General features: G+C 38.9%; 3 protein-coding genes across 3 annotated transcripts; all 3 read right to left on the bottom strand.

Annotated features, from left to right (window-relative positions):
* Positions 1 to 30608: 30608 nt before the first annotated feature.
* LOC110880685 lies at positions 30609 to 31673 on the bottom strand. The gene has a single exon (XM_022129161.1). It carries the CDS (start codon positions 31671 to 31673, stop codon positions 30609 to 30611), a length of 1065 nt encoding a protein of 354 aa, XP_021984853.1.
* Positions 31674 to 33454: 1781 nt separating this feature from the next.
* Positions 33455 to 50927, bottom strand: LOC110880686. The gene is made up of 5 exons (XM_022129163.1): positions 50402 to 50927; positions 49845 to 50035; positions 49096 to 49296; positions 47787 to 48288; positions 33455 to 33474 (listed from the first exon to the last, which is right to left on the bottom strand). Exons 1-5 carry the CDS (start codon positions 50925 to 50927, stop codon positions 33455 to 33457), a joined length of 1440 nt encoding a protein of 479 aa, XP_021984855.1.
* Positions 50928 to 50954: 27 nt separating this feature from the next.
* Positions 50955 to 52226, bottom strand: LOC110880687. Its single transcript, XM_022129164.1, has one exon. It carries the CDS (start codon positions 52224 to 52226, stop codon positions 50955 to 50957), a length of 1272 nt encoding a protein of 423 aa, XP_021984856.1.
* Positions 52227 to 72089: the final 19863 nt, after the last annotated feature.

Below are 72089 nucleotides of genomic sequence, written 5' to 3'. Positions count from 1 at the left end.
GATCCTGCTGGCTGAAAATACGAGCCCGATGTCCGAGTCATTGCTGCTGACTTGAGATGTAATCCTCTCGTCTCCCCTGTGATCTGTACGTCTGGGATCCCTGATGGCTGAGAGGTGACCATTGGAGTCTCAAAACTCAAGGATTTTGGCATCAGTGGGGAATGATCCTCTGCCGCTTTCTTTTGTCTTTTGAGATCTCCAATCTCCCTGAGGATCCTGTCATTAGTTTCATCCTGCCGCTGCATACGATCCTTCATCTGCAAAATTAAAGCAAACACATCACTAGTACTGGGAGTAGAAGAATTCATAGCAGAAGAAGATGGAGGTTTAGAGAAAGAAGGGGTTGGTCTCTTCTCAGCATTTCTCTGGGATCCTGCCGGTGGAGGAGGTAGAGTGGTTTGTGCTGAGGTGACTGCAGACATCGCCGTGGAGGTGTTCTTCAATGATGAAGCCATGTAACTCTTTGAAATGATTTCGAACAAAAGATTTTCTTTATGAATGAAGCACCAATTGCCCCACGGTGGGCGCCAAACTGTTTTGGTCAAAAATCACACAAGGATAATGTAACCAAACTTTATGTAAACGGGGTATGATGCTTGGTTAGCTATGAAAGTAAAGGATCACTTCTGTGATGAATATACAAAGACACAATGATTTATACGAGGAAAAAGCCCTTGATCAATGTATGATCTCCGGCATAAAAAACCTCGGGTGATGGCAACTACCGATCACCAACTTCAATATAATAAAAATGTAGTTACAACTTCGGATGATAATGAGCTGAGTACAAGGATCACTGAGTGTCTAAGTGTTGAGAGTTGTGTCGTATGTTGTGTGTGTTCTTCCGAATGAGGAAGATGGGTATTTATACATGTGTAGGTGACTTATTTTAGGTAGATAGACCACTAATCAGCTCATTACCCCTTTAGAAATAAAGATAATCTAGCCTAAATTGCTGCCCATTAATCAAGCTAAGTTTCCATATCCGGTACAACGTCTATCTCCAATTTAGCTCTTGCCATATTTGTGAAAACGCGTCCCTGGATCATGATGTGTAGGGCATATCCTGCTAGGTGTTCCTGCAAAACAATTTTGTAACAAGTGGAAGTGACCGTTAGTGTAAGGATCACCATAACGTCCCATGATCCTGATCCTGAAGTCTGGCTGAGGATCACTATCTGTCAAAGAAACAAGGATCACTGGTCAGGATCACGTATAAGGATCATTAATAGTAGAATCCAGCCCCAACAACTAATTTGATCACTTAATTGCTTCGGTAATTTTTGACCAAAACAATAGGCACTAAGCTTCACTGCCCACTTAGCCATCCTTCCTGACATCTCTGGTTTTCCGAGGACATTCTTAATTGGAAAATTAGTTTTAACAACAATAACATGAGTTTCAAAATAATGTCTCAACTTAGTAGATGCCATAATTAATGCAAGAATAAGCTTTTCAAGATGTGAATACCTGGATTCGGCATCAAGTAAACTCTTACTTACATAATAGACAGGATGTTGTGTACCTTCGTGATCCTTAACAAGGACTGCACTTACTGCTTTTAAGGATACTGCAAGATATAAGGATAGCACATCTCCTTTCTCTGGTTTCATCAAGGCTGGGGCTGAGGATAGGTAATCTTTGAGAGCTTGTAAGGCATTCTCATGCTTCTCAGTCCACTCAAATTTCTTGTTCTTCCTTAGGATATCATAGAATTCTTTGCACTTCTCTGAGGATTTGGATTTGAATCTGTTCAAAGCTGTTATCCTGCCTGTTAGCCTTTGAACATCCTTAGCATTGGCAGGAGATTTGATATTCACTAAGGCTTTGATCTGTTCCGGGCTAGCTTCAATGCCTCTCTTGGTCACCATGTATCCTAAGAATTTACCTGCTTTAACACCAGAGTGACACTTTGAAGGATTAAGTTTCATGTTATATTTGTCAAGGATATCGAATGCTTCCTCCAAGTCTCTTAGGTGATCCTCAGCTTTTATGGATTTCACCACCATATCATCTATGTAGACCTCCATAGTTTGCCCAATCTGATCTTTGAACATCATATTCACCAGCCTTTGATATGTTGCACCTGCATTCCTTAATCCAAACGGCATAGCAATATAACAATATAAACCGGTTGGATTCATAAAAGCCGTATTCTCTTGATCAGATGGTTCCATCTGAATTTGTTGAAATCCAGATGAAGCATCCATAAAAGTCAACAGTTCATGACCCGCCATTGCATCCACCATGGAGTCAATGTGGGGTAATGGGAAAGGATCCTTGGGACATGCCTTATTTAAATCTGTGAAATCGACACATACCCTCCACTTTCCATTTTTCTTTTGAACAACAACCACATTGGCCAACCATCTTGGATACTTGACCTCTCTAATCATACCTGCCCGGAGCAATTTCTCTACCTCTTCCTGGATAATGGTATTTCTTTCCGGTGCAAACTTCCTCCTTTTTTGGTGGATTGGTTTGAATGACCTCTCAATGCCGAGTTTATGAGTGATAATATCCTTAGATATACCTGTCATATCCTCGTGTTTCCATGCAAAGGTAGTCTTCCTTCTTTTGAGGAAGGATATGAGATCTTCTTTCATTTTTCCAAGGATCCCTGATCCGATATAGATTTTGGATTCAGGATCATCAGGATCCATGAGGATTTCTACCACATCCTGCTCTCTTGCCTCCAAAACATCCCTCGGAGGATACTTTGATTGCTATTGCTACCTTGACTTCGAGGCTGGTTTCATCGATGAAGTGTAGCAGTTCTTAGCCTCCTGCCGGTCACTGTCAATCTTGACTCAGATTGCTGGCTTGGGAGGATGTCTGGGAGCTTCACACATTGATGGTAGGTAGATGGGACTACCTTCATATCGTGTATCCAGGGCCTGCCAAGGATAACATTACAACAAGATAAACAGTCAATAACATAAAATTTTTGATAAGAATGTAGGCCCTCTATGTATATTGGGAGTTTAATGTCCCCCAGGGTATTCTTAGTTTCTGTTTTGGTCAAAAATCACACAAGGATATTGTAACCAAACTTTATGAAAACGGGGTATGATGCTTGGTTGATTATGAAAGTAAAGGATCACTTCTGTGATAAAGATGCAAAGACACAATGATTTATACGAGGAAAAAGCCCTTGATCAGTGAATGATCTCCGGCATAAAAAACCTCGGGTGATGGCAACTACCGATCACCAACTTCAATATAACAAAAATATGATTACAACTTTGGATGATAATGAGCTGAGTACAAGGATCACTATTGCTTTTGGTGTCTAAGTGTGTGAGAGTTGCGTTGTATGTCGTGTGTCCCCTTCCAAATGATGGAGAAGTGATATTTATACATGTGTAGGTGACCTATTTTAGGTAGCTAAACTAATATTCAGCTCATTACCCCTTTAGAAATGAGATACAATCTAGCCTAAATAGCCGCCCATAAATCAAGCCATGTTTCCATATCCTGTGCAACGTCTATCTCTGATTTAGCTCTTGCCATAATTGTGAAGACGCGTCCCTGGATCATGACGCCTAGAGCGTATCCTGCTAGATGTTCCTGCAAAACAATATTGTATTAAGTCGAAGTGGCCGTTAGTATGAGGATCACTATAATGTCCCATGATCCTGATCCTGAAGTCCTGCTGAGGATCACTGTCTGCCAAAGAAACAAGGATCACTGGTTAGGATCACGTATAAGGATCATCTATAGAAATCCAGCCCTAACAATTGCCCCCAAAATATAAGGAATTAATTGTAAATAGACGAGTTATATTTTGTTTTGATCTTATCTCTAACGGGCGACTCCGAATAACTAGCCGTTACACATGGACTAGCCGTTGTGATCATTACGTCATAGATGTGACAATCCCTGCAAATCATGATTATAAATAGGAGATAGGGTTAGGATCATTCTGCATTTAAATTCAAGATACATTCCCTTTATATTCTGCACCGAAGATTGATCAGGTATCCTTCTCTTTCTCTCTTTCTTTTCTCTTTGCTCTGTTTTCTGCTTCTACTCTGTTTCCATCCCGTCACAAACATGTTGCTCCGGAATTCTCCACACAAGGATCTCAAGAAGGATAGTCCCTTAAAAAGCCAGGGGATTATCAAGGATTCTCCTACGGAGAGGTGTTGCTTTACTGATGTTCACATAGACAGAATTCGTCATTGCTTTCCGGCGAATGCTGTTTTCAAGTCCTTCACACCTACCGCTCTGAGTGACTCTGTTTCGGATACCTGGGTGGCTTTTCCTGCTACTCCATTCATCATAGGGTATTCATATCCTTTTCCATCCTTCACCCAATCCTTCTTTTCTTTAACCGGCATCTCTTATATCCAAGCTATGCCGATGATCTGGAGGGTTCTGTATACCTTCGAGAGGATCATTGAGGAGAGAGGGATTGATCTGGGGATGACGGAGTTGGCCGAGTTTTACGATCTTACCACTTTTGGTTCTTACCGGTATCTGCTGAAACGGAAAGCCGGTGAGGATCACCCTGTCTTCAAGGTCACCAAGAATGATACAAACTGGAAGCGTCGTTTTTTCTTTGTTAGAAGGGATTCTATCCCAGATGGGAAGGATCTGCCCAAAGAATGGGCCACTCATGGTAGGATAGAGGATCCTCGAAGGATCACTATCAGCCTTGTCTCATATAATGAGGATCACTAATATCTCTTTTTATTTCTTGTGCAGCTATATCCATTGCTCATCTGAAATTAAGCCCTGCTGCAAAAGAGAGAGTCCTAGCTTTTAAAAAGCTTGATCCTGAAGTTAGAAGCATCCAAGTCACTATCCAAGATTCTCAAGAAATATCCTCTGCATCTGCCACAATGTCAAGTAAGTATCCTCATAGAAAGTAAGTTTTATGTAAGAGTATTTAATTTAATAAGGGAACTTATCTTGTTTTTGAATTGTGTAGGTGCTGGAAAATCTGCCAGGTCTGTTAAATCTGCCTCCAAATTTGGGATAAGTGATCTTGCCAATGTCACGTCTTCAAAGAAGAAGGCTCCTGCTGCCAGTCCTTCAGCATCAGCTCCTAAGGCGCCTATCCGAGGCAAAGGGAAGAAGAGGAAGGCTTCAGATGATCTCCAGGGATTTCCCCTCCTCCGTCAGCAATTCCTTTGAGGTACGGATTACTGCCCCTGTTGGTTATCCGTCTCGAATATCCTGCTTGTGTATCCTGTTCTTTTGAGGATCACCTGATCCTAAGCTTGTCTTTTTTCTCTTGTTACAGAAACTTGCCGAGATTGAGACCTATCTTGGCCATGTTGAGGACCAGGAGAGCCAAATTGCCGACCTCCAGCAAATGGGTGTGTTAAAGGATCTCAAGATAGCAGATCTTGAGAAGGAACTCCGGGCTACGAAGGCTGAGGCTGCTCAGAGGTTGACTGATATGGATAACGAGAAGCAGGAGATCACCCAAGATGCTAAGGTCTCCGCGGCAATTGCTATGTACAAGATACAACTTCAGATGGCCGAGGAGGCTCAGGATCCTACCTTTGACAAAAGCTCGTGGGACGTTGAAGGTTGGAAGGCAAGGCTGGCAGACCTGGAGGACGAGGATGAGGCTGAGGAGATCCCCATGCTGGAAGGTGGTGGTGCTGAGAAGGATCAAGGTGGAGATGCTGGTGGTGACGAAGCAGCGAAGGAGTAGGCTGCATGATTGGGCGATGATGGATATTGTTGACTAGGCCGGAGCCCAATTTTTTAGGTTTGGTAGTGGTTTTTTGTGGTTGTTGATGGTTTGAGACAATTATGGTTTGTAATCTTCGAACAATAGTTTTTAGGGTTAAGGATCCTGGATCCTTTGAACAATGGGTAGGATTGCAAAAGGTGGAGGGATCCTCTGTTTGGGGGATGAAACCTTTGTGATCCTGCCGCTTTTTAATTTCCTGCATAATGCTAAGACCGCATAGACAATGGACACCCTTTGCCAACCCATGTGGACGGGCCACGTTTTGCTGGTAGAAATGTGGGTTGGCAATTTTGACAACTTTTTGAAAGGGTTAATGATCCTTTTATTTAATAATATAACTTAACTTTTCTGGCTTACCTCGTGTTGTTATCCTTTATTTATCTTCTTATTTCCCAGTTTTTAGAAACATATTTGTTAGAGTAACCATGTTTAATAAATTTAGGATATAATCCTAGATCAAATATCCTCATATTTAAAATTTCTCAAAGTATTTTAGTTCAAGGATCGTAGGTTTGGTTGTCAAAGTATAAGGGTTGGTTAGAATAATGAGTATAATCAAAATAGTCAAGGATCACACCTGAGGATCCAAGTTAGGATCCTTACCTTCAATCAAGACAATCATAGATAAGACTTTGATAGTTAATAAGGATTAAGGATCCTTATATGTTTAGACATCCAAAACCTGAAAAGTGAGATATAACTTGGGACTAAGCCAATGTAAAAGATAAATTAGTAACTGGGGACATGCCCAAAGGATAATTGGGGATGATCCCGGGGGATCACTGGGGACAAAACCCAAAGGATAACTGGGGACAAGCCCAAAGGATCGTATGTAAACTGGAGTATGGCCCTTTTCTGGCGACTATCCAAACTTAGTGACATGAAAATGTCAAAACCTTAGCTAACGTGAAAACGTTAGAAACCTTAGGAACGGATGTATGGTACGTCTACCATTATACGTAGGATCCTAAATATAGCCAGTACGATGAGGTTGTCAGCCCCGAAAGTGGGTACTGGTCCCAAAGACGTGAACTATACCAGGATCATCGTGCGCTGCTGGCGGAAACTGGGGATAATCCCAAGGATAACTGGGGATGGACCCAAGGATCTGTGGTGCTTTTGGAGATCTTTGACGATTTGCTGAAGATACCTGAACTATCATAACTCAAATGGTTTGTGAGTAGAGGATGAAGGATACATGATCCTTATCCTTAGGCAAAAAGTAAGAAAATGCAATAGTTTTAGGATAAGCGTATTACCAGAGTAAGGATCACTGATATCTCCGGGATCCTTCAAGGATACTTCAATGTAAGGATCACATGCATGAAGGATCATGTTCACATGAAATATTTCTTTAAGTGAACAGCATTCCAGGCTCTTGGTAACGAGTTTCCTTCCATGGTTAGCAACCTGTATGCCCCCTTTCCTGCTTCAGCTTCAATCAAGTAGGGACCTTCCCATTTTGGTGCTAGCTTCCCGTCAGCAGGATTGATAGTATTTTGAAATGCTTTTCTCAACACCATATCTCCGACTTGGAACTTCCTTATCCTGACATTTTTGTTGTAGGTACCAGCCATTCTTTGTTGGTAGCTTGCCATCCTTATTCTAGCTAGATCCCTGATTTCCTCAATAGTATCCAAATCCTGGGCTAGGATTGCAGCATTTTCTTCAGGATCACGAGCAATTGTTCTAGCAGTTGGGATCACCATTTCTGTTGGGATCACTGCTTCTGCCCCAAATACTAAAGAGAAAGGTGTTTGACCAGTGGCATTCTTGGGAGTTGTCCTATCAGCCCATAGCACATAAGGTAACTCCTCTGCCCATTTCCCCTTCTTGGATCCTAGCTTCTTCTTCAGATTGTTGATGATGATCTTGTTGGATGATTCTGCTTGACCATTGGCTTGTGGGTGAACTGGTGTTGATGTGATCATCTTGATTCCCCAACTGTCACAAAAGTTAGTGGTTCTGCTTCCAATGAATTGGGAACCATTATCACATACAATTTCAGAGGGAATGCCAAATCTAGTTATAATATTTCTTTTGATAAAGGATATAACTTCTTTTTCTCTGACTTGAGCAAAAGCTTCAGCTTCTATCCATTTAGAGAAGTAGTCAGTCATGGCAAGCATAAATACTTTTCCACCAGGTGCTTTAGGGAGCTTGCCAACTATATCCATTCCCCATCTCATGAATGGCCAAGAGGATGGTATGGGGTGTAGTAATTCAGCTGGTTGGTGAAGGATATTGCTATGTCTTTGGCAAGGATCACACTTCTTAGCATATTCTACAGCATCCCTTTTCATGGTTGGCCAGTAGTATCCTGTTCTAAGGATCCTCGAGAATAATGCCCTGCCCCCAGTGTGGTTTCCACAATCTCCTTCATGGAAGTCTCTCAACACTTCTTCAATTTCAGGATCCTCAATACATCTTAAATATGGTCCTGCAAGGGATCGTTTATATAGCACATTATTTAAGATTGTAAATTGAGATACCTTGATCCTGAAAGCCCTAGGATTTTCTCCTATTGGAATCTCTCCGTTTTGCAAGTATTTCATGATTGGTAGGATCCATGATCCTGAATAAGATTGAGCTTCTTCACTAGGGATTACTGCAGTATCCTCTTCTATTTCCATGGCCACTTGATGTTCAATAGCAGGAGCCAGGATATGGATGATAGGGATACTTATGTCCTCTGGAATTTTTAAGGATGATCCTAGGTTGGCCAATGCATCAGCTTCCGTGTTATCCTCCCTTGGTACCTGTGTTAAGCTAAAAGAAACAAAAGAGAGTGCCAATTCTTTGACTATCTCTAAATATTTGGTTAGTTTTTCACCTTTAACAGCATAGGATCCATTAAAGTGATTGGTGATCAATAATGAGTCTACATATACTTCGAGATATTTTACCCCCATATCCTTAGCAATCTGTAAGCCAGCAATTAAGGCTTCATACTCAGCCTCATTGTTAGTTGCTTGGAACTCACAGGCTATGGAGTGGGGTATTATGTCCCCCTGTGGCGATTTTAGTAGGATCCCTAGTCCTGTGCCTTTGATATTTGAGGATCCGTCAGTGTGTAGTATCCAAGGATCCTTGGTCTCATCCAGCTGCTGGACCTCCAATTCCGCTTCTTTTTGTAGATCACTACTGAAATCAGCCACAAAGTCAGCTAGTGCTTGAGATTTAATGGCTGTTCTTGGTTCATATCTTATATCATGGGCACTAAGCTTCACTGCCCACTTAGCCATTCTCCCTGACATCTCCGGTTTCCTAAGGACATTCTTAATTGGAAAATTAGTTTTAACAACAATAGTATGGGTTTCAAAATAATGCCTTAACTTAGTGGACGCCATGATTAATGCAAGAATAAGTTTTTCGAGGTGTGAGTACCTGGATTCGGCATCAAGTAAACTTTTACTTACATAGTAGATAGGATATTGTGTACCTTCATGATCCTTGACAAGGACTGCACTTACAGCGGTTGAGGATACCGCCAGGTATAAGGATAACACATCTCCTTTTTCCGGTTTTGCTAATGCTGGTGCTGAGGACATATATTCTTTAAGGGCTTGTAAAGCGTTCTCATGTTTCTCAGTCCATTCAAACTTCTTATTCTTCCTTAGGATATCGTAGAATTCTTTGCATTTTTCTGAGGATTTCGATATGAACCTGTTCAAAGCTGCTATCCTGCCTGTCAGTCTTTGAACATCCTTGGCATTGGCAGGAGATTTGATATTTATTAATGCTTTGATTTGTTCCGGGCTTGCTTCAATGCCCCTCTGGGTTACCATGTATCCTAAGAACTTTCCTGCCTTAACACCAAAATGGCATTTTGAAGGATTAAGCTTCATGTTGTAATTATCCAGGATATCGAATGCTTCTTCCAAGTCCCTTAGGTGATCCTCAGCTTTCTTTGTCTTAACCACTATATCATCTATGTACACCTCCATAGTTTTTCCAATTTGATCTTTGAACATCACATTTACCAGCCTTTGATATGTTGCACCTGCATTTCTTAGTCCAAAAGGCATGGCAATATAACAATATAGACCGGTTGGGGTCATAAAGGCTGTATCCTCTTGGTCAGATGGTTCCATCTGAATTTGTTGGAATCCAGATGATGCATCCATGAAGGTTAACAGTTCATGCCCCGCCGTTGCATCCACCATGGAGTCAATGTGGGGTAATGGGAAAGGATCCTTGGGACATGCCTTGTTCAAATCAGTGAAATCGACACATACCCTCCACTTTCCATTTTTCTTTTGGACAACAACCACATTGGCTAACCATTTTGGATACTTTACCTCTCTGATCATACCTGCTCGAAGTAGTCTCTCTACTTCTTCTTGGATAATGGCATTCCTTTCTGGTGCAAACTTCCTCCTTTTTTGATGGACTGGTTTGATAGACCTGTCAATGCCAAGTTTGTGAGTAATAATATCCTTAGATATACCTGTCATATCTTCATGTTTCCAGGCAAAGGTAGATTTTCTTCTTTTGAGGAAGGATATTAAGTCTTCTTTCATCTTGCCAAGGATCCCTGATCCGATATAGATTTTTGATTCAGGATCACTAGGATCCAAGAGGATTTCATCTACATCTTGTTCCCTTGCTTCCAAGACATTCCTTGGAGGATACTGTAATTGCTATTGCTCCCTTGGCTTCGAGGTTGGCTTCATAGATGAGGTATAACAATCCTTAGCCTCCTGCTGGTCACTATCGATCTTGATTATTCCCCATGGGCTAGGGAGCTTCACACATTGATGGTAGGTAGATGGGACTGCTTTCATATCATGTATCCAAGGCCTGCCAAGGATAACGTTGCAACAAGATAAACAGTCAATAACACAAAATTTTTGGTAATTATGTAATCCTTCCACGTAGATTGGGAGTTTGATGTCCCCCAGAGTTTTCTTCGTCTCCCCACTGAATCCTACAAGCACGGAGGATCTTGGTGTGATGTCTGATTCTGGGATTCCCATCTTCTTCAGGACATCAAGCTGGATAATGTTCACTGAGCTCCCTCCATCAATAAGGATCCTGCGGACAAAATGGTTAGAGATAAAGAGAGTGATAACTAAACTATCATGGTGAGGATCCTGAATGTTGATGCGATCATCCTCATCAAATGTTATCATCTTCCCTTCTGAGACACTTGATGTTCTAATAGGCCTTTCTCCATTATCCATTTTTGATTCTTTTGCATGTCTTTTGGCCGCCGAGAAGGATGTACCACAGATGTCTGATCCTCCGGATATAAAGTTGATCACTTGTGCATTTGCCGGAGGTGCTGGAGCCTTTTCGGGGATCCTTTCAGGATCCTGGGTCCTTTTCTTTTTTCTCCCCAACAACTCTTTTAGATGCCCCTTGCTTAGCAGGTATCCGATTTCTTTTCTTAAGGCTATGCAATCTTCAGTTAGATGCCCGAAATCCTCATGGTATGCACACCATTTTGACTTGTCTTTAGTCCCGGATGGTTTATCATTCTTCCTGGGCCATCTAGCTTTCTCACCTAGATTCTGCATCGCAAGGATCAGTTCATGATTATCAACGGAGAAACAATATTCCGAGATTGGAGGATAATCTTCATCATCCTCTTCCTGGTCAACAGCATGCACATTCTTGTTCTCATTTCTATGATAGGATTTGAATTTGTTGTTCTTGAAGGAGGATCCTTGCTTCTCCGGTTTTGAGGATCCTACTTGTCTCTCCTGGATCCTCTTATCATCCTCTAGCCGGATAAACCTGAGTGCTCGAGTTCTTACTTCATCTAAATTCCTGCATGGTGTCATAACAAGATCATCATAGAATAACGAATCCTTAAGCAGTCCCATTTTGAAGGCCTCAACAGCCGTAGCCATATCCAAGTTGGGAATGTCCAAGGATTCTTTACTAAATTTAGTTATATAATCCCTTAATGATTCATTATGATTTTGAGTTATCCTGTACAAATCACTAGTTAATTTTTCAAATTTTCTGCTACAAGAGAATTGGTTATTGAATAAATTAACTAAATTGGCAAATGAAGTAATAGAGTAAGGGGGAAGACTTAGCAGCCACTTAAGAGCTGATCCTGTAAGAGTGGATCCAAATCCTTTACATAGGCATGCTTCCTTCAACTTTTCTGGGATAGGGTTGATCTCCATCCTCTCCCTGTATTGTGCTATATGCTCCTCTGGATCCGTTGTGCCATCATACAGCTTCATGGTAGGGATATGGAACCTTTTGGGTACCTCTGCATCACAAATTGGTGGTGCAAAGCGAGATACCTTGTGGCTTCCATCTGCAATCTCTGGGATAGGCTTGACTGCCCCTGGAACACTCGAGATCATATCTTTTAGCTTCTGCAACTCCCTGGCCATAGCATGATCGGTACCTGTATCCTGCATGAATCCATGGTTAGTGGTAGGATAATTATTTAAAGTGTTACCTCCCATTGGGTTTAAGTTAGGGAACCCATATTGCTGGGATTCTGGAACAACGGAGGGACCAGTGGAAGCGATGGCCTGCATTGGAATGAAGTCCCCTTGATGGACATCTAGACTTCCTGTTTGCAAACTTTTTAGGGATCCTGGTATCTGGAAGGATCCTGGTATCTGGGATGATCCTGGAACAAAGGAGGATCCTTGGCCCTGGAATGATCCTGGGATAAAGTAGGATCCTTGAAACTGCTGTGTCCCCGGATAGGCTCCCGAATTCATGAAGGATCCCATGTACTGAGGATAGGATCCTACAGGCTGAAAATGTGAGCCTGATGTCTGAGTCATTGCTGCCGAGTTGAGATGTGATCCTCTTGACTCCCCTATGATTTGCACGTCCGGGATCCCTGATGGCTGGGAAGTGATCATTGGAGTATCAAAGCTCAAGGATTTGGGCATCAGTGGAGAATGATCCTCTGCCGCTTTCTTTTGTCTTTTGAGATCTCCAATTTCCCTGAGGATCCTTTCGTTAGTTTCATCTTGCCGCTGCATACGATCCTTCATCTGCAAAATTAAAGCAAATACATCACTAGTACTGGGAATAGAAGAATTCATAGCAGAAGAAGATAGAGGTTTAGAGAAAGTGGGAGTTGATCTCTTCTCAGTATTTTTCTGAGATCCTGCCGGTGGAGGAGGCAAGGTGATCTGTGATGAGGTGACTGCAGACATCGCCGTGGACGTGTTCTTCAATGATGAAGCCATGTAACTCTTTTGAAATGATTTCGAACAAAAGATTTTCTTATGAATGAAGCACCAATTGCCCCACGGTGGGCGCCAAACTGTTTTGGTCAAAAATCACACAAGGATATTGTAACCAAACTTTATGAAAACGGGGTATGATGCTTGGTTGATTATGAAAGTAAAGGATCACTTCTGTGATAAAGATGCAAAGACACAATGATTTATACGAGGAAAAAGCCCTTGATCAGTGAATGATCTCCGGCATAAAAAACCTCGGGTGATGGCAACTACCGATCACCAACTTCAATATAACAAAAATATGATTACAACTTTGGATGAAAATGAGCTGAGTACAAGGATCACTATTGCTTTTGGTGTCTAAGTGTGTGAGAGTTGCGTTGTATGTCGTGTGTCCCCTTCCAAATGATGGAGAAGTGATATTTATACATGTGTAGGTGACCTATTTTAGGTAGCTAAACTAATATTCAGCTCATTACCCCTTTAGAAATGAGATACAATCTAGCCTAAATAGCCGCCCATAAATCAAGCCATGTTTCCATATCCTGTGCAACGTCTATCTCTGATTTAGCTCTTGCCATAATTGTGAAGACGCGTCCCTGGATCATGACGCCTAGAGCGTATCCTGCTAGATGTTCCTGCAAAACAATATTGTATTAAGTCGAAGTGGCCGTTAGTATGAGGATCACTATAATGTCCCATGATCCTGATCCTGAAGTCCTGCTGAGGATCACTGTCTGCCAAAGAAACAAGGATCACTGGTTAGGATCACGTATAAGGATCATCTATAGAAATCCAGCCCTAACAGTTTCGCCACTAAATCTCACGAGCATGGAGGATCTTGGTATGATATCCGATTCAGGGATACCCATTTTCTTTAGAACATCAAGCTGGATAATGTTCACTGAGCTTCCTCCGTCAATAAGGATCCTACGGACAAAATGGTTAGAAATGAAAAGAGTAATAACTAAACCATCGTGATGAGGATCCTGGATATCAACACGATCATCCTCATCAAAGGTTATGACTTTTCCTTCAGAAACACTTGATGTTCGAACAGGTCTTTCTCCATTATCCATTTTAGTTTCCTTTGCATGCCTTTTAGCTGCCGAGAAGGATGTTCCACAAATGTCTGATCCTCCAGAAATAAAGTTTATAACTTGTGCATCCGCTGGAGGGGCTGGAGCTTTCTCTGGGATCCTCTCAGGATCCTGAGTCCTTGACTTCTTTCTCCCCAATAACTCTTTTAGATACCCCTTGCTCAACAAATATCCAATTTCCTTTCTCAATGCAATGCATTCTTCTGTGAGATGCCCAAAATCTTCATGGTATGCACATCATTTTGATTTATCTTTGGTTGCAGCTGGTCTGTCACTTTTCTTGGGCCATCTAGCCTTATCACCTAAATTCTGCATCGCAAGGATTAGTTCATTGTTATCAACAGAAAAACAATATTCAGAAATTGGAGGATAATCCTCATCATCTTCTTCTTGTTCAACAGCATGCACATTCTGGTTATCAGATTTATTGAAGGATCTGAACTTATTGTTCTTGAACGAGGATCCTTGCTTCTCTTGCTTTGAGGATCCTGCTAGCCTCTCCTGGATTCTCTTGTCATCCTCTAGCCGGAAGAACCTGAGTGCCCGGGTTCTTACTTCATCTAAGTTCCTGCATGGTGTCATAACAAGATCATCATAGAACAATGAATCCCTAACTAATCCCATTTTAAAGGCTTCAACAGCCGTGGCTATATCCAAGTTGGGAATGTCTAAGGATTCTTTACTAAATTTGGTAATGTAATCCCTTAATGATTCATTATGACCCTGGGTTATCCTATATAGATCACTAGTTAATCGTTCAAATTTTCTACTACAAGAAATCTGATTATTGAATAAGTTAACTAGATTAGCAAATGAGGTAATAGAGTAAGGGGGAAGACTTAGCAGCCATTTGAGAGCTGATCCAGTAAGAGTGGATCCAAATCCCTTGCATAGGCATGCTTCCTTTAACCTCTCCGGGATTGGATTGATCTCCATCCTCTCCCTGTATTGTGCTATGTGCTCTTCAGGATCCGTCGAACCATCATACAGCTTCATGGTTGGCACATGGAACCTCTTGGGTATCTCAGCATCACAAATTTTTGGTGCAAAACGAGATATCTTATGACTTCCATCTGCAATCTCTGGAATAGGTTTAACCACTCCTAGAACACTTGATATCATATCCTTTAACTTTTGCAATTCTCTGGCCATGGCATGGTTGATACCTGTATCCTACATGAATCCATGGTTAGTTGTAAGAGAATTATTAAGAGTGTTACCTCCCGTCGGGTTCAAATTAGGAACACCAAATGTGAACCCATATTGTTGAGACTCTGGAATGACCGAAGGGCCAGTAGAAGCAATGGTCTGCATCGGAATAAAATCTCCCTGATGGACATCTGAACTTCCTGTTTGCAAACTCCTCAAGGATCCTGGCATCTGGAAGGATCCCTGAAACTGGGATGATCCTGGAACAAAGGAGGATCCTTGAACCTGGGATGATCCTGGAACAAAGGAGGATACTTGAACCTGGGATAATCCTGGAACAAAGGAGGATCCTTGAACCTGGGATGATCCTGGAACAAAGGAGGATCCTTGAACCTGGGATGATCCTGGAACAAAGGAGGATCCTTGAACCTGGGATGATCCCGGAACAAAGGAAGATCCTTGATTCTGCTGCGCTCCTGAGTATCCTCCTGAATTCATGAAGGATTCCATATGCTGAGGATAGGATCCTGTTGGCTGGAAATATGAACCTGATGCCTGAGTCACTATTGTTGATCCGTAGTGCACTCCTTTTGGTCCACCCACATATTGAACATCTGGAACCACTGATGGCTGAGAAGTAATCACCGGAGTATCAAAATTCAAAGATCTGGGCACCAGTGGGGAATGATCCTCTGCCGCTTTCTTTTGTTTCTTGAGATCTCCGATTTCTTTGAGAATCTTTTCATTGGTCTTATCCTGTTGCTGTATATGATCCTTCATCTGCAAAATCAAAGTAAACATGTCACTAGTAGTGGGAGTGTAAGAAGCAGAAGAAGTTGGAGGTTTAGAGAAAATGGGAGTTGGTTTCTTCTCAGCATTTTTCTGAGATCCAGCAGGTGGTGGAGGCAAAGGTGGAATACCCTGAGACGAACTGACCGCAGACATTGCAGTAGAGGTATTCTTCAATGATGAAGCCATGTACTTGTATGCAATGAACCGGAATGATCACCAACAGAAAAACTTCTTAGGAATGAAGCACCAATTGCCCCACGGTGGGCGCCAAACTGTTTTGGTCAAAAATCTAGTGAGGATAATGCAACCAAACTCTTTGTTACGGGGAATGATGCTTGAAATGAAGAACAATAATAAGGATCACTTCGATGTAAATTGCACAAACAACACAATGATTTATACGAGGAAAAAGCCCTTGATCAATGAATGATCTCCGGCATAAAAAACCTTGGGTGATGGAAACTACCGATCACCAAGCTTAAATAAATCAATAAATGTTTACAACTTCGGATAGTGACGAGCTAGGTACAAGGATCACTATAGTTAAGTGTGTAAAAGTGTGTGAAAACTATTAAGTGTTTGCTGAAAGCTTCAAGAATGCTGTTGTACGAGAATGTGTGTAGCTGAAAGTGGCTAAGTGTTCTAAAAATAGCTCGTCACCCCTTTAAAAATAAAAGCTAACTAAGCTAACTAACTATCCGACTTTTGTGCCATGCTCCCACGTTCTCCACAACGTCCATTTCCATTCAAACGTGTGTGAAATACCCGTGGAATATTCCTTAGTAACGTTGCCAAGACCAAGTCAAGCCTATTACTCCTGCAAAACAATACGAAACATAAAAAAAACAACCGTTAGTATGAGGATCCTTAAGGTGATCCATGATCCTGATCCTGAAGGTCTTCTAAGGATCACTATCTGTCACAGAAGTAAGGATCACTATTAGGATAACATGTAAGGATCACTAATTGTTAGAAAATCCTCCCCTAACACCAAGGAAACCAAGATGGATAATGGGGATAGACCCATCCGAACCTCTACTGTCACACAGGAGAAAGTTATAACTTTTGATGAGGATGATCGTGTTGATGTTCAGGATCCTCATCATGATGGTCTTGTTATCACCTTGTTTATATCTAACCATTTTGTTCGTAGGATCTTGATAGATGGAGGAAGCTCAGTAAACATTATTCAACTTGATGTTCTCAAGAAGATGAACATTCCTGAATCGGATATTGTCCCAAGATCCTCAGTTCTTGTGGGATTCAGTGGAGAAACCAAGAACACATTGGGGGACATTAAACTTCCCATCTACATAGAAGGACTTCATTCTTATCAGAAATTTTGTGTTATAGATTGCTTATCTTGTTGTAATGTTATCCTTGGCAGGCCATGGATACATGACATGAAGGCAGTCCCATCTACATATCATCAATGTGTAAAGCTTCCTAGTCCATGGGGTGTGGTGAAGATTGAAAGTGATCAACAAGAAGCCAAGAATTGCTGCACATCATCAACGAAACCAGCCTCAAGACCTAGGGAGCAATAGCAATTAAAGCACCCTCTAAGAGATGTCCTGGAGGCAAGAGAACAGGATGTGAAAGATATCCTTATGGATCATCAGGATCCTGAATCCAAGATCTTCATAGGATCAGGGATCCTCGATAACATTGAACAGGATCTAGTATCCTTCCTAAGGAAGAGAAAAACTACCTTCGCCTGGAGGCATGAAGACATGACAGGTATCCCTAAAGATATAATTACTCATAAACTTGGCATTGACAGGTCATTTAAACCCATACATCAAAAGAGGAGGAAATTCGCACCTGAGAGAAATGCCATTATCCAGGAGGAGGTAGATAAACTGCTCAGAGGAGGTATGATAAGAGAGGTTAAGTATCCAAGGTGGTTAGCCAATGTGGTTGTTGTTCAAAAGAAAAATGGAAAGTGGAGGGTATGTGTCGATTTCACTGATTTAAACAAGGCATGTCCCAAGTTCAAGGCAATGCGACCAGTACCCGCTTTAGGGGCTGACAATTTCATTGTACTGGTTGTATTCAGGATCCTACGTATAATGGTAGACGTACCATACATCCGTTCATAAGGTTTCTAACGTTTTCACGTTAGCTAAGGTTTCGGCATTTTCATGTCGCCCATGTTTGGATAGTCGCCAGTATGGGCCATACTCCAGTTTACACAAGTTTATTTGGCCTTGTCCCCAGTTATTTGGGCTTGTCCCTAGTTTTTTGGGCTTGTCCCTAGTTTGTTGGGCTTGTCCCCAGTTTATTTGGGCTTGTCCCCAGTTATTATTGGTTCATTCCCAATTATTTGGCTTCGTCCCAAGTTTATTTTTCTTACAGGATCTTGGAGCTCTAGAGTTATACAAGTTCTGACAATAAGGATTCTGGATCCTTGAAACTTTACTTTTCACAGTTTGTTTATTCAGTAATAATTTACAAGGATATAGAATCCTAACTTGGATTCTCTGGTATGTTATATTCTAACTTTTTCTAAGTTGCAATAAGGATCATTGATCCACATTTGTAAGAACACTTCAAGTTTTCTGTTAAAAGTTTAACATTATCATCGGATTTCCAATAACTTTCCAGTTGTTTGGCGATGATATCTTTGAAAATAGAAAGCATTCATGAAAAATAAAGAGGGAAGAAACAACAACAAATGTAGCTAAAAAGGTTTAATGTTATTACCCATTCATTATGTATCAAAATCATCTGGCCTGGATTTCACCAGGAAAACCGTGGACCATCCATCCAGGCCGGACAGGGCTATCTAACAGTTAAAGTGTCTATGCAGAAATTAAAGTGCAGGAAGGTTAATAGCGAACGGTGTAGAAGGATTCATTCTCCACAAACAGAAGGATCTTCTTATCTGTAAAGGCACTTGAGGAGTTATCTCTAACTCAATATATTTTGCAATGATCATTATAGCAGGTCTTATCAGTGATGATAGGCAGTGTAACGACTAGATACCAGCAGCAACGGCTAGTCCGCTTCTAACGGAAATATGACAGCTGTGAATCTTTATCACAACTGCCATATTGGGGGCAATTGTTAGGGCATGAATTTAATGCTAAGGATCATCTATCCTGAGACTGGGCATGGATCACGGATCCTTAACGGATTATGTAGGGAGTCTGAGGATCCAGAGTCTGAGGATCCAGGATCCTTAATTGAACTTATAATTTCTAACAATTGTCACGTTTTTAATGTTTATACACAGGTAATGGACGACGTGGGTTTAGTCTTTGCTGGAATCTCGTGGAATATGCTTCATAGGCACGTGCTTGATGGAAAAATAACTGTTTTGGAGAACATGGGTGACCTCCACCTTTTTAGGAAAGTTAGTTACTTGATTTTTTCTATCTTTAAAGGGGAAAACTGCTCATTTTTAGAGATAATTCGAATATAACACCACAAACACAGAATTCTCTGCAAACACTTAGCGAAATACACACACTTACACTAGTAATCCATTGTATTGAGCTTGTTTTCTTCCGAAGTTGTACAAGGATCATTATTGTTTTTGCAATATAGTTGGTGATCAGTAGTTTCCATCACCCGAGGTTTTTTATGTCGGAGATCTCATAAAGATCAAGGGCTTTTTCCTCGTATAAATCTCGGTGTTCATCGTTGATTTCATTTTCTATTCGTTCATACATTTGTTCATTTAACCAAGCATCTAACCTCACAAAAATCAGATTTGGTTACGTTATCCTTGTGTGATTTTTGACCAAAACACTTATGTTAATTTCAGATAACTATTGTTCCATGTTGATTGTTTAAACTCATTTTTATACATATCCTATTATTTAAACTTGCATACTCGCCAATACATTTTGTATTGAACTATACTTTAAACATGTTGCAGGAAATTGATGACGTTGATGATGATGAAATCTAGTAGGGTTGGCTAGATACACACTTAGAATGCTAAATTATGTTGTTGTATTTGCTTCTTGTATTTATTGTTGTATATCGAAACAATTGTTGTATTTTGATTTCAAAAGTTGTACTTGACAGTTATTATCATTGAAATGAAATCGGTTTTGATTAAGTATTGTCGCAAATAGTGTTATGAAGTCTCGAGCGCCATCGGTTGAGGTGTGACAACATATACACATACAACATATAGATTGACACATACATATACACATACAAATACAACATACACTTATACACATACACGTACATGATTGACACATACACATACAAATACAAATACAACACACACACATATACAAATACACACATATATATACACATAAAATACAACATACAAATATACACAAACACATACACACACATATAGGAATAAAACATAGACATAAACACATACAAGCATAAACACATACAAATACAACACACACAAAAACATACAAATACACATACATACATACACATACACTAAAACACACACATACAACATACACACATACATACATATACGTATACATACACATACACATATAGACACATATAACATACACACATACACACATATATACACATATGCATAGAAACACATACATACATACACACATACAGCATACATACATACATACATACATACATACATACATACATACATACATACATACATACATACATACATACATACATACATACATACATACATACATACATACATACATACATACATACATACATACATACATACATACATACATACATACATACATACATACATACATACATACATACATACATACATACATACATACATACATACATACATACATACATACATACATACATACATACATACATACATACATACATACATACATACATACATACATACATACATACATACATACATACATACATACATACATACATACATACATACATACATACATACATACATACATACATACATACATACATACATACATACATACATACATACATACATACATACATACATACATACATACATACATACATACATACATACATACATACATACATACATAAACATACATACATACATACATACATACATACATACATACATACATACATACATACATACATACATACATACATACATACATACATACATACATACAAACATACATACATACATACATACATACATACATACATACAATGCATGCATGCATGCATGCATACATACATGCATACATGCATGCATGCATGCATGCATGCTTGCATACATACATCAATGCATCCATGCATCCATCCATCCATCCATACGTACGTACGTACGTACATACATACATACACACATATCGTATGTTTAGATCTCTCGTTTTCTTTTTTTATATGTGACTAGCTTGTTTTTTATTTAATTTCTAGTTCACTTGCATGAAGATCGGTTTGCTCGATCGGATGGTTCACTAGTAAATGATGTTTAGCTGTAATGATTGCCAAACATTAACTGAAGATCTTGTTTTATGCAATATTAAATGAAGATCTTTGTGTTTCCAACAAGATATGAAGATCTCGGTGTTAGCCGTTATTATCTTCATGAGTAAATGTGAGTTTGCACTGTGAATTATCAGGAATAAATGTAAGTTGTAGTGAAATGAGATTGAAAAGAAAGATAAAACTATTTTATACTAGTTATTATAAAACACCGACATACTAATATATAAAAAAAACTCTAAACTTAAATAAAAAGAGAAATTAGTTTAAATTGATGTAAATAATATTGTAAATAAAGCGGTGTAGGAGACCAGTTTAGAAAAGTAATTATAATAAAAAGAAAATTTTCTATAAACCAGTGTAAATGTTGGTGATATTTTTAAATAATGAGATATTTATAGTTGTAAGTGGCACCAAGACAAGTGGAGGGTTTCCTCGAGGCATGCTCTAGTCAAATGTATATGGTTGGGTTATCATAAAATACTCATTACAATGAGGTTATTTCAACTCCATTACTTCCCCTTTCAGTTAAACATACCAGCTTCCTCGATGAGTTAAGTGTCACTCCACATGGATTGTGGAATAAGTGTGATAAGCGATGACGGAATTGAATGTGGAATTTCAATAACAAGACATTTGTTGTGTTCATTTGCCAGGTCTGGGAATGGGTTTCTATTTCATTGTTTGTGTAGATTGGAGCTGAGTTTGTTAGGTTTCTCGTTTATTGTATTATGGGAGAGCTTTCTCCTTCCGAGGCAGAGAATGTTTTACGGAATATGGTGGTTGTGTAGGAAGAAGATTGTCACACAGAAGGCAAGCTTCTTCTTGGTAAGTCTTCTTCTTCCTACCTCCTACAAGAACAAGACTTTTATTGCCAAAGAGAAAAAAAGGCTTATATTTGGTATTCTTCTTCTTCTTCTTCCATAAAAAACCCATGGATGAAGAAGATGAGAAGAAATGAAATATGCCATGAGGGTTAGCGACCTTTATGTATGAAGGTTTGACGTTTGACGTTTAGATTAATGATCTGAAACCTAAATTCTTATATATATATATATATATATATATATATATATATATATAGGGTAGGGTTTTAGAGTGAACACCAGGTTGAGAGTGAACTGTGTGAACTAATCTGGGCCATTGGATTAAATCATCTAGAGATTTTTAAACAATGGCAAGATTGTAATTATAATGTTGTAACTTCCTATTAAATTAATTGTCAGAAGGGGGGTAGGGATATGGTAAAAAGTGTTTAAAATGTGAGAAGGGTAAGAAGTGTTTTAAACCATTGGATATTTGATCTAATGGTTGAGATCAATAGGGTATCAAAATGTAAATTGTGTTTTAATTAGAAGGACCTTATGTAAAATTGAAGGGCAATAGTGTCTTTTCAAATGTTTCAAATATGGTAACCGTATCCTACACAACCAAAGCCCCCATCATTCTCCTAAAAACCAGCAACTTTCCTTCAAAAGTTGATTATCCGATTTCCTTGACTATTAACCCTTGATAAAACAATATATGAAGATATAACACTATGAACCAGAAAATCAAGATGTCTGTACAGAATATAACACTATTGATTGGGGATAAAACACTATGAATCAGAAAATCAAGATGTCTGTACAGAAATATAACACTATTGATTGGGGATAAAACACTATGAACCAGAAAATCAAGATGTCTGTACAGAATATAACACTATTGATTGGGGATAAAACACTATGAACCAGAAAATTAAGATGTCTGTACAGAATATAACACTATTGATTGGGGATAAAACACTATGAACCAGAAAATCAAGATGTTTGTACAGAATATAACACTATTGATTGAGGATAAAAACACTATGAACCAGAAAATTAAGATGTCTGTAAAGAATATAACACTATTGATTGGGGATAAAACACTATACATCTAAATATCAAAAAAAAAATAACTCTGTTCATGATAAAACACTAAAAACAACAACTTACCCTAAACAATTCAATGTATAAAACACTACATAAACACAAAATCAAAGCATACTAACACCAGAATCGCAGAAGGTTAACAACTGATGCGTAGATGAAAATCTTATTGGATCTTGCAAAAAAATACAAAATTCGAATCAATCCCTAAAAAATCTCATCGTCAGTTTTTTTTTTCAGTTATCTTGGAAATCAATTAATTGATAAGAATGGAAAATTAATAATACACCCTTTTGAATTAATTAAGATAAAGGACACTTGTCATTCCCAAATTATTTCTCACACTTCTCACAAAAGTTGAACTTTGTACAGGATCCTCTACTGTCAGAAGGGTATTTGTGTCTTTTGTAAATTGCATTTATTAAACAATATAATCAAAACCCCTAAAATCTCGCTAGTTTCCGTATATACAAGATACACAGCTGTTAGTGTATACACATGTGTACAGTCTCGCTAGAATTAGTTTATACAAGATACACAGATGTTGATTTATACACTTGTGTACAGTCTCGCTAATTATCAGTTTATACATGATACACAACTGTTAGTATATACAGATGTGTACAATCTTATATACATCTGTGTATTATATTCAGAAATGGTTACATATGTGTATATTAACAACATATACTATATTATGCATATACACGAGTAGATTCATATAAAAATTATGAAATTAATGAAAACGAAACATATCACATGTATGCAAAAATAAATAACTTTATCACATATTAAAAAAAGTTAATGCCCAAAAATAATTACAATTTCAATCTCAGTGAAATTTTTCAATATTTATTGAAAATTATAAAAAGTTAAAAACAATATATTATGATATCTATATATATGGATAATAAAAAAATATTAAGTTGAAATTAAAACAAAATCTATGGATAAAGAAATGATGGAGAAATAATTAAAAATGAGAGAGAGAGAGAGAGAGTTAAGAGAGGAGAAAATTAAGGGATTTTAATTAAACACACTTGGCTAATGTCAATCTTACCCTTTTAATCTAAAAAATGATCAAGGGTCAAGATTTGTTCACTTAGTTCACTCTTAAGAAGTTGTTCACTCTTGAAACTAATCTTATCATATATATATATATATATATATATATATATATATATATATATATATATATATATATATATATATATATATATATATATATATATATATATATATATATATATATATATATATATATATATATATATATATATAGGGTAGGGCTAGATAGAAAACCCTATATATATAAAAAACCCGAGAAAACCCAAGCTCCCGACATTTTTTTTTTTTTGAAAAAAATAACACATGTAATATACATGTTTTTAAGACTTTTGGGCCAAAAAAATCAAAAAAGCGCCGAAGGGATATTTTTAAAAAAAAAACAAGTTTCAGCAATTTTCAGCGAAATTATGGATTTTTTGCTTAACACGTGTTAGGAGCTGAAATTTGTTTATTTTTTTTAAAAAAATCCCTTCGGCGCTTTTTTGTTTTTTTTGGCCCAAAACACTCTAAAACATGTATATTACATGTGTAATTTTTTTCAAAAAAAAAAAAATGTCGGGAGGTTGGGTAAAAATGGCTTCCCATTTGGGTTTCCAGAGTTTTCTAAGAATTTTAGGGTTTTTTATCTAGCATTATCCTATATATATATATATATATATATATATATATATATATATATATATATATATATATTGAAGGATTTGAATGAGAATATTTTTTTTTAAGAATAGAAAGAATACGTTTTAAATCAATAGAAATGCCCCATTTAATTTGTGTAATTAATTTTATTGTAAGGGAATATAGGTAAATTTATAAATTTTATTAATTTATTGTATTCCTCAAAATTTGCTAACTAATTAAATTTGTTACTCTTTTATGAGATATACATTTTCAAGACAACCTAATTTATGGTGAATGAGAATAAATTTTTATAATTGTTGGATATATTATATGTGTAGAGTAAAGTGTAGGATAAATTTTTATAATTGTTGGATATATGTATGATAAGTTTAGATATGTGTAGGATATATGCATGATAAATTTCGATTTGTGTAGGATAAATTTTGCAATAAGTAGTATAAAGTGTTTATGTCTAATTAATGAGAGAGAAAATAATTAAAGTGGGAGTTATAAACTATTTTTTTACCAATATGCCCTTTATTCTTTTTCTTCTCACATTAGTTTTTTTTTCTCAGATGATCCTTCCCTGTATACTTGATTAGAAGGTTTTACTTGCAGTATCAATAGTAAAAGCGTCATATATATAATCATTTCTTTCTAAAGCGTTTTGCATTTGTTTCACTGGGGAATTCCTCATCTGTTGTGTGTCTGCCAGATTCACATTTGTTGTCAGCGGGATTAACATTTGTTAGTAGCCGGATTCATTTTTGTTGTTATAACTCCTATGCGGACGTTCTGTGTAGAGCACCAAATTCTATGCACAAGAAGAACAAACAAGAAAATAGGTAAAGCTATGAAGGGGAAGGGGAAGGGGAAGGTATTGGGTTCAAGTCCCACAGACGACAGGGGATTAAAGAAATTAGCCGTTAAAAAAGGAAAAGCTATGAAGGGGGAAAGTTTTACTTTTAGTATCAAACTTGGAAGCATCAAGAAGCTAATGTGTATTTGTAATTTGTGTCATCATTGACTTACCTACTTTTACTTTATGTGGCATATATTGTAGTTTATTTTATGAAGAATATCGTGTATTTTTTTTGTCATCTTATCATGATAAAAATGATATAAGCTGTATATATAATATTTCTTTTGTTATCACAGTTTTTATAATATCTTAATGATTATAAAATATGAAATGATGAGTGTGAAAATTGATAGAAGAATAACAATAAATTGTTATCTTTGATAAAACAGTTTACTCTTAGCGTTGTAAAAAATGCATAAAAATAAAGTTGTATATTTGCGCCAATGGAAATTGTCATGTTTGATAAAACGATTTATTTTGTAGCTTGAAAAAAATGTATTAAAATAAAGTGGTACATTTGCACTGGTGTAAGTTGTTATGTTTAAGAAAACAGTTTATTCCATGGTGCTATAAAAATGTATTAAAAGAAAACGGTTTGTGTTCATCGCTGTATATAGTAAAACCTATATAAATTAATATTCGATAAATTAATAATCTAGATAAAATTAATAATTTTTTCATCCCAACTTGGGACATAATACAAAATTAGACCCCAATCAATAAAATAATATGATAATAATTTTTTTGAAATCACAATGTATATGTATATATTGGTCCCAACGAAAATATAAATTATAATTACTAAAACATTCTGTATTTGTGATATCATTGACTTACCTACTTTCTACTTTTTGTGGCATATATTGTAGTTTATTTTATGAAGAATATCGTGTATTTTTTTTTTGTCATCTTATCATGACAAAAATGATATAAGATGTATATATAATATTTCTTTTGTTCTCACAGTTTTTTTATAATATCTTAATGATTATCAAAAATGAAATGATGAGTGTGAAAAATGATAGAAGAATAACAATAAGTTATTATGTTTGATAAAACACTTTACTCTTATCATTATAAAAGATGTATAAAAATATAGTTGTATATTTGCGCGAATGGAAATTGTTATGTTTGATAAAACGATTTATCTTGTAGCTTGTATAAAATGTATTAAAATAAAGTGGTACATTTGCACTAGTGTAAGTTATGTTTAATAAAACGGTTTATTCTGTGGTGCTATAAAAATGTGTTAAAATAAAACAGTTTGGGTTCATCGTTGTATATAGTAAAACTTATATAAATTAATATTCGATAAATTAATAACCTCGATAAAATTAATAATTTATTTCGTCCTAATTTGGGACTAATACAAAATTGGACCCCAATCAATAAAATAATATGATAATAACTTTTTTGAAATCATAGTGTATATGTATATATTGGTTTCAACAAAAGCATAAATTATAATTACTAAAAGATTTCAAGTTCTAAGATTGTCTAGTAAAAGATGAATCTATAATGACTTGTTTTTTTTTATTGAACTTCAAATTTATATTGAGTTTATCTTCGAATCTCCTCATTGCACTTAAGAGATGGAGCATTGTCTTCTGTTGTTGCATCAGAAAGTCGTGAATAGTTGTTGCTATTTGCAATGCTTCTTTAAATTAATTAATAAATTATTAATTTATTGATAAAATAATATCTTGCCAAATTATTAAAATATCTCACTCGCAACATTATTAATTTATAGAGGTTTTACAAGATTGTTATTTTTTACAACACTTTTTATTTCTAAGCGTTGTAAAAGATGTATAAAAATAGTGAATTTAATCATAACTATTGTTTTAAGCTTTTAAATAAAACAGTTCATAGCAAACATCCTAGGCAATTTTTGTTTATAACGATGTTTTTGTTTTTTTACTGGTTTTATATTGAAACGCTTTAGTCAAAATTTTCGACCATTGTAATGATGTTTTTATACTAGTGAGTGGTCTATTTTTATTGAGAAGTATATAAATCAAACTGATTAATATAAAATTACTAACAGACTACTATTTTTTAATAGGAACAGACTACTAGTCTATTGCCATTGTCTATTACAATGGAAGTGCAGATGTCCCCTTCGATCCTAACCGGCCCCATTATCTGAAGGTAATTTGGAAACTTTAACCCCATTTTTCGTAGCTAATTTGGAAACTTCTGTTGGGCAATTAAAACGTACTATTGGAATATGGTTTTATGTGTAGCTATGAACAAACCAAACAAACAAAAATATCAAAAGAAAAAAAAATGATAGTGTGGTAATCTCAACCTTCTTTCTTCACATTTGAAAATGGACTCTTATTTAATCCAACCACAACATCTTTTTTTAATATGGATATATCAAAAGATAAAATGTTGTGATATCCAATAATTGATGTGCCAGGATGATTACCAAAATATGACTTTTGTGCTCGAATTATAGGCATACACTTTATTTATATTTAACTTTTTTTTTTAAAAAGAGGCTTCCACTTATAGAAAGTTGATTGAAATTGCCCACGAAAGCCTTGAAAATAGGATCAAGTGATCCCAGCAAAGCTAACTTTTGATCACTGAATGGTAGGTCTAGGGTTTAAGAATTCGTGTATCATGTTCGAGCTCGAAAAAACATGTCCTTAAGCCTTAACGAAATTGGTTATTGAGCTCACTAAAAGTCTAAACCTAATGCCAATGTGCTAATAGCTAATCTAAATCATAAGAATAGTTTTGTAAGTGGATCTATGTTGGTGTTTTTACGGGTATACCTTACTAAAAAAATATTTAACATATAAAATATCAGGGTTTTTTTTCATAAAATAACATGCCTTCGAAATACCCCGGCCCGGCCAAGGTCTATGTGCTTTGTCTATATGTGTGTATCGATATTGAGTGCCTACTACACATAGTTTTATTTGCATATCAAATATTTTGTTTTTTATTAGAAGTTCATTGTTTTTGCTCCCTTTTACGAAGCTGCCAAGTATTTCCATTTTCCAATGACTAAGGTGCCCATCTAATCATATTGAAAGATGTCTATTATCATTGAAAGTGGATTTGTATCTTTGTCCAGATGCTACTTTTATTGAGGTATATCTTTTATTTTATACTACTGTATACGTTGGTTAGATAGCTATTATAATGATGAAAACCATCCAGATTATAATTCGTGATACTAATTAGTTGATAATCGTATAACTCCGTTTTACAATTCCATATAAAGATATCAGCTTAGTGTCAAAATTCTAAAAAAAAAAAAAAAAAAAAACAAGTATTTGCTACGGATTTATGCTACCGATAAAAACACGGTAGCAAAAATTAACTATGTAATAGCTATGGATACTTTTTCCTACGAATTTGCTACAAATATTCCGTCGCAAACAAACTCCATAGCAAAAATTTGTAGTAAAATTGAGAAAAAAATATATCCAAATAAAACTTTAAAATATTCTGTAGCAAACTTTTGAAAATAAATATTTAAAAATAATGTAATAAAATCAATAACAAAATGGGTAGCAAGATCGAGAAAATAAACTGTTAAAAGAACTTGAAAAAAATCCCTAGCAAAATCCATAGCAAGCTTAATGTAATAAAATTGGCAGCAAACTCCGTAAAAAAATTAAGAAATGATTATTAAAAATCAATAAATGTATAGTAACCAAATCTATAGCAAAATTCATAACAAAATTTAGATTTTTTATTTTTGAAAGGTGAATTTCATTACCAAACGCGAACACCTACCACTCTCCAAGGCGGAGAGAAGAAGGCCGCAAAACACATTACAAAAACATCACATTAGACCAACCTTTCCAATTGATGCAGCGCGTGAAACGAAAAAATGAAGATTACACGTTGATTCTACGAATACCCGTGTAGCTCTTCCCCAACCCCCAAGATTCCACCCAAAAGGCACGGAATTTGAAGTGAAAAATCAGTTTTCTCAAAATTCAATTCTGAACTTTTCATTAGCTTTAGCAACATATAAATAAAGACTGAAATTCGAAACGGGCCTAAAAAAGATAACGGGCCAAACACACGGCCTAAAACAAAAAGCCCAAAATAGTTCAAAAAACATAAAACTGCAAATAAGTAATAGAAATAAGCGTTTTTTGGGCCGGACGATGACCCAAACCGCCGTGGGCAGTTTGCAGCAAGTTGGAGCTCGTTCTCGCCTTCGAATCGCCTGGTCGCACGTCCCAAACGGACCCTCGTAGCCCAAGTTAGAGCCATTTTAGTGAAGGCCCTTTTCTTAAAGTAAACGGACCGTCTTCAACCTATTTGCCAACACCTTTGAAATAACCTTGCTAATCACCCCAATTAAAGTAATCGGCCGATAGTCGCCAAGAGATGTTGGGTCTTTGATCTTAGGGATCAGAGTAATAAAAGAAGACCCCACGCCTTTGTTAATGCGACCGTGATAAAAAAAAAACTCTTGCATCACATCCGTAAAATCACTTGCAAAACAACTCCAAAAATTCTTTATAAAGTGAAAATTAAAGCCATCAGGCCCCGGGGCCTTATCATCGCCACACTCAAAAACCGCATTTTTGATTTCTTCAGGAGTGAATCTACTAGAGAGGAAAACCACTTCGTCTTCTGATAATGTCTTCAACCCATAACAATCCAGCCTCGGTCTTGTAGGCATATCTTCCACAAACTTAGATCGAAAAAAATCGAAAACTGCTTTTTTCACTTCCTTTGGTTTCGACTTCCACCTCCCATCACTAAAAATACCCGGGATGAAATTGGATGCGCGTCTCTTGTTAATCAAACCATGGAAGAATTTGCTATTGGCATCCCCGTCTTTAGCCCATTTATTGCGTGCGCGTTGCTTGAGATCTTTACTACGAAAAAATCCAATTGTGACAACCGTTTCTTCCCTTCCTCCCATGTCCATACCTCCTCCTCCTCTAAGTCCCTAACCTCCAAAGTTTTCTCTATAGAAAGCATCTCCTGAACCAGGACCGATTCCTCCTGTTTTTCCATCGCATTAACTTCATTTCTCCATGTAGTAATAGCCTGACGCATACATCTGAACTTATGCATTAAGCGAACATCTGACGGACCTACAAAAGAGAACTCCCCATTCGCCTTCAGAACAACCAACTTAAAATCCTTTCGATCCAACCAAGAGTTAAAGAAACGGAAAGGTTTTGGGCCAAAGTTACTCGAGAACGTATGCAGGAGGACCGGATTGTGGTCAGATTTTCCCCTAGGCAAAATCTTATAAACTGTAGTAGGCCATTTGTTTACGAAATCCTCGCACACAAAAAACCTATCAATCCTACTAAGTTTGTTACCCACCGCATAAGTGAACTTTCCACTCTTCAACCCAAACTCTACAAGACCCGCCTCAGAAATAAAACGAATAAAATCATTCGCGGCAGCAGCGTTAAATCTGGAATTTCTCCTTTCTTCAATACACCGAACCGAATTAAAGTCTCCACCCAATATCCATAACCCCTCATTCGAAGATATAACCCTTACTAAAGTATCCCATAAGCGCCTTTTCTCAGTAGATTTTTGCGGTGCATAAATATTTAAGACATTAACAATCTCCCCACTACCCTTCAAAGTACCGGAAATCAACAAAAAGAATCTATCTTTAATCACCGAAGAGAAGTCAAAAAAATTACAGTCCCACATAGTGAAGAGACCACCTGATCTCCCTGTAGGATCCACTACTTCAAATCCAAAATCACCCCTTCCCCAAAACGATTCCAGAACCTTGTCCTCAATACCCATACAAAGTGATTCTTGAATGAGCATAAAATTAATCTCATGCTCTTTCCGAAGATTCCTACACCACCCTGCCTTACCTTCCACCCCCATCCCTCGCACATTTAAAGATAGTAAATTCATCAATTCACCCCTTGAAATCCTTCATCCTCCACCAAATTACATACCTGTCGTTTAAAGTGCTTCAAATTCTGAGCTCCTAAAACATTTCCCAACTGAATCGTCTCGGTCGCTTCCTTCTGAACAGCTTCGGTGTGAGTATCAAACTCAACATTAGAATCGGGAGAGCTTGTAAGGTCCCTAACAGTCACGGCAATGTCACTATTCCCAGAGTTCTCTTGAGTACACCGTTTATTCAGATCAGGGGTTAAGAAAGTGTTTGGGCTTCCTTCCACCTCTTCTCTATTACTAACATTAGTAGGCCCCACAGATAAAATCCCAATAAATCTATCAATGTCAAAAGGATCCGTCTCACTTCTGGCCCTTTTTTTCGGTCTTTCCTGCTCCGCAGATGAGTGTACAGACTGTCTACCCCCTTTTCTTCTAATACCTTTCCTCCTATTCCTCCTCTTACCAATTTCAGTTGAGTGATTATCATGCAAAGTGTTATTAAAATTAGGCACTTCATTCACGGGAACTTCCTGATGATTAATAAAATTCTCATTATTTTCCAACACTTCATCGCCAGGCATATTACATTCACCATCAGACTGATCATGATTGTTCCGACCGTTTTCCGTCGACTAAACCTCATCAACCGACTGGACCGTTTGGACTTCTAATTCCGCAATACAATCCGGTATCCATTCACAAACATCCTCCTCAACCCACACCTTATAAATAGAGTTATTCCATTGAAGATTTACCTTAGCATTTATTCTACCAGGGTTATTACACAAAACTGTCACGAACGCAAACGATAAATCGCCCAGTTCATCACTAATCTGAGCGTCCTGAATGACTTTACCAAACCTGTTAGCAATGACATTAACAACAGGATCCATAGCCAAATGTAATGGAACACCATGCACCTTGATCCAAGCAATCCGCTGAAACTCCACTTCCTGACCGTTCCACCTATCCAAACTTCTGAACCACGCCTTCCAATTCTCATCCGTATCACGGAAATTACTCATAGTCTCGTTATCCTCAAACAACAATAAGACACAAAAACCACCTAAATACTTGATACTGACCCGGTTATAACCAAGATCATTCAATAATCTCCTAAGGGACGTGAGGGTCTTGAAATCGATAACTCGTCCTATCAGCGCCTTATCATACCAATGGACAAAACTACGAGCATTACCATAAATCCTCACTGTCACCACATCTGAGCCAAGCCTTTTATTAGTAACCGTATCACGGAACGACTTATTACCTAATCCTTCAGCCCCCAACGGATGTGTATACTGCATCTCTTCCACCGGCTTCTTTGTTTCTTCCTTACGAGTTATATCAGTATATTCATATTGAAGTGTTTCCCCATCAACAAACCTCGCTAAAGCAATATAGAGTTTATAAGACCCAATCCACACATCCTTTAGATCCCCTTCTAATCTTATCGGATCAGAAACATTGATAAAAGTAGCAAATCCAAATGGTTTACCGAGCCTATCCAACTTCCTCGCTATATACGTGTTTTCAATCTCCCCATGCCCTTTTAATAAGTCAAACAGATCCTTTGAAGAACACTTACCAGGAAGATTGGATATAAAGAACTTCGTGAGCCTATCCTTCTGCTTAGATGGATATCCAGATTGCCTATTCCTACCTTTCTTGAACCGAACATCCTGCCATTCGTATGTGTTCTTGTGCCGCATTCCTAAATTTTCGGAGGAAACCCTATTCGCCCTTTCTGACTTCAACAAAATTTAGATATGATTAACCAAATCTGTAGCAAAACTCATAACAAAATTAAGAAATGATTATTAAAAAATCAATAGAAGTATAGTAACCAAATCTATAACAAAATTCATAGCAAATTCCATAGCCAAGCATGAAAATAAATATTTAAACAATAACTAAAAATAGTCTAATAAATCAGCAGCATAATCCATAGCAATAAGTCATAGCTAAGTTGAAATGTAGCTAAGAATCTGTAGCGAACCTCATAGCTAAATGTATGTGGCAATTTTTTTAGCTAAAAGTCTGTAGCAAACATTTCGTAGCAATATCTGTTACAGAAGTAGCAACTTCTCTTTTTTATAGCTAAAATCGTTGCAAATATAATTTCGGTAGCTAAAATTTGATGCAAACAAATTAGCGATAAGACTTGTAGCGGCAGACCAAATATGTAGAAAACTAGGTGTTTGCTACAGATTAGCTGTTTGTGTTGATCAGTTCTGTTTAAACATAATGGAAAACATGAATAACATACCTGATACCAGACATGCCAGCAGAGAATCTAGATGGCGACGCAACAATAGAGTTTGACATGATTGTTTGACATGATTGTCAGCTTGATCTGGTTCCTCCTTAGGGTGCAAACTAATGATGGTGATGAAGAACTGAAAAGGGTATTCGGTTATGGGAGAGAGAAGCGATTGATGTTATTATGTGTTAATACAAGTTGTATAACCTTGTAACCTCTATATTAGTCTCCTTATATATGCACCCAAGAGGAAACCCAATTAGCTAATAAGGGTAATATGGTCCATCAACAATTACCAACTATAGGTTGTTATATATTTTGATCTATATAATGTAAATGATTATAATGGCTACTAGAGTAAATACAACACAATAATATATTTAATCTTACATTCTCCCAATTAGCCGAGTAATCATTTACCATGAGTAATAGATAAGTCTGCTCAGGAGTTAACACTCATTTTAGCCTTAAACCAAGAACTGTAGTAGAGAAATATAGCCGTTGAATCATTATGCGACTCAGGTCCCCCATTAATCATACTATAGCCTCAATTTAAAACCTAATTGTTATGATCAAAATACGCATAAGACCTTTGTTTGATTTGTAATTATATTTGTCTATATGTCATTATACCGGTTGAACATATTCTTAGAGACATACAAAATCAAACTAATGAGGAAAATTAATTAATAGTTAGTCATTCGTAGTACGATATGCAGTTGCACACGACCATCAATTAAAACCCGTTTCTTTATGAGCTCTCTTAATAAGACTTATGGGTTAATAGCCCTTTAGTTATAGGATCCTTAAACATATCATGAATGTATTCGATACAAAGACTTAGTTTCCTCAATTCGTTCATAAACGAATAATTAATTGTGTATCGAAACTTAATGCAGCACCTCTCGAACTGTTACTATTCAAAGAGACATGGTAGCTGACTTTATCACAATAAGTCTTCAATGTATAATTCTTATGGAGTTAATAAACTTATGATTCCACTGATAAAGTGACTATTGCTTTGTGATCAACTACATATTATGTCATTGTAACTTAGGTTGTTGTTATCAGTTTATCATGACTCCTCCATGAGATAGGTTTTGTCTACTGACATAAGGATATGCCCGAAATTACATTTTGTCATCTTTGAATATTACAAAGTTAGAGTAGTCAACTAGTTGGAGTTCTCACTCCTTCTTTAAATTATAGTCTCTCGTTTCTTTTAAAGATATTGTAATACTCTATAAAATGCTTCACATTAATCTCTACATATCTAGTGTGTTGCAATGTGAGTAATATTTAAATGAGTATAGACTTGAACTAACATAAGGCTTCCAATTAATGAAGCGTAAGGAAATAATCTCATTTACCATATAATCCTCTAAAGGAGAGCAATATTGTTTGTTACATGTATAAGGACCCATTTAAGGTTAAACTTATGGAACGGAAATAATGTCCCATTGGGTCTATCTCGGTAAGTTATGATATCTTTTACATTAGAGATATCTCTGAGATCTATTATATCAAAGTTTGTGTTAACAATGCTTTAACTTAGTAACATATAATTGTCAAAAGAATATCATCGATATAGACAAGTTTATTTTAGTTGCTCCCACTCATCTTGAGGTAGGTACATTAATCCACTTGGTTCTTGATGAAAATAATTACGTTAAGTTTTCATCGCATTATGATATTTGCATTAACCCATACATGGATTTTATTGGCATACAAACAAACTATTCTTTAACCTTCAATTCAGAACTTTCAGATTGTTGTCTAATGAACATGTAAATGTGTAAGTCAGTTGTTAGGGAAAGTTGTTTTGATGTTCTTTTAATGTAGCTTTAAACTATTATAAGCTACTAGAACAGTGACGATCCTAAAAGAAATCTTTTGTGGGATATGTAAGAAAGATTCTTTAATAATTTATCTCTTCCCGAGTATAACCTTTGACAATCAATCATGCTTCTTTGTGTCTTAACGTTTATATCAGGATTTGGTTTAGTGATGTGTGTAAAATGCAACATATAAATCATATCAATTAAGGCATAAAACTAACCCTTTTTAAGTACTAATGTTGGAAAAAGAGTGTTTTTGTCTTCCTTTTGTATTTTCAGGATGAAATGAGCTCAAAATCACAAAAGAAGCAAAAAGACAACTAATTCTAGCATAAATACAAGAAAAGGAACAAAAGTGGACTGCCCGGACCCTCAACGGCACCTCCCAAGGCAAAGGAGAAGAAACAGAGTCTGAACACGCCCCGTGTCCAGCGAACACGGGGGCGTGCCCAGGAAGCAGCAGAAAAGACAAACCAGTAGAAGCTTCCATTGCCCACCACGGGGCCGTGTCCAGCGGGCACGGGGGCGTGGTGAAAGTACAGCAGGCGCATTAATTGTAATTCGCAATTACAATTAATGAAGAGAGAGAATGTCAGACGGGCACGGGGCCGTGTCCAGCGGACACGGGGCCGTGTCCAGCCTTCTGTTCAGCCTATAAATAGAGGAGCTTGGCTTCATTCTCTCTCATCCCTTGGCACACCACCTCTCTCACACTTCATCCACCACCCACCACCACCATAACACCATCATCCACCACCATCATCCATTGTCCATCGTAGAGTGTGTGAGTCGTCTCGGGATCCAAGATTGATCGTAAGAGTTCTTGACAATCAAGGCCATGTTTGCCTAAGTCTCTTACATCACTTGGTGAAGACAAGTGTTTAGTATAATACTTTTTATTTTTAATCTTTTGTACTTTTTATTTGGTTTTGTATTAATGACTTTAATAACTAGTTACTTATGTTGAAGGTGATCTTTCCTTATCGTTTGTCCGTGGTGTCTTGGCATTATTTTACTGTCTATATAAAATAAAAGATTTTCACCATTCATATCTCCACGGTCTATATGGAGATATGTTGGCTACCTGGTCGGGGGTTAAGGGAACGGTTTGGTAAGGGTCTTGCCCTTGTTCAGCGTTTAGAGGTCCTTCTTGGGACCTGGGTCAAATTTAGTAGGATCTCCTTCAATGCCCATAGGTATTGGATGGCGGGGATCCAAACTCTTTGACCCCCTCATAAGTTAACTACTATTAATACTATAACCCGGCTATTTAGGACTGTATCCCTGCTGACTCAGACTAGGGCCGTTCAAATCGCTCGCCGCTCGTCGCTCGCTCGACGCTCGTTCGGAAATTGATCGGAAAACGCTCGTTCGATTTGACGCTCGGTTGTAAACGAGCCGCTCTGCTCGGTTCGGTTTGTAAACGAGCCAAGCATGAGCAAAGGTTCGCTCGGCTCGGTTCGGTTCGAATTATTATTTTTAATTAATAATTAGTATATATATACATAAATATAAATTATACATACACACACACACACCTATATATACACACACATTACACATACATATATACTTAAATATGAATTAAATTTATAGTTTTATATATACCACTCTATTAAATTTTGGTCCACTATATACAAATTTACAACTGTATCTATACGTATTAGCCCAACCACGCCAATAAAAAAATTAATATCAAAACCTAAAAGTTAAATCCTAAACCGATAAACGACAAGCTGCTCATCGCCTCAATGTTTCATGTCGTTACCCTAAGTCGATCGTCTCCTGCTCTCAACGTAATTGTTCATGCAATATGATTATCGCCTCATCGGCCACAACATTGTTATTTATAAGAAAAATATTATGTCATGAAATGTGCATGTTTTTAAAGACATAAAAACTTGAGACCAAACATTGTCACTGTCTCTCTCAGCGAATTTCAATCGGGCGACACGGATGTCCAAATCGCTCGAACTTTGCTCGACACTCGCTCGGAATATTTACTGCTCGAAAAATGCTCGCTTGATTTGAGGCTCGGTTTTAAATGAGCCGCTCCGCTCGGTTCGGTTTGTAAACGAGCCAAGCATGAGCAAAGGTCCGCTTGGTTCGGCTCGGCTCGTGAACAGCCCTAACTCAGACTACTTAGCTGAGGGTAACGTCACCGCCAAAAGCGGGGCCTACCACAATTTGCATTAATAACTTAATTCATTATCTTTCAATAATCCGACCCTTTAGGATTATATCCTTGCTGACTCAAACTACTGGGTTGAGGGTAACGTCGCCTTCAAAAGAGGGGCCTACTACAATAACTAAGATAATCTCTTAAACAAGTGCAAAAGTGCGAAAATAATCAAAGGTTATACTAATACACGTGTCGGATCCAAGTGATTCATCTTGTCTATCTGTTTTTATTTTATTTTATTTTTCAGCATTTAGTTAGTTTTTATTTTTCTTAGTTTAAAACATTTTTCTCACTTTTTGATTTGATTAGACGTTGAGGATAAACCGGTATTAAAAGCTCTTGTGTCCTTGGACGACCTCGGTATCTTACCAACACTATACTACGTCCACGATGGGTGCACTTGCCCATATGTGTGTTTAGTGTTAGTGAATATCGTGTTTTATAAATTTAAAACTTGGCTAAAAGTGTAAAAAGGGCTTAAATACTCATCAAAATTATAACACACTTCACGCACATCAAGTTTTTGGCGCCGCTGCCGGGGACACAAGGATTTTAAGAAAGCTTAAAATCGACGGCCTAATCAGTTTTTCAAAACCTTTTCAAAACGCGCGCATTTTTTCTGCATTTTAGTTTAGTTTTGCATTTACAGTAGCCTGAACACGGGGCCGTGCTCGCTGAACACGCCCCCGTGCTGCATATTTTTAGTTAAATACCCAGATACAGAGTCTGACCACGGGGCCGTGCTCGCTGAACACGCCCCCGTGCTCAACGTGACCAGCAAATTTAATTAAAACGCCCAGATACAGTCCCTGAACACGGGGCCGTGTTCACTCAACACGGGGTCGTGTCTAGCTTCTGTTTCCGTATTTATTTTTGTTTTCTGGTCCCGAGACTCAGTTGTGATCTGTTGAGTGATTCTTATGGATCAATACTCAAGAGGTTACAACTACACTTATGATGAGGATGATTATAGGGGTAATTATTGCACTAATTGTCGTAACGCACGCTCGGTTCAATATAATACTTCATATCAACCATCCAATTCATACAACCATTATGAGGAGCCCAGGTACGAGCCATCAACTTCATACGCATCCTATGAAGACCAAAGGTATGAACCTCCTCCCTCATACTCATATTTTGATGAACCAAGGTATGAGCCTTCATACTCATACTTTGAAGATTCAAGGTATGAGCCACCACCTTCATACTCTTATTATGAGGAACCATGGCGTGAACAACCCACCTCATATGAGTACTATGAAGAACAAAGTTTCGACCCTTATCCATCATATACTTACAATGAAGAACAATGGTGTGAACCATCTACTTCATATGAGTATTATGAGGAACCAAGGATCGAACAACCGGATTCAAGCTTTGAGGATCCAAATTCTTTTTCTCTCACCGAAGTAACTAATAGGATATTGGAAAAACTTAAAACTATCGAACGTTATATAAAAGAATCTCGCGCAAGAGAAGAATTAAAAATTGATAATAACGTAGAGGTAGTTGAAAGTGTAAGAATGGAAGAACAAGAAAGTGAAAAACCGACACATGAGTTAAACAACGAAAAAGGTGAGTCCGATAATGTTAAAATTCAAGAAGAGACTAGTTTTGAGGAAATTATTCTCTTGTCACCTACTTTCGAAAATCATTGTTTAATAACCCCTCATGCTAAGTTTTTAAAAGAGTTAAACACTAGTGCTAAAATCAAAGACTTAGTAAGTGTTAAGTTAACTAATGATCAAACCTCGCTAATAAAAGAAGATCCTTTTGAAATTAACATTACACCGGTTCCATGTTTCTTTCAAAATTCATTTATTAGTAATATCACCATCGATAAGGATCTTTGTGTTAACATAATGCCTAACTACATTTTTGAAAAATTAAGTGTTAGTGATTTTACTCCACTTCAAATACCCATTTTTCTATCCGATCGGAAAGTAATGAAATCAATCGGTGTAGTTGAAGATGTTTTGGTTCAAACAAATCAAATGGTAATCCCAACCGACTTCGTCATCCTAGATGACGCCCCCTTAGTCTTAGGAAAACCTTTTGTACAAACTCATAAAGCTTTGAAAAACCGGAAATTCAACAATCTACCTCTTCAATTAGGGGCATTCAAAAGGAGCATAGATCTTGAGAGTTCAATGAAATATCCTTTTGGCAACAATGACCCCCTAATTGAAGATGAAGCTGAACCACCCGATACAACCAACGAAGAAGACCACTTTGTTGAAGAAGAGATAGCCATAGAACAAACCTTTAAGATTCTTAACCTAGATGAGCCACAAAATAAGGTGTCTTCCAAAGACCCACCCGTTGAGCTCAAAGAACTTCCTAAAGGTTTGGAATATGCTTTTCTAGGCAAAGATGGTAGTTTGCCTGTAATTATTTCATCTAAATTAAGTAATTTAGAAAAAGAAAAATTAATTAGCCTACTTAAAAAACATAAAAACGCGATCGCTTGGAAGCTTGTAGATATTAAAGGAATAAGCCCTTCCATGTGCACGCACAAAATTTTAATGAACGATGACTACAAAACGGTAATTCAACCACAACGAAGAGTGAACCCCAATGTTCAAGAAGTGGTTAAGAATGAAGTCATCAAACTACTCGACGCCGGACTAATCTACCCTATCTCCGATAGCCCGTGGGTAAGTCCCGTTCAAGTAGTCCCAAAGAAAGGAGGTATGACGGTAATAACTAACGAAAAAAATGAATTAATACCAACAAGAACCGTCACAGGATGGAGAGTTTGTATAGATTATAGGCGATTAAATGAAGGAACAAGGAAAGACCACTTCCCTTTACCCTTCATTGATCAAATGTTAGAAAGATTATCCGGTCATAAATTTTATTGTTTCTTAGATGGTTTTTCAGGTTACTTTCAAATACCGATAGCACCAGAAGACCAAGAGAAAACAACTTTCACATGTCCCTACGGAACTTTTGCATATCGACGCATGCCATTCGGTCTATGTAATGCGCCTGCAACATTCCAACGTTGTATGGTCGCCATTTTCCATGATATGATCGAAAAGACAATGGAAGTCTTCATGGATGACTTTTCCATCTTTGGAGACTCATATGACCAATGCCTCGATAATCTTGAATGAATGCTATCCCGATGTGAGGAAACTAACCTCGCCCTTAATTGGGAAAAATGCCATTTCATGGTGACAGAGGGAATAGTACTCGGTCATAAAATCTCAAGCGAAGGAATGGAAGTTGATCGAGCAAAAATAGAAACTATTTCTCGATTACCTCCTCCATCCTCCGTACGAGCAATCAGAAGTTTCCTAGGACATGCCGGATTCTATAGAAGGTTTATCAAAGACTGTTCAAAAATTTCAAGACCTCTAACAAAATTACTTGAAAAAGATGCACCCTTCATCTTTGACAAGGAATGCAATCAAGCATTTCTAACCCTCAAGGAAATGCTAGTCAATGCACCTATCATGATAGCACCAGATTGGAAATTTCCTTTCGAAATCATGTGTGATGCAAGTGACTTTGCTGTTGGAGCAGTCTTGGGACAAAGAAAAGAGAAGCATTTTCACCCAAGTTATTATGCTAGTAAAACTCTTAATGATGCACAAGAAAATTATACAACTACAGAAAAAGAATTACTAGCAGTGGTGTTTGCTTTTGATAAATTTCGTTCTTATCTTGTTCTTTCTAAAACAGTAGTCTATACAGAACATGCAGCCATCAGGTACCCCTTCAAGAAGCAAGACGCAAAACCCCGTTTGATCAGATGGATTCTACTCCTCCAAGAATTCGACATCGAAATCAAGGACAAAAGAGGAGCAGAAAACACTGCTGCAGATCATCTCTCGCGCTTAGAAGACCCAGCTTTGGAGACAACCAGAGACGAGCAAATCAACGAGAAATTTCCCACGGAATCCTTGGAAATGATGGAAAGTAGACAAGAACCATGGTACGCCGACTACGCTAATTTCTTAGCTAGCGGTATAGTCACCAAAGGATGGCCACATCATCAAAGAAAAAAATTCTTTGCTGATGTAAAGCATTACTTTTGGGAAGACCCCTATCTTTTCAAAATGTGTGCCGACCAGCTCATCCGAAGGTGTGTCCATGGTAATGAAGCACGAAGAATTCTCCGTCATTGTCATGAAGGTCCATACGAAGGACATCATGGTGACGCAAGTACCGCACGAAAGGTATTTGACTCGGGATTTTACTGGCCAACCATTTAGAAGGATGCACAAAACCTTGTAAAGACATGCGATGCCTGCCAAAGATCAGGTAATATTTCTTCCAAGAACGAAATGCCTCAAAATGGCATTCTCGTCTGTGAAATCTTTGATGTATGGGGACTCGATTTCATGGGGCCTTTCCCACCTTCAAAGGGAAACAAATATATACTTGTGGCGGTCGATTACTTGTCTAAATGGGCAGAGGCCGAGGCTCTTCCATCAAATGATGGGAGAGTAGTGGTAAAATTTCTAAAAAAGCTGTTTTCTCGCTTCGGGACACCAAAGGCTTTGATAAGTGATAGAGGTACCCATTTTTGCAATCATCAACTCGAAAAAAATATTAACAAGGTATGGGGTCTATCACAGGGTCTCGACAGCATATCACCCTCAAACAAATGGGCAAGCCGAAGTGACTAATCGAGGTTTAAAACGAATACTTGAAAAAACCGTAGGAATAAATAAAAAAGAATGGGCCGACAAATTAGACGACGCTTTATGGGCTTTTCGAACTGCTTATAAAACCACTATAGGCACAACCCCATATAAACTCGTCTATGGAAAAAGTTGTCACTTGCCAGTAGAAATAGCTCACAAGGCCTACTGGGCAATAAAAAACGTAAACTTAGATTTGGAAAATGCCGGTAAAAATCGATTTTGTCAAATAAACGAATTAGACGAGTTAAGGAATTATGCATATTCTAACTCCGAAATTTATAAGGAAAGAATGAAAAATATACACGATAAATATATTAAATCCAATGAGTTTCGGGTAGGAGATCAAGTTCTATTGTTTAATTCACGACTTCGATTATTTCCTGGTAAGTTAAAATCTAGGTGGTCAGGACCTTTTTCCGTCACCCATGTCTTCCCACACGGTGCAGTAGAAATTAAAACTCGAAACGGGACACCATTTAAAGTCAATGGCCAACGGCTGAAACTCTACCGAGGATCCATTGAGGATGAGGAAGAGGAGATCTCACTTCAGACGGTTAACGAATAAACTCATACCCGACATGTTACAGGTAAGTGTACGTTTAAAAACTGGTAAATCTTCTCACCATTTTTCGGAAATAAGGGGCATGCACACAAGCACATAAAAAAAAATTTCAAAAACTTTGCCCGGCACGGGGCCGTGTCCGCTGGACACGGGGCCGTGTCGAGGCGACTGTCGGGATAAAACCCTCTTTTCCTATCAGTTACACCATTCCACACGCCCCGTTTAGCCGAAAACGCTCTGGTTTGAGGCAATTTTCTGCAGTTTTTCAACGTCACCACCGAATCTAACAACGTCAAGGTATGATTCTATCCTTCTTAGTAGTTAGATTAGCTACTTGCATGTAGTTAAAACATCAAAAATTGGGAAAAATCTAGGGTTCTTCATGTTCATCCGGATCGAACTCAAAATTTTAGATGAAATTTGTTAGTAGTAGTTTAGATTAGAGTAGTGGAAAGTAAATAAGCAAGTATTGTTGATAGATTTGTCCGATTCCCAACTAAAACCCCAAACCCTTGTTCTTGAACCGAAAAACACGAAATTGAAAGGGTAAACGGTTTGTTTTGGGAAAAATGACACTTAGGGTTTCATTTTCGGGGGTAACCGCTACTATTGGGCTAAAAATTTTCAGGTTTTCGAAACCGGGACGAAAAATGGAATTTTTGGGTTACAGACGCCTGGACACGGGGCCGTGTCCGCTGAACACGGGGCCGTGTCCAGCCCACTGTTTGCAGTTTCACTCCAATTCTCCTTGTTTCGTACTAAACTTTGATGTATTCTTTTCAGATGTCGAAATTCACGAGGTTTAACGCAAATGAACTGGACGCTAGGGCACGATACGAGGTTCTACAAACAAGACCGGAAGAGTACCCAAGGCGGGCGTGTACCGATTTGCTAACCATGGTGAATCAACTTGACCGCTTCAACAACATTGTGAGGGGTCCACTGCATGTCGCATTGACCACCCGACTACGGTCGGTACATCAATGCACAATGGAGTTCTACAGCACCTTCATTTTCAACTCGAGATGCGAGCCGTTTGACCATGAGGCGGTCGAATTTCGATGTGGAGGGACCACGTTCAGAACCTCCATGGCACAGTTTGGATCTATCATTGGGCTATACAGTGATGAAGAAGCGGGGAATGAAGAGAATACTGGGGGATTACGAGACTTGGATGCAACTGAACGCCAAGCCGCATGGAGATATGTTGGCTACCTGGTCGGGGGTTAAGGGAACGGTTTGGTAAGGGTCTTGCCCTTGTTCAGCGTTTAGAGGTCCTGCTTGGGACCTGGGTCAAGTTTAGTAGGATCTCCTTCAATGCCCATAGGTATTGGATGGCGGGGATCCAAACTCTTTGACCCCCTCATAAGTTAACTACTATTAATACTATAACCCGGCTATTTAGGACTGTATCCCTGCTGACTCAGACTACTTAGCCGAGGGTAACGTCACCGCCAAAAGCGGGGCCTACCACAATTTGCATTAATAACTTAATTCATTATCTTTCAATAATCCGACCCTTTAGGATTGTATCCTTGCTGACTCAAACTACTGGGTTGAGGGTAACGTCGCCTTCAAAAGAGGGGCCTACTACAATAACTAAGATAATCTCTTAAACAAGTGCAAAAGTGCGAAAATAATCAAAGGTTATACTAATACACGTGTCGGATCCAAGTGATTCATCTTGTCTATCTGTTTTTATTTTATTTTATTTTTCAGCATTTAGTTAGTTTTTATTTTTCTTAGTTTAAAACATTTTTCTCACTTTTTGATTTGATTAGACGTTGAGGATAAACCGGTATTAAAAGCTCTTGTGTCCTTGGACGACCTCGGTATCTTACCAACACTATACTACGTCCACGATGGGTGCACTTGCCCATATGTGTGTTTAGTGTTAGTGAATATCGTGTTTTATAAATTTAAAACTTGGCTAAAAGTGTAAAAAGGGCTTAAATACTCATCAAAATTATAACACACTTCACGCACATCATATAGTTATGAACACTCTTAGGTAATTCAATCAAATCCCAAACGTTATTTGAACACATAAAATTAGTTTTACTAGAAAACAGTTTTATTCCATTTAGAATAATGATTGACGCTAATGACTTAATTAGAAGAGATAGGATCAGTAAACTTTTCCAAAATCCATTTCAACTTTAGTTAGAGAGGTTATGTAATCATCAAAGTTAGTAGATTTTTAAACCTAGATGACCTCTTGAGTTGATTATTGGGTTTATTAGAAGTTTCAGTTTTATGGATTAGCTCTTGGTTAGGTTGCTATCGTTTTCAGTATTCTAAGTGTGTAAGAGTTTTGATAAAATAGCGTCGAGATGGAACAGTGACTTGTACAAGAAGTGTAAATTGAGGTAATGTTAAATTTGCACTCCACACCTCTTGCAACTATTGCAAGTTATTATTAAGACACTTAATGCTTCTACTGATCTTTGATATCTCTAGACTGCTACAAGAGAAATTTCGATGAGGTACGTGATGTGGGAACCTATCATATATACGTTAGACTTTATTTGATTTCTTTTATGTCCAGATATCATAAGAAACTTAGGGACATATTTAATAGAAATCTTATTAAGTATATATATGAATAGATTTCTTCTATGACTGTGGGCCATATGCGACAAAATTTAGATACAAGTAGATGATAGTCTTTAACTGATAAATGAATTATGTCTGAATATTCCATTGGAATAAGTTCCACGAATGTCAGTGAATAACTTATGGTGGATCCATACTTATTCCTTAAGCCAAGTAATAATTTAGGGCTTTTAACATCATGATTTAAAATCACATAGAATGAGATTAGATGAAAATCATCCTCATAAACTGTAAGACCCGCATATTCGTCTTTATAAAAACAACTTACAAGGGTGATTTAGAGACTTGAAATAGCAAGTTTTATACATATCTATGACAAAAATCGGACATGACCCATCCGTAAAATGAGCACATCCCTGTTTTATACAACTTCCAAACAAAATATTCCATGACCCTTACTACTAGACGCGAATAAAACCCAAGAAAAACATCAAGTTTGACAATATGTCTACTAACAAGTTTAGACAAAAGTTCACAATTTTTGACCCAAAACATTAAAGCAAACTAGCGGAAGCGGATGGCATATTAGGTGGTAATCACGTGCTCGCTCCAAGTCTTCAAATCGCCTAAATCAAGGATTTACCTACATTAACAACCAAAATTTTTAAAGGTTAGTTATCACACTTGTTAAATCATAATTCTTTCGTTTTAGTTCCATCCATACAAGAACTTTCATCCTTTTTACGCATTCGACTACCCAAGTAATTGGGTTTGGCATAAACACTCTAATTGAGAGTTAAGCATACACGTTCAACCCGTTTAATTGGGTTATTTGCTTTCAACATAAACTCTTCATTCTATCCGCATAACGGATTAAGCTTCCAACATTTATTATAGCATTCGAAACCACCCGTTCAAAACGGATGGCATACATCTCTACTTGACACGATTTAATTTAAACCGGTCAAATTACATAGCTTAACACAACTTTCATTAGCATAACCAAATCCACAAAGGATTTGCTATCTACTTGCTAATTACCATGATTGTCATACAAGGGTGGTCTTACATCAAAGTTAAATAAAAGAAAATTTAAACAAGGATTTGTATGCAACGGAACATACCTCGGTCTTGTGATCCTTCCGGTTTCTTAGAATTTGAACTTTCTTCCTTCACGCCTATAACAACACATTCAATCCTTCGTTTAGTACCCACATTCCATTCCATTATGTTCCAATTTACACATAATTATCCTATCAAGCATTTCATCGAACATCTAGTGTGCATCACATTAATAGAGCATAATGTACAACATTTAAAGCATAACTCACTACTTCATCCTATGTGCCATTAATAATCACTCTAGTTCTAACAATTCCTTTAGCCTACATAAATTTAACTAGCATTCAGGTATTGCAACTAAAATTACATATCAAAACCACACATAATCAAAATCTCTATAATCCTCCTACTCATAGCATACTTTCACAAGATGGGTTTTGTAAGATTTCTTTCAATTAAACTAGAACCAAGCATGATTTCTATTCTAGGAAGTAACCCTAACACCTAATCAACACAAATCATTCCACGAATTTATGATTGGGTCGAAACCCTTTCTCTAAAATTCACCAAATTCAGAAATTCGACTTACCACTCCACTAGAAATGCTTAGATGATTGAAACTTTAGAACATGCAGTGATTAATCTTTGATTTCTCCTTGTCAATTGGTGAATTTTTGCAAGAACAAGGGTAAACCCTTGTTTCCCTGCTCCTGATCGAACCCAGAACACGCACAGGGTGTGGGTTTTGTGATTTGAACATAATTAAACCCTTCTTAATTATAATTTTCATATTACCCCCTTAAGACTTGTTAAATTTTGATTTGAAAACCTCCCATGATTTAATTTATCCATTTTTCATTTATTCTAGTATTAAAGTAAATTTTTGGGGTGTTACAAGTCTACCCCCCTTAAAAGAGGTTTCGTCCCCGAAACCTGGACATATAACAATTTTTTTTTAAACGTGTACATACCAAAAAGAAATGGATAGTGCTTCCTCATCTCATCTTCCGTTTCCCACGTGAGTTCTGACCCCTTTCGGTGCCGCCATTGTACCAACACTTGCCGAACAGCTTTGTTGCGGAGACTTTTCACCTTGAAGTCTTTAATGGCTATGGGTCTTTCGACATAGTTCAACCCCTCGTCCAACTCGATGTCATCGAGAGGTACTAATGATGTCTTATCCGCAAGACACTTTCCTAATTGCGACACGTGGAAGGTATTGTGAATCCCGTCTATGGAAGGCGGTAATTCTAATCGATATGCAACTTTTCCTACTCGAGCTAAGATCTTAAATGGTCCAATATACCGTGGGCCTAACTTTCCCCGTTTGCGGAAACGGATTATGCCTTTCCATGGTGACACTTTCAATAGAACATAATCTCCGACCTGAAATTCGATAGGACGCCTCCTTTTGTCTGCATAAGCTTTTTGTCGGTCCTGGGCTGCCTTCAGTCGAGCTCTAACCAATTCAATCTTTTTATTTGTTAAAGATGTCAAATCAATTGGAGCAATTTCCCTTTGTCCCACTTCACCCCAACACACTGGGGTCCTACATTTCCTCCCGTAAAGCAGTTTGTAAGGTGCCATTTGAATACCACTATGGTAACTGTTATTATAAGAAAACTCCACTAGTGGCAAGTGGTCGTCCCAATTTCCCCCAAAGTCTAAGACACGCGCTCTCAACATATCGACAAGTGTCTGAATGGTCCTTTCTGACTGGCCGTCAGTTTGAGGGTGATATGCAATGCTTATGTGTAATTTCGTGCCCACACTCTCATGAAACTTTTGGCAATAGCGAGAAGTAAATCTGGTATCCCTATCCGAGACGATTGACACAGGCACCCCGTGTCGGGATACGGTTTCATTCATATAAATCTCTGCCATCCTCTCGGAAGAATAAGCTTCTTTGATGGGCAGAAAGTGAGCGTTTTTTGTAAGTCGATCTACGATTACCCATATTGTATCATGCCCCCCTTTTATTCTAGGAAGCTTGGTTATCAAGTCCATTGTTAGTTCCTCCCATTTCCATACCGGAATTTCGAAGGGTTGTAATTCCCCGTATGGTTTTTGATGTTCGGCCTTTACTTGGGAACATGTCAGGCATTTCTTAACATATTTAACAATATCGCGTTTCATACCCGGCCACCAATAATTGGTTTTCAAGTCTTGATACATCTTGGTAGCCCCGGGATGAACCGAGTATCGCGATTTGTGTGCTTCTTCAAGTAGCGCTGCCTTGACTTCATAGAAACGAGGTATCCAAATTCGGCCGAACCTCACCTTGAATCCGGTCGAATTCTCTTCTAGCTTATCGACCACACTTTTTAGTCTTTCTTTCTTTAAATCTTCCGCTCCAAGAGCCTTTATTTGGGAATTTCTTATCATATCAATTAAACGTGGCGTAACAATCATCTTCATGGACTTCACTTGGATGGGAGGTGGATATTCTTTTCGGCTTAACGCATCGGCCACCACATTTGCCTTTCCCGGGTGATATAGGATATCACAATCGTAACTTTAATAAGTTCTAACCATCTCCGTTGCCTCATATTCAAGTCTTTCTGCTCAAAGAAATATTTAAGGCTTTTGTGGTCCGAGTAAATTGTGCATTTCGTCCCATATAGATAATGCCTCCAAATCATTAATGCGAACACTACCGCTGCCAATTCTAGATCGTGAGTCGGGTAGTTTACTTCATGCGGATTCAATTGTCTTGAAGCATAAGCGATGACTCTTCCCCTTTGCATCAGAACGCAGCCTAATCCCTGGTGTGAAGCGTCTGAATAGACTACCAGGTCTTCAGTTCCATCTGGTAATGTCAAGATCGGGGGACGTGATAGTTTCTCCTTTAACATTTGAAAAGCCTCCTCCTGTTCTTTACCCCACACAAACTTCTCTTTCTTTCTTGTCAGTTTTGTTAAGGGTAAGGCTATCTTTGAAAAATCCTGTATGAACCTTCTATAGTATCCCGCAAGGCCTAGAAAACTTCTTATCTCTGTCGGGTTCTTCGGAGAGACCCACTTCATTACAGCATCAATCTTTGAAGGATCAACTAAAACACCCTCCGAATTGATCACATGCCCCAGAAACTGCACTTCTCTGAGCCAAAAGGCGCATTTTGAGAATTTTGCGTAGAGTTTCTCCTTACGAAGAACTTCAAGTACTTCACGCAAGTGCATTGCATGTTCGTCTTTGCTTCGCGAATAAACTAGAATATCATCTATGAATACGATCACAGATTTATCCAACATGGGTCGGCATACCCGGTTCATAAGGTCCATAAATGCCGCTGGCACATTAGTTAAACCGAAGCACATGACTAAAAACTCATAATGCCCATAACGGGTTCTAAATGCGGTCTTTGGAATGTCTTCTTCTGGTACTCTAACTTGATGGTACCCCGAACGCAGGTCTATCTTGGAGAACCAACTCGCCCCTTGTAATTGATCAAAAACGTCATCAATTCTAGGTAAAGGGTAGCGGTTCTTTATGGTCAGCTTATTCAATTCCCTATAGTCGATGCACATGCGCATCGACCCGTCTTTCTTTTTAACAAATAGGACAGGCGCTCCCCAAGGTGACACACTTGGGCGTATAAAGCCCTTATCTGAAAGATCTTGTAATTGTGTCATTAATTCCCGCATCTCGGTGGGAGCAAGTCTATAGGGAGCCTTCGCAACGGGTTTCGCATCTGGATTTACTTCGATGCGAAATTCTATTTCTCTCTCGGGTGGGAGTCCCGGCAATTCTTCCGGGAATACATCCGGAAATTCATTCATGATCTCAACGTCTTCAAGCTTTGGGAGGGTTTGTCGGGCATCTACTACATAAGCTAGGTATGCTCTACTCCCATTAAGTACGTATTTAAAAGCTTGGACCAAGGTGCACAACTTGGTTTCTACGTTTCTCTCTCCTTGAATACTCAATTGTCTTCCACTTGGAGCTTGGACGAGCATTATCTTATTGTCACAATTAATCTCCACATGGTGTCGTGCCAACCAATCCATTCCCACAATCATTTTAAATTCCCCCAAAACCATAGGTATGAGGTCAATATCGAATTCCTCATCTTCTATAGTGAATTTGCAGTTTCTACAAATCTCATGTAACATATAGATCTTACTATCGGCTATTTCTACTTATAGAGGCATTTGCATTCGTTCAATCTTAAAGGACGGATGTTGTATAATTTCATTCGAAATAAATGACATAGTGGCTCCAGTATCGAACAGAACGTAAACCGGTATGGAGTTTAATAAAAAGATACCTGAAATCACATTCGGGTGAGACTTGGCTTCTTCAGATGTAATTTGGAACATTCTCCCTTTAGCCCTAGAACCTTCTTGCTTCTTATCTTCTTTCTTCGACTCTTGCTGGAGTTTTGGGAATTCAGATTTGATGTGCCCCTTTTCGAAACAATTGAAGCAAGTCTTCGGGCTATTCGAACATTGATAGGATGAATGTCCCTCCTTACCACATTTGTAGCACCCCTTCTTGCCCAACAGACACTCCCCAGTATGGAGTTTTCCACAAGTCTTGCAAGGAGTGATTCCACTTTTCGACTTTTCCTTCCTCCCTTGGTCTTGAAACTTTCCCCTTTTTGATGGACTCGAGCTCGTACCTTTTTCACTTGGTCTCTTCTCACCACGTTCTTCTTGCCTTCTAATTTCAATTTCTCTATCCCGCGCCAGATTAATAAGCTCATCAAGGGTTTCACATTTCGAGGGGGTGATGAATTCCCTGAATTCTGCCTTTAGTATGCCATAAAAGCGATTGATCTTCATTCTTTCGGTTTGCACAAACTCCGCACAAAACTTCATCGTATCCAAGAAAAAACTAGATATCTCATTTATCGTCTCGTTCTTCTGTCGGAGGCGTAAGAAATCTTCTTGAATCTTATCAATGGCTGACTGAGGGCAATGGTACTTCATGAAGGGTTCTTTAAATTCTTGCCAAGTCATTGTCTGAAGTTTGTCCTCACCTACCTCCTTACTATACGCATCCCACCAATCTTTCGCTTGAAAGGTGAGTTGTCCAGTAGCGAACATCACTTGATCCCCCTTATCACACCGACTTCGTTTAAACACTGCCTCCATGCTTAAGATCCATCTTTGGCACATTATTGGATCGATTTTACCATCATACGTGGTAGGCTTACATGCCATGAAATCTTTATATGTGCATCGTCGTTCATTGCCTTTATCTTTAGACCCTTCAATTAATTCTTTCAACTCTTCGATTTTACTTGTCATCATAGCGTCTACGACTCCCAAAACCCGACTTTCTACCTCTTGAGCTAATCGTGGGAGATTGGCTTGCATAACCCCTTCCGCTACTTCCGTGACTTTGCTCTCAAATGCTTCTTGTCTAACCATATCATCATCATCATTAACGTTGCTTGCATCAGCCATCTATACAATAGCATATTTTCGTTTAATACAAATCACAAACTTTCAGTATATCATTGTTCATTAATCAGCATTTACTTAATCCATTTCGTACAATTCGGTTCATCACTTTCTATTCTTACGAACTCATTCTTGTTGAAATCACTAATTGTGATTGCATACACCTATTAAGCCTTATATGAATTCTATTTAGTCATGAAATAAGTTTTTGGGTAGCCCGGCAACACAAAACGTGAAAAACAAAAAAAATCAGCAAATCGGCATTGCGTAAGCCGTCGGCGACGGCTAGGATGACCGTCGGCGACGGCTAGGATGCCCGTCGGCGACGGGCTCTTAAAAAGGGCGTCGGACATGTTTACCCGTCGGCGGGGTGTTAGGGCGTCGGACGGGGGTACGGCGTCGGCGACGAGTGTCTGGCCGTCGGCGACAGCCAGCCGTTTGTTAGTCCGCTGCAGCTTCATTTTTTAATGTTTTAATTCCTTCTCGGGTCCGTTTTCCAGCCGTACGTTACCTGGAATTCATTGTTTTGCTACCCATAATGATTACTTCACATCCTTAACTTAACTTTACATCTCAAACTCATTACGTATACTAGTATTCATCGGAAACTTAAATTATTACCTCATTGGCGATCTTGGAGCGAGCATACTTTCGAACGAGCCATCGGTTTGAGTTCAAGCATCGCGATAAGAGCTCGAATACCTCAAACCTTGGTTCTGATACCAACTTGTAAGACCCGCATATTCATCTTTATAAAAACAACTTACAAGGGTGATTTAGAGACTTGAAATAGCAAGTTTTATACATATCTATGACAAAAATCGGACATGACCCATCCGTAAAATGAGCACATCCCTGTTTTATACAACTTCCAAACAAAATATTCCATGACCCTTACTACTAGACGCGAATAAAACCCAAGAAAAACATCAAGTTTGACAATATGTCTACTAACAAGTTTAGACAAAAGTTCACAATTTTTGACCCAAAACATTAAAGCAAACTAGCGGAAGCGGATGGCATATTAGGTGGTAATCACGTGCTCGCTCCAAGTCTTCAAATCGCCTAAATCGAGGATTTACCTAAATTAACAACCAAAATTTTTAAAGGTTAGTTATCACACTTGTTAAATCATAATTCTTTCGTTTTAGTTCCATCCATACAAGAACTTTCATCCTTTTTACGCATTCGACTACCCAAGTAATTGGGTTTGGCATAAACACTCTCATTGAGAGTTAAGCATACATGTTCAACCCATTTAATTGGGTTATTTGCTTTCAACATAAACTCTTCATTCTATCCGCATAACGGATTAAGCTTCCAACATTTATTATAGCATTCGAAACCACCCGTTCAAAACGGACGACATACATCTCTACTTGACACGATTTAATTTAAACCGGTCAAATTACATAGCTTAACACAACTTTCGTTAGCATAACCAAATCCACAAAGGATTTGCTATCTACTTGCTAATTACCATGATTGTCATACAAGGGTGGTCTTACATCAAAGTTAAATAAAAGAAAATTTAAACAAGGATTTGTATGCAACGGAACATACCTCGGTCTTGTGATCCTTCAGGTTTCTTAGAATTTGAACTTTCTTCCTTCACGCCTATAACAACACATTCAATCCTTCGTTTAGTACCCACATTCCATTCCATTATGTTCCAATTTACACATAATTATCCTATCAAGCATTTCATCGAACATCTAGTGTGCATCACATTAATAGAGCATAATGTACAACATTTAAAGCATAACTCACTACTTCATCCTATGTGCCATCAATAATCACTCTAGTTCTAACAATTCCTTTAGCCTACATAAATTTAACTAGCATTCAGGTATTGCAACTAAAATTACATATCAAAACCACACATAATCATAATCTCTATAATCCTCCTACTCATAGCATAATTTCACAAGATGGGTTTTGTAAGATTTCTTTCAATTAAACCAGAACCAAGCATGATTTCTATTCTAGGGAGTAACCCTAAAACCTAATCAACACAAATCATTCCACGAATTTATGATTGGGTCGAAACCCTTTCTCTAAAATTCACCAAATTCAGAAATTCGACTTACCACTCCACTAGAAATGCTTAGATGATTGAAACTTTAGAACATGCAGTGATTAATCTTTGATTTGTCCTTGTCAATTGGTGAATTTTTGCAAGAACAAGGGTAAACCCTTGTTTCCCTGCTCCTGATCGAACCCAGAACACGCACAGGGTGTGAGTTTTGTGATTTGAACATAATTAAACCCTTCTTAATTATAATTTTCATATTACCCCCTTAAGACTTGTTAAATTTTTATTTGAAAACCTCCCATGATTTAATTTATCCATTTTTCATTTATTCTAGTATTAAAATAAATTTTTGGGGTGTTACATTAACCATGTCATGATTTCTCATGAATTTCGGTTATAATGGATGAAATTTATAGGTCTCATTTTCCTTTTGTCAAATTCTCATTTGCACGATAACAAAAGTTGTGAAAGTGTAAGGTATCATCTAGTTTCATCTTAGTAATGTTTATATCCAGATATTGAGAACAAATAATATGAGAGTTTAAGGTAAGTCTGACTTTATGTTGGCTATGCAAACCTCACAACCTTCATAACATAGCTTAAATATGATACTATATTCTAATTAATCTTCAGAATATGTAAGGTATCGAAAGGCGTTGTTAGAAGACTGTTTATTATGGTTCTTATGGCCTTAACATTTAATTTTGTCACTAACTTTCATTTTAGTTATTTGTTGAATTCTGGTAAGGAAACGTATAGAACTAGAGTCAACTAATCATGTGTTAATTGGAATATTAAGATTCGTAGACTTAAATATCATTAGTAGGCGACTACCTATTAGTTTATCCAACTGTTCTTATGAATAATGGATAGTCTCATTGCTTAGCCTAGTCTAATGGCATAATTATGCAGTGAGATTCCCCCTTGAAAAACCTTAGATTTGGAATCTTGTACTTGTATTTTGAGTATGGGCCTTAGAACTATCCTCTTTTAAGGTTTTAGTGGTTGTAAGATGAACAACATCCTATTTTCCAGTTTTAAACATTTATTTCTTTTTACATATGTTGCTTAACAACACATTCATTTTTCCTTTGGTACTTTTGAGTGTTATAGTTAATTTATAAGGCATCAAATTGTACAAGTGAAAATCTTAGTATGTAATATACTGGAAAATATACTTATTTCCATGCGTAAGCCCTTAATTTTATGGGTCATGGTATTGTACATTATGATGCATTCATGAATGCCACTTAACCTTATAATTTAGAATTTGAAATGAAGACATGCAACTTTGGAGTTCTTGTGATTATTCCACATATAATAGATTAGTCTTAGGAAAAACTTAATATGGAACAACTTTAGTGATAACGTTTTTGTTAGAGAGTTAATCTTATAGAAACTTTAAATAACGCAAAACATATTATATTTAAGAATTAGAGTGGATGAGATATTGATTTATAAAAGAAAGTTAGAGTGAGTAAAGTTATGGGACCTAAAAAATTAAGGCAGACAAAAATGATCATAAGATTAATGAAGGATCATTAATGTGAGGATCATTGTTTGAAGAAGTTGTGATATGTCTATTACTAACATCAAAATAATAAACTTAGTTAAAATTCCACTTAAATGAAGACAAATCAGCTTTAGCCAGAAGTGTAATCATTTAAGCATGTGTGTAAAGTAATAGTGACAAATCAACTTTGGCAAAAAATAAGACAATCGCTTTAGTTATGCACTTGTTAAGTATGCTAGACATGAATGAATTAAATCAGCTTTGGCCAGAAATAAGACATTCACGTTTGTAATGCATACTTAACATAGATTTTATAATACTTAAACTGATATACCTCTTGCAACAAGTCACGACCATTCAATTTAACCGCCTTCAAGAAAGTGTCGAAATACCATCACCATAAATATATTGCATGAGGGGTTAGATGTATGCAGCTTTTTAATTATCATTATGAAAACCACCTTTGGTTTATATTGAATTTGTGACACCTTAATCCATAATCAACTTATGCAAGTGGTGCAACGTGATATATATATATATATCACACCCCGATTTCCACGTGTATCACCGGTGGGCCCGGTAGGGGAGTACCGTGACGTAGTTGGCAACAATATAGTCAAACCACACAATATATAAATGCACAGCGGAAGCAATAAGATAAATATATTTCAACCATTGAATGTAATATCAAAGTATCACAATCGTTGAAATAAAATCCACAGGGGATCAAATTAAAATATAGGTATTGTTCAATAGACGTAGGCATCTTAGGCTTGCGAGACTCTTTATTGATGCTAAGGAGAAATATCCAGCCAATTAGGCTTAGAACATGCATTTAATCTTTTTAGGGAAAATACGTCAGTTTACACTGGTAAATACATTCAACCAACACTTTTGTAAAATGTTTAATAAAATTGATTTGAATGCACAAGGCACAAATTCTTTATAACTTGGGATAATTTATGATTAAATCTTGTAAAAGAATTACATGTTACTATGCGTTCGGTCGCCCGGGTCGTGCCGGGTTAAAGGTTAATAGACACGCCACTAAGCATAAAGCCGTGGCGGGAAAACCAACGGTTATACCTTTAACAATATAGACACATTACGGGTGTACGCCTACACCCGTGTGTCAGGGTCGTGGCCATTTCGCAAAATGATGCCAAGGATATCCGGGACATGGTCATTAAGCTCCCAAAGGCGTAAAGCCAACAAATCAAGTTTTTAAACGGGTCACATTGATAATACCCAACTACTAAGGAGTTGGGGTCGATTGCCCGACCAAGCGGTATTTTAAATACCGTAACCCAAGCCCGTATAACGGAAAATAAGTTAAAAGTATTTACCTGAGCAAGTATAAATCCTTAATAAACAATGCAAGTTTCTTTTACTGGTCTCCTATTCTGGAATGAAGGTTTAAATCAACCTATTAGAATCCTAACGGGTTTTTAATTTAGCCTTAGCTTAGACCGGTTAGTTTCAAAGGATATTTACGGTTTAATCGCGTATAAGGCGAAAACCGGGAATGGAGTGTGATTCAGACCCGACAAGTTTGAAGACTTGTTTTATATGGGTAATATAGTCACACTCTGGATTTTGAGGTCAAAACAATAAGGTTTGACCCGTTTCGGCTAGTTTATGTAAACTAGTTACATAAGCCGGACCATGCGCGCAAAAGGCGTAACGGGTAACCGTAAGAGTCCTACACAAATTTCCTAAGTCAATATGCTTTAAAGAAGTTGTGGTATCAGTAGGATACCTTCCATAATGCCCGTAACGAGTTTTAATCCAATATGAGCCCCGTAGGGGTATTTCGGTCATTTTAAAGATCATAAAAGAGGTTTCTGAGTTCTACAGGAAATCTGAGTTTTCCGATCAGTTTATAAAGTCCAAATTACTCTATTTATTATTTAATATCAGTAGCAACTGGAATCGGGTCAAAATACTTTGTAGAACTCAAGTTATGTTCGAAAAGGGTATATTCGGTATTTACCGAACCGATGCCATAACCGCAGATTATGAGCAGGTTAAAAATCATTAAAAATCTTTAAAAATCTCCAAATATTATTTTACATTAGTGGCTAAAAGGTTTGGTGCCGAAATCTGGGTTTAGATAGGCGTTATGCTAATTGCGCCATTTAATTACTAAAGTTTCCGTAATTGCGCTATTTAGCATAACTCCTATTCTGGACCTCGGATTGACGTGAAATTTTAGGGACATGCTTAGAAATCAGTAACTAAGGTTATGGTCCTTTCACATGTCCGAAATTCTCGTTTTAAATTGAAAAGGGCGTTACGGTCAACTTTTAAGCATTTAACGGAAAGGTGTAAAAGACTCGGACAAACAACGAACCGGTCACAGAGGGTTATACCATCACGTAACCTGGTCCTAAGAGAGTCCTAAGGCATATCTAAATCATACTTTAACGGGTCAGAACTGAAGTCAAAGCAAAAGTCAAAGTTTTGCGACTTTCGGCTCCGAACCGGGTCAAAACAGTAAATGGTCGGATCAAACAAGCTTAGACTAGTTAATATACTTATTATCATGTTTTATGAGTGTTAGAACAGGTTACACGCCATCTATATTACCGATTATGCATAAATTCGCAAAGTAGCATTATGTTGACTCTTTCTAAGCACGTTTGACTCGACATTCAGACTAGTTAGAGTGGGAATCAGAGGATGCCCTTTTTGGGGTTTAAAGCCCACATGATTACCAACATATAACTAACTTTGATTCGACAAACCACTAGACCATTTGTGATTTATCGTAAAGTCAATCGTTAATTACGACGGATTGACTTTTAAGCTAAACTATGCAAAAACTAAACCACAAAGGGTTAGGCAAACTTACAGAAGCTTGGTGCACGACCAGAGATGTTAGAAGAATGCTTTAGAGCTCCAGAAATGTGCAGATGAGTTATTTGAAGGTGTAATGAACAATGGTGCACTACATTGCCTTTTATCATGAAATTTTGGGCATAAGATCATTACAACTCAACCTATAATTACTCATGGATGATCAGCAGCTGTCCCTGAGTGTTAGGGGACATGTAGGGGGCGCCCATGCTTCAATTAATGCATCCAAGGTCGGTTACAAGCTCAAACATTGAATCTGTGTGAGTTTTCTGCTTTTGGGGACTTGACGCGGCCCGGATTAAGGTTCAGGCTGGGCTCACGCGGGCCGCCTGAATCCTTATGTCAGGAACCGTATCTTCATATGGCTCGTGGCCCACCTGAACTTCCTTGTTTCTCTAATGCGGGCCGCCTGAGGCCTGAAATTCAAGATTTTCAAATCTTTTGCCATTATTAGCCTGACCTTTCGGTTTTGAAGGGGTAACTTTGCGATTTGGGCCTCGATTATTTACGAATAAGGGCCTCGTGACTTTTACCCGCACCGTTAAGTCCCCGGTTAGTTTAATTACTATCCGAAAAGCCTTATCTTTCTTTGTTGACGCTTCTAACCCCTTGCATACGGAATTGATCATAACTTTCTCGTTTTAACACGGAACTTCGTGAAATTTATATCCTATATTCTAGTGAGCGTAATTTACTGTTACAAAGCCTCGGGTATGTTAACGGGTCACTCGGAGGTATTACTTAAACATGTTGACACAATTAACCCCTGTAGTTTGTAATTTCTCACTTTCTTCCGTATTTCGTTCTGTACGATCCATGATTTATCCGTTTGAAGGTACGATCATCATTTAGGGTTACTGTACAATGTATTTATCCCTCGTTGAGATTTTTAACCCTCGAATTTACATACTTTCCATGTTTGTCAACTTCAGTCCTTTATTCAGTATTTAACACCACGTGTAAACTCAAGACACGTGTCAATACATTATTGGACGCAAAATTTCGAGGTGTTAAATCCTCACCCCCTTAAAAGAAATCTCGACCTCGAGATATATTGGAATAGATGAGGGTACTTCTCCTTCATCGTGGACTCTACTTCCCACGTGTATTCGGGACCTCTACGGGCATCCCATTTCACCTTCACAATCGGTATGTACTTCCTGCGAAGTTTCTTAACATGTCGATCCTCGATCGACATAGGTTTCTCAACGAATTTTAAGCTCTCGTCGATGTGTACATCTGTATGCGGTATAACCAGTGATTCGTCAGCGAAACACTTCTTCAGGTTACAGGTGTGGAACACATTGTGGATACCACTGAGCTCTTCCGGTAAGTTTAATTTGTAGGCAACCGATCCGACACGTTCGATTACCTCGAAAGGTCCAATATATCTCGGGCTTAGTTTGCCTTTCTTACCGAATCGCATCACTCTCTTCCAGGGTGATACCTTTAGCAGTACTTTGTCGCCTACTTCGAAATTGAAAGGCTTACGCTTCAAATCTGCGTAGCTCTTTAGCCTATCTCGGGCAGCTTTCAATCGATCGTGAATTTGGACAATCTTGTCCGTTGTCTCGAATATTATATCGGGTCCTGTCATTTGGACATCTCCAACTTCTGCCCAACAAACGGGCGTTCTACATTTTCTACCATATAAAGCTTCAAAAGGTGCAGCCTTAATGCTCGTATGGTAGCTGTTGTTATAGGAGAATTCGACTAATGGTAGGTGGTTATCCCAACTGCCACCTAGGTCGATTGCACATGCACGGAGCATGTCTTCCAGTGTTTGGATTGTACGCTCACTCTGTCCATCTGTCTGAGGGTGGTAAGCCGTACTGAAGTTTAGCTGCGTGCCCAAGGATTGCTGGAAGCTTTTCCAAAAGTGTGACGTGTACCTGGTATCTCTATCAGAGATAATAGACACAGGCACGCCATGCAGGGCTACAATCTTGTCTACAAACAACTGGGCCAATACATCAGAGCTATGAGTCTCCTTTATGGGTAGGAAATGCGCTGACTTGGTCAGTCTATCAACTATCACCCATATTGTATCGTTTCCCTTCTTTGTCTTTGGTAATTTGGTGATGAAATCCATCGTCACCATTTCCCATTTCCACTCGGGGAGTTCAGGCTGTTGTAGCAAGCCTGACGGCTTTTGATGTTCAGCCTTTACTTGCGCACAAGTCAAGCACTTTGCTACATAGGTGGCTATAGACTTTTTCAAGCCTATCCACCAAAAATTTGCCTTCAAGTCCTGGTACATCTTATCAGCACCAGGATGAACGGAATATCGGGAACTATGGGCTTCCTGAAGAATAACGTCACGAAGACCTCCATAAACAGGGACCCATATCCTCCCATTCAATCTCAGAATTCCGTCTTTGCCACAGGATAACTGCTCCTCAGTTACCCCTAGCCTTTCGTTGGGATAGTTAGCTTCTGACACAGCTTCTTTCTGTGTAGCTAACAATCGTTCATTCAGACTGTTCTTTATTTCAATGCTCTTGGCATTGATCCTGATTGGTTTCACTCACTCTTTCCTGCTCAAGGCATCTGCGACTACATTGGCCTTGCCTGGATGGTATCTTATTTCACAGTCATAGTCGTTCAGAGTTTCCATCCAACGTCGCTGCCTCATATTCAGATCTTTCTGATTGAACAGATGCTGAAGGCTTTTGTGATCAGAATAGATCACAAATTTAATGCCATAAAGGTAATGCCTCCAAAGTTTTAGTGCAAATACAACGGCACCCAACTCCAAGTCGTGGGTGGTGTAGTTCCTTTCATGTACTTTCAATTGTTGTGAAGCATAGGCAATCACCTTGCCCCTCTGCATAAGCACACAACCCATTCCGGTGTGCGATGCATCACAGTATATGACGAATTCTTCCATTCCGTCTGGCAATGTCAACACTGGAGCATTGCTCAGCTTTTGTTTGAGGATATCAAAAGCTTCTTGCTGCTTAGGGCCCCAATCGAACTTTATTTTCTTTCTAGTTAAGGAAGTTAGGGGTGCAGCAATTCTTGAGAAGTTTTCGATGAAGCGTCTATAGTATCCTGCTAGACCTAGGAAACTGCGAATTTCCGTAGGTGTCTTCGGCTCCTGCCAATTCATGACGGCTTCAACTTTAGTGGGATCCACCTGGATACCACGCTCGCTGACTACATGTCCAAGGAACTGAACCTCTCGTAGCCAAAAGTCACATTTAGAGAACTTGGCATAAAGCTTTTCTTGATGAAGCAGTTTAAGGATACATCGAAGATGCTTTTCGTGGTCAGCTTGACTTTTCGAGTAGATAAGGATGTCATCGATGAAGACGATGACAAATTTATCCAAATAAGGCTTGCAAACGCGATTCATGAGATCCATAAATGCGGCAGGTACATTGGTGAGCCCGAAAGGCATCACTAGGAACTCGAAATGACCATATCGAGTCCTAAACGCAGTTTTATGCACGTCTTCGTCCTTGACCTTCAATTGATGGTACCCTAACCGTAGGTCAATCTTGGAAAAATAGCTCGCTCCTTGCAACTGATCGAACAGATCGTCGATCCTAGGCAAAGGATACCTATTCTTGATCGTCACTTTGTTCAGCTCACGGTAATCGATGCACAGACGCATCGAACCATCTTTCTTTTTGACGAACAGGATTGGCGCTCCCCAAGGAGATGAACTTGGTCTAACAAAGCCTTTGGCCAGCAGATCATCTAGCTGTGTCCTTAATTCTTTCATTTCCGTGGGTGCCAATCTATAAGGCGCTCTTGCAATAGGTGCGGCTCCGGGAATGATGTCTATACTGAACTCCACTTGCCTATTTGGTGGCAGGCCAGGCAGTTCTTCGGGGAACACTTCGGGATAATCAGAGATGACTGGGATGTCTTCAATTCTGGGTTTCTCCTCACCGATGATTACCTATGCCATATAAATGACACATCCTTTCTTCAGACATCTGGATGCCTTTAGCATGGATACATGTGCAGGCAATCCATGTTGAGTATCTCCTTGGATGATAAGTGGTTCTCCAGACGGAGTCTTGATTACCACTTGTTTCTGGTTGCACACGATTTGGGCTTGGTTATGTGATAACCAATCCATACCCAATACTACATCAAAACCAGCTAATTTAAAGGGTAACAGGGATAAAGGAAATGAGTGGTTCCTAATGGATATAACATATCCATCTAAGACAGTTGAAACTGTCCCCATAGTCCCATCAGCTAGTTCTACTTCGTATTTTACATTCAAGCAGGCAATTTTAATAACTCGCAGAACTTATCATCCACAAAGGATTTATCCGCTCCAGAATCAAACAAGACTCTTGCGAAAACATCATTGATAAGGAACGTATCGGTTATGACATTGTCGTTCTGGATAGCCTCTTTAACATCCATTTGAAAGACCCTCGCATTGGTCTTCTTCCCATCTTCAGTCCTTTTCACTATCTTCGGGCAGTTCGTCTTGATATGCCCCTTCTCGTTGCAACTATAGCAAGTTGCATCCTTGAGTTTCTTGCACTCAAGAGTCCTATGCTCCGAGGACTTGTATATCCCACACGGCTTCGGTGGGGATTTCTTTTCAAACCTGCACCTTCCAAAGTGGTGCTTCTGACAGACTTTGCACAAGGGCTTGTCGCCCGACTGTCGGTCATTTCTCTTGTTCTCTGACCCCCTCTTGTGGTCACGATTTCCTCGGTGCTTATTGTTGGATTTACGCGAATCGTCATCTTCACGCTTCCTCTTCTCACTGTCGGCATTCCTTAACGATCTCTGCCTCACTGCATCAAGCGTGAGAGACAGAGATATATCTGCCACGGATCTGAAGGTAGCAGGCCTAGAAGCCTTTACGCTAGCTTTTATTTCTGGGGCCAAGCCCCCAATAAAGCGCACAATCCGTTTGGGTTCCGGTGTTACAAGATACGGAACCAATCTTGACAGTGTGTTGAAAGTCGTGAGATATGCCTGGCAGTCCAGGTTCTTCATGACTAGCGATAGGAAGTCAGATTCGATCTTTTCAACCTCGTGCTGAGGGCAGTAATTTTCCTTGATGAGAGCCATAAATTCCTCCCATGTCATGCTGTACAAAACAGCCTTCCCAGAGGCTTGAACTAGAGATCTCCACCACGCTAGGGCTTCACCCTTGAACGACTGTGAAACAAACTTCACCAAGTCTCTCTCTGCACAACCACTGATGTCCACCACGGTGTCCATCTCGTCTAACCAGGTCATACAATTCCCCAGTAAAATCTCAGGGTTTGCAAGATACGAAATATTTATACGTGCAACCCCTGGCGTGAGGTGTATCATCGACCACTTTCTTATTAGGGTGGACACTATTCTCATTGGATGAGTGCCCATCGTCGTCCTTCTTAGGCTTAGACGGAGTTGAGGGTGGTTTGCTGTGAGATTTAGAGTGGGTTTTTGGCTTTGAGTGTGGTGTAGATAGGGTTCTGCTTCGGGACTCGGTGTATTCTTCATACTGCCGATCTAAGGCTGCCTTAACAGCGTTGTCTACTAGAGCTTTTAGTTCAGCGCCCGTCAAATGAATCTGAGCATTATCATTGTCATCCTCCTTCGAATGACTATTAACTCCACTTGGTTCAGCCATTGTATCTCGAATCTGCTACAGAAGATAATGACAGTTTTATTTAGGAGTTTATTATGGAACTGTCTTTTATGGCAATTCATTAACCATGGTAAATAGAAACCATATTTGGTTAATTTGTTACTCATTGTTTATTTAGGATTTGAATATAACTTATCCTATTTACAATTAATATTGTTAGTGGCACATAAGCCTAGTCACAAGGACGCTTTTATAATATAAGCCGGGATTACAGAGAATCAAGGCATGGAGGTTTGAACCATAGTTCTTTTTCCCTTTTTCTGACAGGGAGTCATAGACTACAACTGTCTTTTGTCTTATATGACAACAAGTATGGCCCGTGGGCACTACATCACTAATGGATGTTTTAAATAAATGATCATCTTTATTGACGATTTTAACCCTTGATTTACAAATCATTAATTTGGGTTTTGGAATCCCTTAATAGATTCGTATATAAGAATGGCGCGTGTGATTTTAACGAATCACATCTGCCAAGGATGTTAACATGTTTACAGAGGTTAACTGGAAACTGAATCTTTTTTTTAATTAAGTCTTACCATCTTGGCCGGGTCTTATAATGACACTAGGCTAGGTTTCACTATTAAGATTCTTTATTTAGGCAGATTAATTTAAAAGGAATGATCCTTGTTCCATTGTATATAATAACAAAAATGAAATTTATAACATGTGACAACCCGTACTCTAGACTTATCTTGTGCAACGTTATATGCTCACGTGAACTATGTTACTTGAACGAATACATGATATGTTATGTGTTACACGGTTGTGTGATTTCGTGATTATATTGAATGTTGCATGTTACGTGATTTAATGTGATTGCATATGTTATTACTTGAACCGATTAGTGAAACATTTACAAGAACCTACTCGGTCCATATGGTTGGACTCGAGACCATGAGAAAACCCATGTGGGGGTTTCGGCCCACTTCCCTTCACACGCATATATACACACATTACCTCTAGGGTTTTGGTTTTACAAAACTTAGCAATCAAGAACACACACAAACTCTCCCTCTCGTTCGCAAACACAAGACGGCCGGACATCAACCTCGAATTCGAATCACCTCTACCCGATCGGTTAGTGTTTAATTGTGACCTATTGATTGAATGATTATAAGATCGCATGCTTTGAATAATTCTGTGTTAAATTAAGCTTTGTTCGATCGGCCGAACGTATTATTAACCGGCCGGATATGTGTTAATCTGATATGTTGTTATTTGGATATGCATGTTAACTGGATTGTTAGGATGTTGTTGTTGATCGGCTAGTCAATCGGCCAAACTTGTTTGATTGATCGGTCGGATAGGTTAGTTAATCGGCCACCATGTTACGAAATCGGATTTATTGTTGATGATATTTAATGTTAATGTCTTGTGGATCGGCTGTGATGTTTTGCAAATCAGATTATTAACGTTCATGGAACCGGAACTTAATATGATTAAGTGGTATTATTGTTCATATGGTTAAATTTAGGGTTCATAAGAATTTATGTTGTTATTGCCTGTTTGATCGATAATACTTAGTAGGATTCATGAGAAACTGTTAGTTGATTTGAATTATGGAAATTGTTAATTGATTGGCATAACTGATTGCATGAAACATGGAAACTGTTACAAGTTGTTAGGCACACGGATTGCGAGTCGAAACCGAGATTGCGAGTCTTGTTGCGACTCGGAACCCCACACAACAGCATGAGCCGAAACCATGGTTGCGAGTCCCGGTTGCGACTCGTAACCAAACCATGACGAGCCGAGACCAGTCGTTGCGACTCGTAACCCCGTTGCGACTCGAGACCTGACTCGAGACCACCTAGTCTCGAAGGATATGCATCTGTCGAGATCTCCCTTGTTGCGACTCGTAATCTCTGTTGCGAGTCGAGACCATGCACGGACTTGCACACTGACACGAGCCCAACTAATTGGGCCGGATAACTGGACTTGTTTACACCTCGGCTATTTGGACTACTTATCTGATTGGGCTGATAGGTTGGGTGAATATTATTTGGGCCGGGTTATGTTTGGGCCGAATACTTAGATTGTTTATCGGATTACTGATACGTGTACATGTTTACCATAAATCCTTGCATGCTTGCAACGTGTTAACCTATGTGATACAACATACGTGCTATATGCGAACCTGACTTATGTAATAACCCTGTTAGGACGTGGTTGACCACTGTTAGTTCAAGAACTCTCTTTCTCTCTTTGTGTATCTGCCGAGCAACCCAAGGTGAGTTCACACAGCCAAGGCATGGGGTTCCCAGGGTGGGAATGGGATTGAAATAAACTATACGTACATACTTAGTTAACAGAACATAATGATATGAGTCCTCAGGGTGAGGGTGGTGAATGATAAGATACGGCTAGACTAGTATACCAATTGAACTGATCTTCGCATACACGCCAGGGGTTGGCCGCGATATTATGACTGATCTTCGCACACATGCCTTGGAAAGGCCGCGACTATATACTAAAACTTCGCACACATGCCAGGGTGGCCGCGATACAAATATACATAGTCTAGAATACTTGAGAACTTTCCCTAATCTTCGCATACATGCCGAAAGGGGCCCGCGATACGAACCGATACTATACATGAGCAATGAACGAACTAATACGATGCATGATTAGATAAACGAACGCAATGTTTGCTATACTATGCTATTACTGAACTTACTTTCTGTGAACTCGCTCAACTAGTTGTTGACTCGCTGCTGCATGCCTTGCAGGACCTTAGGTACATTATGGAGCTTGCACAGGGAGGAGCAGGTCGTTGTGGGCAAAGGATCGTGAATGATGTTTCAACACTTATGTTAAATCATACATACTATTGTTTGGGTTACTTAAATGCTTCCGCTATACTTAACTACTTTATACGTTCAATATGATTGGTGGTTAGGATCCTGGTCAGTCATGCCTCCAAGCGGTGATACTCCGCGTGTGGATTTTGGGGGTGTTACAGATTGGTATCAGAGCCATTGGTTATAGAGAACTTGGTTTTAATATGGGAAAACGTTTTTATTAAAACCGGACTATAACCAGAACAGTGCTCTCAACGATCCACAACGACGCTTCGCTCCACGTGCAAGACTCGACATCCTAGGTAATAAGGTTTATGTTTATTGCCTGTTTGCTAGAACTGCCTAGAACTTTGCTCGCATTACGCTTAGATACACATGCTTTGACTACATGAGAACACCTACGTGCTTACACTTTTCTGTCATCGCCCTACTCGCGAACCACTCTTATTTACGTTACTCTTACTATGAAGATCATGTCTGGAAGGATTAACATGACTCAAGCCCAGCTAGAGGCTCTCGTTCAAGCTCAAGTTGTTGCGGCACTTGCAGCTGCTCAAGCAGGTAGTATACCCTGTAGACATAACTTACGCTAGGATCTTTAGATCCTACATTCCTAAGCTAGCCTTTGTATTTAAACTTTGCCCTATTCGTACACAATAGGTCAACCAGCGCAGCAAGTTTGCACCTTTAAGAATTTCATGGACTGTCGTCCAAATTCCTTCAGCGGCACAGAGGGGGCAGTGGGACTCCTCCACTGGTTTGAGAAGCTAGAATCCGTATTCGAAATGTGCGAGTGCCCTGAGGCTCGCAAGGTCAAGTTTGCCACCGGCACCTTGGAGGGAATAGCACTAACTTGGTGGAACGCCCAAGTTCAAATCTTAGGGTTGGCAGCTGCTAACGCCACCCCATGGAACGATTTTAAGGAACTCATCAAGAGGGAGTATTGCACGCGTGAAGACATTCACAAGCTGGAAGACGAGCTGTATAATCTGAAAATGATTGGGTCAGAGATCGAAGCATATACGAAACGGTCAAACGAGCTGGCAGTTCTGTGCCCTACTATGGTGGACCCTCCATACAAGCGCATTGAGTTGTATCTCAAGGGTTTGGCGCCAGAGATTCAGAGCCACGTGACGTCGGCTAACCTCGAAAACATCCAGGAAATCCAACGCCTCGCTCATCGCATCACTGATCAGGCAGTGGATCAGAATAAACTGCCAAAGCGTGTCAACGCTACTGCTACAGTCACTTCAGCTGCTACTTCTGCTACACCCAGCGACAACAAACGGAAATGGGATGGGGATTCCGAACAGTCTCAAGCACAGCAGCGCAGAACGAACGACTACCAGAACCCGGGTCAGCAATCATCTGGCAGTCAGGAGCAGGGTGGATACAGGGGAGTACACCCACTATGTAACAAGTGTAACAAGCACCACAGTGGAAGGTGTCGCAAGGAACGTTGCCAGAGATGTCTCAAGATAGGGCATGAAGCCAAAGATTGCAGGAGCTCACGACCTGCAAACCAGAATCAGCAACTTCCACCACCCGCTCCTCAGAACCCACAGCAGCAGCAGCCACAGCGTGGAAATCGGGGATGTTTCCAGTGTGGAGCAGAAGGTCATTACAAGCGCGATTGCCCACAGTTGAACCAGAATCAGAACAACAACAATAACCAGGGCAATGGGAACAACAACAACAACAATGGCAACGAGGCAAGGGGTCGAGCTTTCATGCTAGGACAAGGAGACGCTGTTTGAACTCATAACTCGTTTTGGGATTTCCTTTATTATGTCTCTGTTACTCAAACAAAGTTTGGTTTGAACATGAATCGTACTGGGTTTTATGGACTATTTTAATTTACTATACTTTATGTTTGATATGATGGATGGTTTGATATTATTTGAACGCTCCTGCCGTATTTAAGGACCTTATGAACAGGGTGTGCAGACCCTACCTAGACGAGTTCGTCATAGTATTCGTGAAGTCCACTTCTTAGGCCACGTAGTGAGCAAGGATGGAATCCGTGTCGATCCATCCAAGGTAGACTCAACCAGAAACTGGCCTGCATCACGTACTACGGACGGTTTACGCAGGGATTTCTCGAAGATTGCTCAGCCACTTACGCTACTGACACAGAAGGGTGTCACCTATTGCTGGGGAGAGCCCCAGGGGACTGCTTTTCAGCGCGACAAGGTTATCGCTTTCGCTACACGTCAACTTAAGATTCAGGAACGCAACTACACGACGCACGATTTAGAGCTGGGAACTGTTGTTTTTGCGCTTAAGATATGGCGACACTACCTGTACGGTACCAGGTGCACCATTTACACCGATCACAGGAGTCTCGAGCATATTCTTAAGCAGGAGGACTTGAACCATGCGTCAACGGCGATGGGTTGAACTACTTCGCGACTGTGAATGCGCCATCAAGTACCATCCAGGCAAGCCAATGTTGTGGCTGATGCCCTCAGTCGAAAGGACACCTTACCAAAGCGCGTGCGAGCGCTACAGCTTACGATTCAGTCTAGCCTTCCAGCACAGATACGAAATGCTCAGGTAGAAGCATTGAAGCCCGAAAACGTCAAGGCTGAAGCCTTACGCGGCTCACGACAGCAAATGGAACGGAAGGCAGACGGCGCTTACTATGTAACGGGCCGGATTTGGGTCCCACTTTATGGCGGTCTACGCGAACTTGTGATGGATGAAGCTCACAAGTCTTACCACTCAGTACATCCAGGGTCGGATAGAACGTACTACGACATCAGCGCTATTTATTGGTGGCCTACCTCGATCCCAGCATGGGAACGATACCATATGGGTCATCGTGGATCGACTCACCAAGTCTGCACACTTCCTACCGATTAAGGAAACGGACAAGTTCTCCAACTCTCGCAGATGCCTATCTTAAAGAAGATTGTTTCGAGGCACGGGGTGCCCACGTCCATCAATTCGGATCGCGATGCACGATTCACGTCAGAACTTTGGCAAGCAAGGCACAAACCATTCGACTCACGATTAAACATGAGCACAATAGCATACAAGCCGCACCATTCGAGGCATTGTACGGGCGTAGATGCCGGTCACCTCTCTGTTGGGTAGAGGTGGGGGATAGTCAGATCACGGGTCCAGAGATTGTAATGGACGCCACAGAAAAGATTGCACAGATACGACAACGCACGGCGGCAGCACGCGACCGTCAGAAAGCCTACGCGGGCAAGCGTAGAAAGCCATTGGAATTTCAGGTCGGGGACCATTCGAGATCATAGAACGTACAGGCAGGGTAGCCTATAGATTGAACCTATCAGCTGAACTCGGGGCAGTTCACAATGTCTTTCATGTATCGAACTACCGACGAGCGGTTACAGTTCGTCGAGGAACCAGTAGAAATCACGGACCGGGAGGTGAAGGTCCTCAAACACAAGAGAATCCCTCTTGTTCGAGTTCGTTGGAACTCCAAACGTGGCCCAGAGTACACCTGGGAACGCAAAGACAGGATGACAGAAAAGTACCCCCAGTTATTCGAAACCAATGCTACCACTACTGAGGTTGAAGCTACTACTTCGGAATTTCGGGACGAAATTCCAGATCAACGGGGGGAGGATGTGACACCCCAGGAAAAACCAGTGAACGATTGAACTTACCTAGCTTCCTCAGTGAGTGCATACCAAATTTCGGGACGAAATTTCCAATTAGTTGGGGATAATGTGACAACCCGTACTCTAGACTTATCTTGTGCAACGTTATATGCTCACGTGAACTATGTTACTTGAACGAATACATGATATGTTATGTGTTACACGGTTGTGTGATTTCGTGATTATATTGAATGTTGCATGTTACGTGATTTAATGTGATTGCATATGTTATTACTTGAACCGATTAGTGAAACATTTACAAGAACCTACTCGGTCCATATGGTTGGACTCGAGACCATGAGAAAACCCATGTGGGGGTTTCGGCCCACTTCCCTTCACACGCATATATACACACATTACCTCTAGGGTTTTGGTTTTACAAAACTTAGCAATCAAGAACACACACAAACTCTCCCTCTCGTTCGCAAACACAAGACGGCCGGACATCAACCTCGAATTCGAATCACCTCTACCCGATCGGTTAGTGTTTAATTGTGACCTATTGATTGAATGATTATAAGATCGCATGCTTTGAATAATTCTGTGTTAAATTAAGCTTTGTTCGATCGGCCGAACGTATTATTAACCGGCCGGATATGTGTTAATCTGATATGTTGTTATTTGGATATGCATGTTAACTGGATTGTTAGGATGTTGTTGTTGATCGGCTAGTCAATCGGCCAAACTTGTTTGATTGATCGGTCGGATAGGTTAGTTAATCGGCCACCATGTTACGAAATCGGATTTATTGTTGATGATATTTAATGTTAATGTCTTGTGGATCGGCTGTGATGTTTTGCAAATCAGATTATTAACGTTCATGGAACCGGAACTTAATATGATTAAGTGGTATTATTGTTCATATGGTTAAATTTAGGGTTCATAAGAATTTATGTTGTTATTGCCTGTTTGATCGATAATACTTAGTAGGATTCATGAGAAACTGTTAGTTGATTTGAATTATGGAAATTGTTAATTGATTGGCATAACTGATTGCATGAAACATGGAAACTGTTACAAGTTGTTAGGCACACGGATTGCGAGTCGAAACCGAGATTGCGAGTCTTGTTGCGACTCGGAACCCCACACAACAGCATGAGCCGAAACCATGGTTGCGAGTCCCGGTTGCGACTCGTAACCAAACCATGACGAGCCGAGACCAGTCGTTGCGACTCGTAACCCCGTTGCGACTCGAGACCTGACTCGAGACCACCTAGTCTCGAAGGATATGCATCTGTCGAGATCTCCCTTGTTGCGACTCGTAATCTCTGTTGCGAGTCGAGACCATGCACGGACTTGCACACTGACACGAGCCCAACTAATTGGGCCGGATAACTGGACTTGTTTACACCTCGGCTATTTGGACTACTTATCTGATTGGGCTGATAGGTTGGGTGAAT

The sequence above is a fragment of the Helianthus annuus genome, chromosome 2 (genome assembly GCF_002127325.2).
Source record: "Helianthus annuus cultivar XRQ/B chromosome 2, HanXRQr2.0-SUNRISE, whole genome shotgun sequence".
NCBI classification, from domain to species: domain Eukaryota; kingdom Viridiplantae; phylum Streptophyta; class Magnoliopsida; order Asterales; family Asteraceae; genus Helianthus; species Helianthus annuus.
Note: the sequence above shows the minus strand (reverse complement) of the source record. Positions and strands in the feature narration are given on the sequence as shown.

Coding starts and splice junctions, on each gene's coding strand:
- LOC110880686 (XM_022129163.1), bottom strand. CDS start 50,927: ATGTTACATGAGATTTGTAGAAACTGCAAATTCACTATAGAAGATGAG. Junction 48,289..49,095: donor AGAATTCGACCGGATTCAAG/GTGAGGTTCGGC, acceptor ACAAATAAAAAG/ATTGAATTGGTTAGAGCTCG. Junction 33,475..47,786: donor GCACTATCCATTTCTTTTTG/GTATGTACACGT, acceptor GTTTTGCTACAG/ATTTGGTTAATCATATCTAA.
- LOC110880685 (XM_022129161.1), bottom strand. CDS start 31,673: ATGGGGGTGGAAGGTAAGGCAGGGTGGTGTAGGAATCTTCGGAAAGAG.
- LOC110880687 (XM_022129164.1), bottom strand. CDS start 52,226: ATGGCTGATGCAAGCAACGTTAATGATGATGATGATATGGTTAGACAA.